Genomic DNA, 72,089 nt, shown 5'->3' with positions numbered 1-72,089 from the left:
GATTTAATTTTTTTTCTCAAAGATGTCCTTATTGTCTGCTCCTTTGCTCTCCCATCTCTTTTCTAGTTATCATCCTGTTTCCTATACTAATGTGTGCTACATATTTAACAAATATTAGTTTATTATCTTGATTCTTCTGTTTCCCAGATGCATATAGTGATCAATAGTGTAATAATAACTTCATATTTGCGGGAAAGGGGAATTCGTAGGAACTTGTAGGGGGAAAAAAAGTGTAAATACTTACTAGTTTCCAAGCAATTTGCATAATTTAGGGAGAATATTTAATCTGCAACACAACACTGTAAGTCTATATTATTATCACCATTCTATATCTGGATAAACAGAGACTCAAAATCAAGGCCATATAGCTCACATAACTCCTGTAATTTTGGCATGACGTGATTGCATTGTAACACCTAAATCTGTTACGATGCAGGGAGGGTAGCATTTAATGATGTTGCTCAGCAGTGCCATGAAATGACACAATTAGGGAATCAATTTTAGGTTGGAAGTTAATCTGCCCACTCCTGTCACCAGAACACGCAGAACACTGATCCTGCAGGAAGATGTAGCTGCCAGAGCCACCACAAACAGCAGAAGGAGGGGTGGGGGCGGGCTGCAGCTTTACAAGCCATTCCTCAGCTAGCAAGCAATAGCTAAGGGCTGTAGGAAGGAAAGGAGTGGATGTTCCTCCATAATGAGGTACAGACAGAAATGGATCAGACTCCTCCAGAAACAGACCATTAGGCACATGGTTAGAAGTTATTACCAGCCACACAGTAGGCAGGGTCCGGACATTTATATCAAAATCCCTTGCGTATTCTTCAGAGCTAATTGAAAATAACCATAGTTGTTCCAGCAAATTGTACATGGTTCTCAGCACAGGGTAAGAGCTGAAGTCTTTTCCTACAACGCTGATAATCATGTTCATAAGGGCCTAAATTAAAGTACCCCATGCAGGTGTTGTTTTATACCCCTCAAGGGGTGCTCAAATAACAAAAGATGCCACTAGATAGACACTGGGGACAGGTCCTTGATTTGCTCACCACCATGATTGGGTACAAACTGTAGCTACTTACTGGGGCAAGGTTGAGTTGCTCTAATAGGGGAGGAAATTATGTTAAGGGGAAGAGAAGAGAAGGGAGGAGAGAGCAGCCAATGGCTGCTGTCTGGGAAGAGGAAAAAGAGGCCGGTGTCCAGGTACTATACTGTCGGGAGGTGACTTTACAGGACAGAAATGCTCAACGGGAGGTTTTTAAGTTATTTTCTGGGGAATGTCTGACGTAAACACCCTCTTCTGTCCCCTAAGGACTCTTCAGTAAAGCCTGCATTGTTCCCTAATGCTTTTCCATTAATGGATTCTTGAGAATCAGTCAAACTGAGCATCTGGGTTGGTGCTGGGCAAAGACAGATGCAGGAGCCTGGGGGAGATGGCACAGCTGACACAGGTGAGACACTGCAATCGGCATTTCCTTCATCACTGAGGGTTGAGTTTCTAATGTCCTAGAGGAAGGGAAGGGGGTTAGAAGAATAAGAGAAAGAAAGAGAGAGACAGAGAAAGAGAGAGAGAGACAAACAAGTGAATAAGGGGCAGCAGGGAGGGAGGGCCAGGGAAGGAGGGAGAGAGGAACAGCCCAGTCCTCAGGGTTGTTTCATTTCTCTTTGGATGTGCAGAGTTTCAGGTTTGAACCTGAGTCTCTGTGACCTTAAAGGCCTGTAGTTTCTACTAAAGTGTAAGCATACAACAAAATCCTCATTTCTAAAAGTCAGCCTGCCACATAAACTCAGTCCATGCTGATTTCAAAAAGCAGAAGAACTTTTAATGGCTCCCCACGACACAGTGAAAACACCCAAACTCCCAGAAAGGCTTCCACAGCCTCCCACCAAACAGCTCCAGGCTACTGGTCTAATTTTCTTTCCACTCCCAAGAACTGCTCGAGTGTGCAGGATTTCATGTTGTCGACTGTCTCCCTCTGCATTTCCCTTTGCCTCCCTTTTCCACCAACCAAAGTCTTTTATGTACTTCACGTCTCTGCTTGCATCATCCAGTCCACTTCAGGAGGGCTTCCCAATTCCCTTGCCAATTCTCGTCACTCTCTCCATACTTCTGTCGCCTGTCTCATGTCTGGGGTCGTCTTTAGCCACCTGTGCATCCCCGCCATGGACTCAGCACAGTGCAGAGCACATAATTGGTTCTCCCAGAATACTGGCTGCTTTGAACCTTAAGATGAAGGGTCTGTAACTTTATTTGCAGCTTAGAGGTTTCTCTTGGAAGATGGGAAAATCACATTTCAATGGTCTAATACAGAATTCAAAAGCAGCAAACCCATCATGACTGTCTTGTAGGGGGCTCCTGTTACTCCTGGTGCCTGATTAAGAAGCTATCTGCCCAACCAGATATGTGTTTATGTTAGACTCAATTAGGAGGATAAAATGATGCTGAACAGAAAAAGTCCCACTGATTTTGTTTCATGCACCTCAGCTCATCAGGCACGGCTCATCAGCCATATCCAGTGAAACAATAACCAGAGGCCCGAGTTTTTTTAAATGAGCTATGGGCTTGAGTGGGCACATTACAGGGGGCTCAGTGGTTGCTCTGGGAGACGCATCTGCTTAGATGCCATGGGAATTTCCAATTTCTTGGCAAATGTCTTCACACCGGCTGGAACCACATCTCCAGCAGACCCCAGGGGCTGTCTGCACTGCCCTCAGGTTCACAGCTAACAGACCTGGTCTGTAGGACTCTAGAAATGCAGCGCCTGTGTTTTCCTTAACTCCTTAATTGGCACAGAGAAGATTCCATTTTCCCGAGAAGGCCACAGGGAGACGGAGAGCAGTGTGGTAAAGCAAGCATCATGACCAATGAAATGGCACCCATTTATCCCAAGAGCACTTACACCCAAATAGAAACAGACAATTACGAAGCAGTTTATGTCCTTTTCCTTATTCATTATTGCCAACATTATTCTTCACAGCCACAGACTGCCTTCCTTTAAAAGTCCCAAAGCACTTCTTAGATCTTGTCTGGACACAGATATCGCTAATGAAAGAGCGGATGCTGCTGAGTGGCAAATCCTGTCCCTGCTTCAACAGGCTTCTCCACATGCAGAATGACTTGACCATGAGGAAGGAAGAAATGGTAAAGAGAGGAAATTGGTGGGACAGACAGACAGAGATAAAGGTCAGACAGAGAGAGTCAGAAAGAAAGACAGAGAAAGAGATAGATACAGGGAGGGAAAAAAAAAAAGAGCCAGAGGCATAAACAGATAGACTGATTGATGTACAGATGGATGCACAGAATCTGGCAGAGTAAGCTGACAGACAGACCACCAAGGCTGGTCCAAGACAGCCTTCACCCAGGCCAGTGCCAGGGGCTGCTCAGCTCAGGTTTTTCCCTCCCAGGCACCACTCCTTCTGCTCCCCTGCCTTGCATCCCTCACTTTTCCCTCCCCTAAAACACATCAGCCCTCTAAGACTCCAGAGTCCCCAAGTGGGACGCAGCTTGGCATGGGGGTGACAAGGAGATGCTTCACAGAGTAACAAAGGAAGAAACAGACTCAAGAAAAGAGAACACGGGGAAAAAGCCCACGGGGAGAAGAAAAGGAAGGAGGAGAGAAGACAGGGTGATGCTGTGACAAGGGTGGATGTCTCTGGGAAGCATTTTCACCCTGCAAAGTAAACTTGCTGGGCGTGGGCATGGAAGGGGCAGGCACATTGTTGCTTCATCTGCACTGGGGGCCAGACTTCCTAGGAAGTGGGATAGAAGCCTTTTCTCTGCTCCCCACTTTATAACTCCAATGCCAGCCACTCGGTGATCTCCCAAGTTCCCCAGCTTTTAGTGGTGACCCTACCTTTTAGTATTTAAGTGACAGTGGCCTATATTTAGGAAACATATGCTTAAGTCTGTAGGCCTCAAGTGTCATGATGTCCTGCAACTTATAGGCCAATGGTTCCACAAAATTAAATAAAATAAACAACAAAAATTAAAAGCATACATAGAGAAAGGGAAATAAAGCAAATGTGGCCAAATGTTAATAATTCTTGACTCTACGTGGTGGGCATATGGAAGTCGGAATGCTATTCTTTCAACATTTCAGGATGTTTAAACTTTTCATTTATGAAAGGTTGGAATACTTTTTTAAATAATAAAAAACCAGAAAAGAGGGCACTGAGGTCTTTGCCCAGTGGGTGGGAAATTGACGCCCTCCCCGCCTTTCTCCCAGGTGTTGTTTGCTCTGATTTCCTGCACCTGCCAGATCCTCTCATCACTTTGTCCTCACCTTTGCTGGTGCTCCCTTCTCTCCATCCAACATGGGCCAAACATGGAATACAGCCCCCTCTTCCTTGATTCCCACAAAACCCCACACACGGGACAGGTGTGTGCAATCCCTTTGACCAAAGATCCCAGGGCCATGGTTGGGGGTGAGGCTTACCTTACAGAGCATCAAAGGGCATAAATGAAAATTGAATATTTTTAAATCAAAACTTACAAACGTTTACCTTTATGGTTTTAAGATGAATAATACACCTTAACATCTTATTCCTGTAGTAATATTTTCAATAAAGTGAGCCAACTGAAGGGTGGCCATTGCTGTTTCTAGAAGTCCCCTGGCCAACCCTTCCACCAGCAAAAATTAAAGCTGGCCACCTCTTCTTTTCAACACTCAGCCTCCTGTCACACTGCTCAGCTGATTCGCTTTCCTCCTCCACCCGCTCTGTCTCTCTATCCATAAAAACTCTGAGTTCAACTCAATTTCTCATACAGAACCGCTCAGCTCTTTCTCTATTCTGTCTCCTGCTTCCAAACTTTGTGTGTATCTGTGGTGGGAGGGGAAGCTGCACTCTATAGAGTGACAGATCTATTAATTCATTTGGTTAAGCGAAAATTCATTTGCCCCCTGAGAGCAATTATGTTAGCAGAGGGCAGAAGCATTGATGCAGTGTTTATTTTTTACATAGCAGTTTAAAAAATTCTTGCTACCCTGAACTGTGGCTTCACCAAAGAACCCTATTTAAAATGTGGCAAACATTCAGTAGCAATTTGTATGGGAACTTTGTCTGCCAAGCCTGCCGCGGAAAAACAGTCCTATTTAAAATGTGCTATAAGAATGCTACTGTCATTGTATTTTCCTGGGTCGCTAGCCTGGGAGAGGACAATTGAGACAATGCAAAGAAGTCTAGCCCCACCCCATTTTCCCAGCCCGGTGACCTGCCCACTATCGTTGGTATTCTTGCCTCAGCCCTCCTGCTGGCAGCTCTGTCCAGTCTCTTCAGTTCTGTTCAGTCCCTTTTGACACAGATCTCAACTCCTCTTTGGGGTCTTACTTTGTTCTTCCAATGGCAGGGTCCCAGACCTGTTCTGGATCCATCCTCTCCCTAGAAAATCTGCTTTCCCTGCATTGTCTCCACACCATTCATCTGTTTGGCCTCATAAGCCGGATTCAATGACTCTGTCCTCATGCTGTTTCTGCCAGCCCCAGCTTTCACAGGCAGCATGAAAACCTCCAGAAGCATCCTCCCTGCCCTGTCATTTCTTCCTCTGCTATGCCAACGCCCACAAGATGTTTCCTTCCACAGGCTTAGTCCAGTTCTCCACCCTAAGAGAAGCCAGTGCTCTCTCTGCCTTGCTTCTGGAGCTCTGGACCATCAGAAAGAAGCTTAGAAATATTACTGGTTTAAGACTAGCCAAAGGCCTCCTTGTTCTGGGCAAGACTATCTTGGAGTCTTTTGCTTGCAATGAAATGGAAGCTTCAGAACAATAAGAAATAGAAACTTCTTCAAGGGTCTCACTCTCTCAGCCTCTATTAAATGAAGTACCAGGTAATATTTAAATAACGCTTGCACTCCTGGATAAAGGAGGGCTCTTCAGCTGCAGAGCCATCAGGCCCCAGAGCCCCAGGGAGCCCCCAGCAGTTGGCCAAGGCCCTCAAGGCAGCCAAAACTCTGTGAGTAACCAGCACAACCCTTTTCAGGACTGGGTAGCCATTTCCATCCTCTTGGTATTTCATTCAGGCCAAAAGTTATGATCATAATCTTATCTTACCAGATTTGGGACACTATGGGATACATGTCATCCTAATTTTGGCAGAAGCATTAAAGCGAGTAAGCCTGATTTCTAAATCAATGGACTTTTAGCCTGGGTTTTGCAAAAGTTACATGTTCTCCTTCATTGTAATTGTAATTGCCCTGCAGAGGGGCAGTTAGACCTTTTTATACCTTCCCCAAAAATCTGCAACTAATAGCCACAGCCTGTTAGTCCTGGCTGCTTTCCATACCTGGGAAATGTTGCCTGATGGCGCCGGGGTCGCCTGTAACAACCACATGCCAGCAAGTGGCGTTGTTCTGAGAAAAACATCTCTCTTCCTTGAAGAACACCCCCACCCCCTCGGTTTGTCCTCCTACAGGGGCACTCCCGTGCTCTGCCTCAGTGACTGGTCTGGGGTTGGCAGCCTCCACATCCTGGGCAATCAGAGTACTTCCTTCCCATAGAATTGTGAACCTTAAGCATGGGAGAGACGGCCGTTTCCTCTCTGGAGGTAAGATTGGGCAAATGTGAGTTCAGAGCCATCAGCTGCCCCTAGGCCCACTGCATGTCCCCAGCCCACCTGCAGGAGGAGAGAAGGAACACAACACAAACAAGAGAAGCTGAGGTGAGTGACACCGAGGGACCTGGGGTTCCAGGGTCAGAATTCCTGAGAAGATCCCTAGGTACAGCCTTCCCAAGGTTCTGCTTTTAGTCATCTTTTCTTTTCTGATGTTGGTTTTGACTTTCTGAACTACTCTGGTCCTTTCAATAAATCGTTTTATGCTTAGATGAATCTAAGCGGGTTTTCCAATACCTGGAACTCAAAGAATCCCAACTAACAAGTGGCTCATAATTTACTTATCTTGATAATTGATATAATTGCTACATGCCAGGAATTGTGTCAGGCCATGAGGAAATGCAAATAAGTAGATTGACCTTTGTCCTTACGGTGCTAACAGTCTGGGGGGAACACGTAGCTGGATAGCACTCCTTTCTCTGAGTTCTGAGTTCCAGAATTTACCACCCTGCATGCCAACAACGCTTTCTCAGCACACTCTTCCCACAGAAGTAGCAACTGCCCCTTTTTCCCTTTCTATTCCTACTATCTAGTGTAATCGTAAAGACCCTCTGAATATTTGTTGTGGGAATAAGTGAAATGTAGCAATAATAACAATAATAAAGTTGATGTTTATCAGACATCAGAGAAAAATAAAAACATCCTGTAAGACTTTCTCTTTTCTAATCTAATCTTAATTTGGCTTTCTGAGTAGGTGTCCTTACTGGGAAAAGAATGCGCCAATGGCTCGGAACCGGAGAGGAAGTATCTAGTTAACTTGGTTGCATTTCTTGAAAATAAAATTAATTAGTTTCTGTTGAAGATAAATCTCAGGGCCTCAGGTACCTACAAGCCTGATCCTCCAACGTGACCTGGGAACCAAATTTCAGGATCTGCAAAGTTGAGGCCCCAACTCCTCATTTACTCAGTCATTCAACAAGCTCTATTGTGTGCCAATCACATACCAAGCATTATAGTAATTCTTATGACTGTCCCTACTCTCAGCAGTTTACAGCCTAGCACAGTGGTTCTCAAATTGACTTGTACCTTGGAATCACCAGGAGAGACTTAAAAAATACTGATACCTGAATCCCACTCCCAGGGATTGTGATTTCATTAGTGTGGGGTGTGATCTGGATATCTGGAGTTTTAAAATGCTCCCAGGGAATTTTAAATGTGCAACCAAGTCTGAGAACCCCAGTCTAGGGGGAGAAAAAGATGAAAAAGTGTTACTGTATAAAATTGGGTTTCCCTTGCCTGATGCACATAAACAAGCCAATTAATTACAGTATCAGCCTTTGGGAAAAGAGGTCAGCTTTATTCTTTGAGATGGATCTGCAGGGAGACAGGGAGTATGTGCCGTCAGATCTGTCTCCCCAATTCAGGATTTAGGGCAAAATTTAAGAGGTTAGGGAAAATATTCTGGCATGTGGAAATGCTGGCAGGACGAGTTTTGATTTGTGGGCTTCAAGCATTTATAAGGTTCTAAACATTTATGATAAGGTTCTAAATATTTATGATGAGGTTCTAAACATTTATGATGAGTTTTAAACATTTATGGTAAAGTGGAGAAGGAATTTTAACACTGGATCTTCCTGAATGATGAACCCCTTGCTTCTGATGAAGAGTCCAACTTTTAAGTTCTAGTCATATACTGGTCCTTCAGTTCCAGGGGGAATAGAATCTTTGGTTCCTCGTTCATTTCAGGTCATGATTTCTTCTTCTGCACATACTCTGGCTACATGACTTTGCAAATTTTCTGAAAGGCAATTCTTAATCACTCTGTTGATAAGATGGGGTCAGTTGACCTGGTCCTGGAGGGCCCACAGTTGGGTAAGCAGGGAATTACTAGAAAGACTTTAAATACATGATACAATAGGACCATGTGAGGCTCTCTGCCCAGGCTTAGAAGACCCTGAGAAGCTTCCCTGTGGAGATGGCTGAGACCTGAGGGATCAGGGGGGTCGGCCAGGTGATGATGGTGGGAAAACAGGAGAAGAAAAGTATTCTGAGCAAAAAGAACAGTAAATGTCCTAAGAAAGTGCCTTTTCTTATGAGACAGAAAGAGCCTGGTGTGTTGGAGAACAGAAAATGGCCTTATAGCAAAGGAGAGACAAAAAGTCATAAAAATTCAGCTTGAAGAGGTGAGCAAAGATCAAAATACAAAAATTGAAGTTTTAATATGTAATTCTAAAGGCAATGGGGACATGTTACAAGGTGTGCAGCAGCAGAACGAAAAGATCAGCTGTGTTAGAGTCAGCGCCCTCTTCAGGGCTTCAGTGGCTCATCAGAATGACTCAGACGGCCACACCTATGAATAGGGCCATCCCGGTGGCAGCATGCTTAATGTGGGTTGGTGACTGTGTTAATGAGTTGTCCTTTCTCTTTAAAATCTCATCCATACCTAGTCATTGTGTTTGATATATTTATAGACTTCTTCTCCCCAGGAGATCAAAGCAGCTGTATCATCCCATTAACCTTCACTCACACCACTGGAGATAGCGAGGTAAACTATATTGTATCAGGGAAAATTCTAAACACTTAAAGTTTGAAAGACTTGCCAAAAAACTCAGTGCAATAAGCTGAGAAAATGCCAAGTTCTGGGGCTGCTTTTCCCTCTGATTCGTAGGCTCCAACTTATCTGCGAGGTGACATTGTCGGGAGGAACAAGTCAGCTTGGAGCGTTTCTGCAGAGCAGGGCAGCGCTGATCTTCAAGCTAACCTGCACTTAGAAAAAGAAATCAGAGGGGAATGAAATTGCTTTTTGCTCAGGGAAGCTCTTCCAATTTCAATTCCAGGGGTAATAGTTAATTCATGAACTAGGCTGAGAGAAACGAACGCACCTGTTCCCAGGGGACAAGGGATCTGGCCAACTCTCCAACTGCTAATACAAATTTTAGGTTATTTTGCATTTGCCCTCATGGGGGAGAAACTAGATATTGCATCCCTAAAGCTGAAACATTTTGAATTAGATTTGACCTGATAGGCTTTACTAACTCAGTCACCACATGTTGAGAACGGCCTATTTATTCAGTGTTGAATCAGTCTATTATGTTTCCCAAACTGCTAGATCCTGTAGGCCGAGATCTGGTTTTCTTGCCTGAAGTTCCCTATCCCCTGAATCTCTGAAAAAGATGATTCAAGCTCATCTTTCAGTTCCAGCTCTGAGCTCAGCCCGTTGCCTGAGTTCAGACAAAGAAGTCAGAGTACAGATTAGACCAGTGCTTCTCAGCCTGCAGTGTACTCCCACATTACCTGGGGATCTTGTGGGGGTGAAGACCACACTTTCTGCACTTCTGACAAACTCCTGGGTGGTGCCGATGATGCAGGTCCATGGACCATGCTTTTCCTCTACCTGTTCTGAAGCTCTGAGAAGATCCTTCTTCTCAAAAGCATCTTCCCTGTCAGCCTGCTTTAATTTCCCTTATTAGAGAATCATCTGAGTCTTGAAGTCCTTTTGCCCTTCCAGAGTCTCCTTTTTAAAACACTTTCCCCGGAGGATTAATATTTGATGCTCTCTCTCAGCTAACAGCATCAGGGATTAGGTTTCAATTGGTTGAAATCCAAACGAAAATGGAATGAGTCAGGACTGTGAATACTAGAGATGAAAGCAGAAGGGAGCAAAGGAAGGGACCATTGATTGACGCCATCTTCCCCAGTGGAAGGGAAACAAACAAACAAAAGTGAAGCCACTCCTCCTGCCCTCAGAGGCGTTTCATACCAGAGGGTGTTACCTAGAACATGCTGGAGAGACACAGCCTGGAAGCCAAATCCCACTCTGCTTTAGGATTGGGATTAGGGGCAAATTATGGAGCCTGCAGTAATTTCCTAATCTGTTGAATGGAAATGACAGTACCTATCCCATCCATCTGGAGTTATTGTGAGAGTTAAATGAGATATTTAATCTTAAATATTGCCAAGCACCTAGTGTGGTGTCCCTGATAATCACGCAAAATATCATCAAAATGTAACTAACAATGCTGGTAAAATTTGCAAAATTCATATTAGCAGAAGGAGTCAAGGACTTTAAGAATTCAATGAGTGAAGTAAGTCAGAGGGAGAAAGTCGAATACCATATGATCTCATTCATAAGTAGAAGATAAAAACAACGACAAACAAACACATAGCAATGGAGATTGGATTGGTGGTTACCAGAGGGGAAGGGGAAGGGGGGAGGGGGGAGGGCAAAAGGGGTGATTACGCTCACATGTGAGGGGATGGACTATAATTAGTTTTCGGGTGGTGAACATGACGTAATCTACACAGAATTCGAAATATATTATGATGTACATCCAAAAATAAACAAATAAATGAAGAAAAAAATAAAAAAATAAAGAAGCAAAAAAAAAAAAAGAATTCAATGAGCTCCAGTTTTGGGGTGAGAGGAACACAATTTATCACACAATTTGTCTTCTCCTGTCTTGTGTCCTTCTGAGCTCTCAGCCTTGAATAGTGTCTTCCTCTACTCCTTTCTTCAATGATTGCTTCTGTCTAGTTTCCTTGTAGAGTTTTCCCTGAGGGAAATGTCATATTCAAGAAAAACAGCCCCAGCAATTATTACGGATCCCTCTGGGTACACCTTACTTAGTTAGACGACAGGACTGGAAGTCGATTACTTCGCTTGCCATTTACTAGCTGATCTTGGGCAAATAAACTTTCTCACCTTTGGTTTCCTGCTCTGTAAAGTGGGAGCAGCAACAGCCATCTCAGAGAGTCTTACGCAACTTAATCGGGAATCTTGTATATGGCCCTTGGTAATTGGAAACTGCAGTCCCCATCTGTTTCAAAACCCCGCATCAGTGTCCCTTCACCCCATTGTGTCAAAAGAACTAGTCCCTTCGGAGCAAATAGACCAAGCTAAAGATTGATTCTAGCCTTATTTCTTCATTTTTCCCCTCAAATTTTGAATATTCACTCCTGTTCTGTTAACCCTTGCCCAAGCTGATGCTGCCAATTTTTCCCCAAATTGTAGCAGCCCAAAGAAATATTGGAGAAGCTGAGTTGCATGTGATGTTTTAGGACTGATCTTTTCTAACAATAGGTCTAAACAGGGCAAATTCGAATTTCTATGGAGGCCAGCATCTCAGCCACTCAGCCTCAGGGTGGGAACTGCTCACACATGGGAAATGGGGGTTTCAGAGACAACACTGGCAGGGGCACACTGAGGCCTGCAGGGGGCTTCCCCTTCTCCTCCTAGAACTCAAATGGCCCCAAGCCAAGAATAAGAAGCAAAATTGCCAACATATGCTTTGTTTCCCAACAAATGATGTTCAATTTAGGCCATGATGATTTTTCTAAAATCTCATTTAACATAAATCTTGTTTTATGTGGGCTAGCAGATGGGGCCTGAAGCTGCAGAGCAGAATGGCTGTACAGTATGTTATAAGTCACGTTCATAGAGTGACAGGCTCCACGTGTCTGTGTTGGGTAGGGAGCTGTTAAAAAAGTAAAAAGAAAATCAGGTCAACATGTAGATGTTTTGAAGCTGAAAAAAATCGTCATTTGGAAATCTAGGGATTGTTAATCAGATTGGGTTTTTTGAGATGGGAAATGAAGTATTGAGATACCACTTGGATAGAGCATCACCTTTATTAATCCTCTCATCCTCTCTGGACCTGTTTCCTCGTGCAGAAAAGGAGGCTTGTTTTGGGTCAGAGATGGCAAAGAGATTTCACTTCATGTGCTAACTCTAACCCATGACAGTGGCTGCTATGAAGACTGGCCTAAGAAGCCTGAGGCTCTAGGTGGACTGGTGTCACAATAGATAATATCTGTCATGAGTCTAGGGTACAGTCAGTAATAGTTGGGCTAAACACTTGCAACTTATGTGAATTAGATGATCTCTGAAGTCCCTTGCATTTTAATAGTTATTGAGTCTACTTTACCCACCACAGGATGAAGGGCACAGGCAGAAGGAGCTGTAGGGGAGAAAGACCCTTCCTCTCCGTTACCTGGGTTCGTCTGGCCAGAGAATGAATTAAATTCACATGAGGCGGAATAACAGGAGAAAATTAAACAAAGCTTTATGAGGACCATGGCCCAGGGCCTTTCTTCCTGAAGGAAGAAAGGGCACCAAAGAAGTGGGATGCACAGAGTGGTTATATACCCCCAAACAGGATGTTTCACATATGATTGAAATGTCTCTCCCACAATAGTCACAAGATTGCCCTGTTGGCACAGCGCTTGATGGACACAGCAGGTAGTGGGTCTTCTATCTTGGAGGGTGTAGCAGGAGGCAAGTCTATTGTCTTGAGCTGGGTGGTGTAGGGGAGGAAGACATCTCCTCTTCCCAAATGTGGGTTCGTCTGGCCGGAGAACGAATTAAATTCACATGAGACAGAATAGCAAGAGAAAATTAAACAAAGCTTTATGAGGAACCATGGCCCGGGGCCTTTCTTCCCGAAGGAAGAAAGGGCACCAAAGAAGTGGGGTGCACATAGTGGTTATATACCCCCAAACGGGGTGTTTCACATGTGATTGAAATGTCCCTCCCACAATAGTCACAAGATTGCCCTGTCAGCACAGTGCTTGATGGACACAGCAGGTAATGGTCTGCTATTTCGATGGGCGTAGCAGGAGGCAAGTCTATCGTCTTGAGCTGGGTGGTCACAGGTGAGCACAGCAATCAGTTCCTTCCCTAAGGAAAGATACTTAATCCTTAAAGAAATGCCAAAGTTGGGAGGGGGAGGGAAGTCAGTTACAGGAGGTTACCAGAGAAGCACAGTAAAATGCAGATTTAAGTCCTTGCCTTCCCCGTTGATTAAGAGTTTCTAGAGACAAGGTCATCTCCCCTTCTTCCTGGTAGAAAGGGAGATATCTTTACAGATGGAGAGATATCTTTACAATGTAAATGTCTCCTAACAAAGGGCAAGCAGGTTCCACCCTCAGAGCCTCCTTTCCTGTCCCAGTTTATCAAAAACAATCAGCCTCAGATAATCCTCATGCCAAAGAGACATATCTTGGGGTGGCCAAATCCAGGTCCCCACAGAGCTGTAGAAGATTAGATTGGGAGGCCCAAAAGAAAGAAGAGTCATCTAAGGATCACCCAAGAGTGTGGCTTTGATTAAGAGACATCTTGAAGTTTGGCTCACCTTGCCACTAAACACCACCCACAAATTCAAACCCAGGCAATATGTGTGACACAGAGAGCAAAAAACAATTTTTTAAACAACAAAGATACAAGTCCTCATAGTTCCCCGACTCTCTTGGCACCTGTAATGGGTTGAAGGGTGGTCCCCAAAAAGATTTGTCAATTTCCTAATGCCCAGAACCTGTGAATCTTCCCTTATTTCAAAAAAGGGTCTTTGCAGAAGTAATTAAAGATCTTGATATGAGTTCATCTTGGATTACTCAGGCAGGCTCTAAATCCAATGACAAATGTCCTTATAAGAGACAGGAGAGAGGACACAGGAAGAGGAGGATGGACTGTGAGCACAAAGGGAGAGATTGGAGTGAAGCAGTCAAGGAGGCCAGGGAACACTGATGGCCACGACAGCTGGAAGAGGCAAGGAAAGAGTCTTGCCTGGCCTCCAGAACTGCGAGAGAATAAATTTCTGTTGTTGTAAGCCACCAAGTTTGAGGTCATTTTTACAGTGGCCACAGGAAACCGATACAGCAGCCCACAAGAGTAACAGTGGCCACAGAATGGCTTAGGCTGACCAGAGAAAGAGTCAGGGGCAGTGGCTTTATGCAGAGGACGTTGGCCCAGATCTCCGCCATTTTTTCCAGCCTCCCCTGCCCTTCAGATGGCCTCCTTTACACAGGATCACTTCTGCAGCCCCCAAGCTAGGAGCCTCTGCCTGGAGTCCTCCGGGTCTCTCCACTCTTCTGCACCACCTTGGCCCTCAGATGGCCTCACCCAGGCCTCCCCTCAGGCCTGCCTTGACCTTGGCCAAGTTCTATAGTCTAACTCAGCTCCTGGCCTAATCATCCATTGTAATTCCATTTGCACAGAACCCTCTTGGCTATGTTGGAGAACATATTCTCAATCCAGTCTCCCTCCCTTTTATTACCCAAATGGCAGCTTACAACTGCGTGCACAAAACTGCAGAAGCTCTGGCCAGCATTTGGCAGCTGAAGAACGGAGCAAAAGAGGAACTCAAAAGTAAGTGAGCTTCCTATAATAGTGTCTGATAAGGAAACTTTCCTCTCCAATGTGCCATAAATAATAGGCAAATGGGTCATTTCCAAAATTTCATCATTACGGCCCCAGAATTTCAATCTACAGGAACAGCAATTCATAGTAAGAACAAATAGACCAAACCATGAATTTCTTCTGATGTCATTGCCCATGTCCTACCTTTTTCCAATGATGTGTGTTGCCGGCGCATACTGAGGACTCTGAATTTCATCATATTGCAACCCCCTCCCCAACCCTGAGAATTGCACACTCTACCTCCATTTCTCATTTCATTCCACAGCCATGTATCGACACTGAGACCTCACCAGGAAACAGAGAGCAAGCTGTTCTGTGACCACTGCCTCCCTACCCCCATCACAGCTTGTGGCAAGGGACTAATCTGGCCCAAATCTCATTTATGATGATAGCTGTGGCGGGGAAAACCCAGGCTGCAGATTCCATTTACTCTATATTACTAGGTAATACCATATATTACTATAGTCTACTACTTACCATCTGTGTGATGTAGAGCATTTATTTAAAATCTTAGAGACACTGGCTTCTCATCTATGGGAAAGGAATAATAATGGCTTCCTGGCATGATTACTGTGAGATTCCCCAGGGCTAGTCTGGGTCCTGGCACAACTAAAGTCCTCAGGAAGTATTAGCTCCTGTGATTTCTGTTGCTAGTATTGGGACTATTGTCTTTACTACCCTCCCCCAAAGATACATAATCCCCGACATCCCCCTCCACCGTTTCTGCTTGCTTCCCCATTTGCTCCTGTGATGACTGAGAGAGGGATGAAGACCGGAGAAGAAATGTAAGCAAAAGCTTGGCACCTGATGGATCAGAAGGGCTCTGAGCCATTCAAGGACTAAGAGATGCATTTGTATCTCGGTCTTTTTGATTAATTCTGTTTTCTATTTTGTACACAAAGTCCTCATTAGACACTTTTGCTTCAGAAATCACAGCAGCCTAACTGGCACTTGATTTTGTCTCCAAACCTGCTAAACTGTATATGAACAATGCATCGCCCAAGAAACCATTTCACTTTGTGAATGATCAGACACGTGACTCCAGAATTGCCCGGTGCATTTAGCCCATGCTGTCCTGATCCCTCCCTTCTAAATGGGATGGTACAACCAGTTTCCTTTGGCCAAGAACAGAGGGAAGGCCTTCTGTTCTGTCTCTGTCAGCCTGATGTTTGTCCACCCAGAGCCCCAGCCTCATCCTCATTGGGGTGCCGGCTCTATGCAGTACTTTAAATGGTGGTCCCTCCCACAGCACTCCCTTCACCGCCTCAGCTCTGACTCGTCCCCTGAACCCATCTACTTCAGCCCTCACCTCTCCACTTAGCCATGCTCTTCTATACCTGTAAACACCTGGCTCTTGACAAAAATGCAAGTTATTAATATTGCCTCTGATCTCCTTAGGCAAACTTCAGCCTTCCTGATTGTTCCCACCAATGTAGACCAGCTCTATTATAAGTAGGAAGTGTGCCTGGTCATCCAGGCAATGCTCCAAATTCCCCCTGCACTGTCATCACCCTAATCAAAGGCCTCACTTTGCACCTTAAAGTCTCTTAGAGAAGGATCTGATGAACTATTCACACTGCCATGTAAATGACTGATGAGAGAGCAAAGGCTCCCCACTTGGGAGTATCAACCTAACAGGGGTGGGCATTCCTTCCCCTGAGGAGCATTCCTCAGTGTCCTCTGTTGACCAAAACATTGGGAACTTTTGTACCCTCTTCAAAAATGAGTTATTTCAACAAAGGTCAGTCAGTGTATTAGTTTGGTAGGGCTGCCATAACAAAGCATCCCAGACTGGATGGCTTAAACCACAGAAATGTATTGTCTCACTGGAGGCTGGAAATCTGAGATCAAGGTGTCCACAGGGTTGCTGCCTTCTGAGGGCTGTGAGGGGCAATCTATTCCATGCCTCTTTCCTAGCGTTTGGTGGCCTGAGGCATTCCTCGCCTTGAAGAGAGTTCTCTCCCTGTTTCTTAACATCGTCTTCCTTCTGTACATATCTGTCTGTGTGTTCAAATTTCCCATTTTATAAGGACAATAGTCATACTGGGTTAGAGATTGCCCTAATAACTTCATCTTATTTTGACCATGTGTAAAGACCCTATTTCCAAATAAGGTCGCATTCACAGGTCCTGGTGGCTAGGACTCCAACATCTTTGGGGGAACATAATTAGACCCATAACGCTTAGGTACAGTGTATTCTTATTTATGTCAAGGGTGCATTCCTGAAGACCTCATGTAATTTAAAGCTTTCATAATTAACTTTTCTACAGGAAAACCAATAGTTGAGGGCAAAGTGGAGGGATCATTATCCCAAAGTGTGTTCATCCATGACCATTAATGTATTTGTCCTTTAATATTTCTTTCTCTCTTTTCTCAGTATTTTCTCTAATATTTTCCTGTGGGGACTCCCTGAATTGACTGCTCAGCCTGTCTCAGTGGTTGTTTGGCCTGTGTAATGGCATTTTATGTAACTTCCTCTGCAGTTACTGAGTTTCAGACCTGATTTTCACACTCGCACAAGCAATATGACTTAATGACATCTTGGGTGATATTATTATGTGATAGAAAAGTTCTAAATGTTTGAGTCACAATGAATGTTAAAATAAAAGCACAAAAGTGACCAAAATCTCTTGCAGAAATTCTGATGCATGTAAACATGAGGGTGAGCCACAGCCCACTGACAAACGTGTTTCCATTAAGGAGCTAAAATACCACTGTCACCTGGCAATGGTATGAACATGGTGTACATTTCATACAGGCCGCTTGCTTTGAAATTGTGTGAGTTTTTTTTTTAATTTGAGGAATTTATGTCTTTTTCAAATTTGGGTAACCAATTGAGACTTTCTTCATATTTTCAGGTCACACTATTTCAAATCCACATAGTTCAAGTTTGCATTGAGTGCCACTGGACCGTGTAATAAGTACCTTTCTTTCAGTAGGAAGGATCATAAAGCAAGCTACCCAAAGGAAACAAGGCGTATGGTAGCTACGTGTCTAGTTACAGAGACCAGCTTCCTGTAGATTAGAAATAAGTGAGATTTAGACACTGGTTTCTGGTCCTGGTCTTTAAATTATTTATTCCCTGGCTCTCTCTGCCCAGCACTGAAGTCTATTAACAAAAGAAATACTACCCTTATTGTGTGTTCTTTTGTCCTCCACTGCCTCCAGTCACCAAAATAGGCCTGTCATCCCTTCGTATAAATGCTAAGCTCCTGAAGTAAAATGACCCAAGGAGACCCGAGGCAGTAAGTACTCAGCAGGGTCGTGCTGTGGGTGGCCACATATCTTAGACTTGGTTTTTAGTCTTGGCTCTGCCACCAACAATTTATACTTCCTGGGACAATTTGTTTAACTTCTCTGGGCTTCCATTTCCCCACAGTAAATGGTTTTGTATGTTTTTGTTAAAGGGATGAAATACCAAAGGCAATACATGAGATGCGCAACTGTCCTCTTAGAGAGAGAAGCATGGGTCATGTGGAGGGATCTCGGATCATGAGCGTGCTCTTCTCCCTACTAAATCCATGGTTCTCCTGAGGCCCCAGGTGGGGCTGAGGTCTCATGTGCCATGGGAGCCCCTTAGGCTGCTGCCACCAGTTTTGCCAATTGTCACATTACAAATGGCCTCACCAGCCCCACCATACCCCAGCTTTAGTCCATATCTTCTCTTGGCAATGTTGTGCTGACCCTGACTTTGACTGCTTGACAGGTCCTAGGCAGGTGCACCCTTTGGCTCTTGGATAGAAGGGATCTGGGTAGACACAGTGTCCATGTTATCTGAACCAACATACATGATTTGTTTCACAAGAGATTTGTGAATTTTCAAAGTAAAATAATCTGAAAAATATGAAAATCAAATTATATTTAGTTAAGCCTCTAAGTCATTGCCTTAATCAAAAGGGAATAAAATTACATTAGATTCATCTACCCAAGGATATCCAGAGTGAGATATGTGGACACATACTTCCACTTTATGAATGAGGAACAGGAATCCTCTCTCCCACCCCAACCATTTTCTATTGATAAGTCCACAGCCATGCCCCATTTCTTCTTTCCAAAATCCTTTCTTCTCTACATAAAGAAAGAAATTAATTTTCAGTCTCATGAAAAAATAAACAAAAGGAAGAGTGCATCTTTTCCCAGTCTTTAGGAATTTCCATGTAAAAACACATTCCATTTGTGGAGCAAGATTTGTGATTTTTCACCCCATCTTCAGGAATGGTCATTTGCAGAAAGGTTGGGGAATTTAACTTTTGGTTTCATGCTTGACATCTTGGATGGGTTTGTTTGTGTTTCATTGTTTCTCATCTTGTGAGGGTGGGAGTGGAGAGAGAAAGGCATTAAATATTCAGCTCTTGCCTGCCCCACCAGCACTGGCAGCAACAGGCGTCAGTAAAAGATAGTGGAAAAGGAGCCTGGATTCTAGCATCTGTGACCCAGGTTCCCTTGGAGCTGATGCAAAAGTCAAAGACAGGAAGTTGAAGTCAGGAGGACAGTGCCTTTCCTTTGCAAGGTGCATTGCGGGAGAATAACTTCTTGGGAAAATACAAGGGCCTCACAGGCATGAGTTTCATTCTCCTAGTTTTCTTCTGGAAACAGTGCTCAGAAGTAGATTGATGAAGACGTCAGAATACACAGTTATTTTAGAGCCATTGGCAATTTTTTCTGTACTCAACCAAAAGGTCATTAGAATTGCCAACAGCTGACATGGCATGTCAACCCATTTGCAGAAGAACCCAATTATCACAAACAAAGCCCTCTTGTCTCAGATCTGTTTACTTGCCTGCTGGCTTTCAGAGAAGAGAAAGAAGCAGATGTTCCTCACGCTCTGACTTCAATGGGCCTCCAACCAAGTGCTGGCTCCCCTCTGGTATCTGGTCCCCATCCCCGCCCAGCTTCTGGGGCCCAGTCAGTGCTTAAGAGGAACCAGGTCTCTTCTAAGTTGTTTTCTTTTTTAAAACAGAGAAATGATAGTTTTCTGGTTTTGACAATAGCCAAGAGCTGTAAGGCTAACTCTCAAGGTGAACCTGGCTGACTGAGGCTTAGTTGTAGAGTCTGTGACCCACTGGCTTGAGTGACGGGCTGTTTACAGTCATTTGGAGACTCTCAGAATTGAAGGCCTCTGTGGATTTCTAGATTTTTTTTGAATGCTTACAAATAGAGTATTTTTTAAAGGACATCATTTAGGAATCATCTAACTATCTTATGTTTCCTAATCTGTGTATTTAAACTTCTATGTAGCTTATCAATACAGTAGAGGCGTTAATGATTAAAAATCAACAATGAGGAACCGTAAAGGTTCAGAACACATAGTCATTTAGAGAGGCAACACAGCACAGCGGTTAAGGCACACACTCTGGAACCAGCTCACATTTGAACCCTGTCTATGTGACCTTGGACAAGTGACTTAACCTCTCTAAGCCTGTTTCCCAATTGGAAAGAATGCATGAGAAAGTCCTTCTTCACATGATTGTTATGAGGACCAGAACAGTGGTATATAGTGAGAGCTGATAGTATTTGTAATTCTTCTGAAGCCAAATTTGAATCACGTGTGTTCTGAGATTGACATGAGACCATCTATCACCTGACTTGAGAGAATGGCTATTGTGGATCAGGGAGGGAAGAAGGAATAAATGAATAATGATGCTTGGACAGTTGGTGACCCCCGTGAGAAGAAAATGAAAATAGAGCCCTACCTCCTTCCCTTCACACTCAAAACTCAATTATAGACAGAAACAAATTAAGGACTTAAATATGAAAGTCAAAACTTTAAATTTTTTGGAAGAAAACATAAGAGAATTTCATTATGACCTCAGAGTAGGAGAGGATTTTTTTTAAAAGACAAAAATAAGCCAAACTATTTTTAAAAAGCTATTAACAACTTCAACTACATTAAAATTAAAGAACTTCTACTCATCAAGACACCATAAAATATTGGAAAAAATAGGCACAACCTGGGACAAGATATTTGTACCGCATTTAACTGACAGGAGATTCATCTCCAGAATAAAAGAATGCCCACAAATCAATATGAAAAAAGCAAACAACCTAATCAAAAATGAATGAATGACCTAAACAGGTATTTCACAGAAGCAAAGACAGGAAAGACCAATGAACATATGAAAATACAGTCAATATCATTAGTGGGTGAGACAATGCAAGTTAAAATCACAATGAGACACAATTTCATGCCCACCATGTTGATGAAATAGTGCACATGGCTGGACAGCCGTGAGCAGGAACTCAGATGCACTGCCAGTGGGAGGTACAGAAGTACTACCACTTGGTAACACAATTAGGTGTTGCCAAGTAGATTTGCAAACACACAACCCGATAGCCCGGAAAGTCCGCTCCTGAGAGTGGATCCCAAATTTTGCCACATGTCACAATGGCCCGGCATACTTTTAGAAGTCCTGATGTCCAGGCTGCACCCAGACTAAATAAAAATCTCTGGGGGTGAGACGGAGGCATGAGTATTTTTTAAAATATCTGGATGATTCCCATGTGCAGCCTAGCTCTCCAGCCAAGGGCACCCACTGCCTGTGGCCTTTGGCTGCTCCTCAGAGGATGAGGAAGTGGAGGAGCCTCAGATCTGATGGGACACTTGGCAAGCTGCAAGCATGGTGAGCGAAATCCCACACAAGTTTCCCTTCCACGGGCACCGTGTGCAGGAAAGGGGTCCTCTCCACTCTGGATGTCTACCCCTGTGCCACCTAAACAACAAAGTAGTCATCCAGCAGCCCCATCAGCCCAAAGGTCAGCCATGACCTCCTTCCCACACACTTGCTGGATAGCTCTGCTCACAGTGGACAAACTGAGGAAGGCGTTTTTGCCATGTAGGCCCCGGGGCTGGGAGGTCTGGTGGGACTCCCAGGAAGCGTGACGTTAGAGGTCTCTAATTTGGGTGCTTCCTCCAGTTTGTAGCTGATGTCCCCTTTCATGCGGTCCATACAGCTGCAGGGTCGATGTTCTAACCGTGCAGACCTCCTCAGCAAATAAGAGCTTCTTCATTACCTCATTAGTTCGTAGTAGTTGATATAAAAACAATGGCTTTTGAATTTGAAATCCAGTTGCATTATCAAGGTATTTTCAGCCTAACATTTGTCAAGGAAAGAAAGGGAAGAACCATTTGATTCTTTAAATATCATTTTTGAATTGTTATTACAAGGTTTTAAAATTTTTATTCCCAACCTTGAGAGTAATGATTTTGTCAGTGGTGACTATCAAGAATTTAAAGAGATCATCATTTAAAATCTTGACCAGAAACTGCATGTAACCATTTCATACATAAAACCTGATTTTTTTTTTTTGAGGAAGATTAGCCCTGAGCTAACTACTCCCAATCCTCCTCTTTTTGCTGAGGAAGACTGGCCCTGAGCTAACATCCATGCCCATCTTCCTCTACTTTATATGTGGGACGCCTACCACAGCGTGACTTTTGCCAAGTGGTGCCATGTCGGCGCCCGGGATCCAAACCGGCAAACCCTGGGCCACCAAGAAGCGGAATGTGTGAAATTAACCGCTGCCCCACTGGGCCGGCCCCATAAAACCTGATTTTACAGAAAAGTATGTTCCTGGAGGAAATCTCAAGTTTCTATTTTTAAAAACCGTGAAAAGATTCTATGTGGAGATTTTATACAAATTCATTTTCTTAACATACTTATTTCATATAAAAAATCATTCTTTTTTCACCAATACTCATGGAGATGCCCCTAAATCCCCTTCAGCTTTGCTCAAGGTGCTGAACAAATACCATAGTTTCCCACGTGTGCCATGATGAGTCAGGAAGCACGACCTTCCAGAGAAACTGTTGCATGAAACATATGCAAGAATGTTTATGGCAGCATTCTCCATAATAGTGAAAAAAACAGGAAAACCCCCAAAAGTCCATGGACAATGGAATGATAAATGGTGATGTGCTCCTTCAATGGAATGGGACGCAGCAGGGGAAATCAGGGAACTAGAGCAAGATGGCAACAGCAACAAATCTCAAAAGCTTCATCTTAAGCAAAAAAAGCAAGTCACAGAAGAAAACACAAATTCAAAAAATGGCAAAACCAAACAACATATTTGGAGGAGAGGGGATTAGTGATATTTTCAGGGAAAATAGAGCCATTTGTTTATTCACGTCTGCCCAGACCTCAGGGACCTGATGCTGTTTTTTCTGCCTGGAATATTCTTTCCCCACAGAGTGATTTGGTTTGTCCTTCACTGCAATTAGGTCTCTATTCAAGCACTATCTTATCTGTGAAATCTTCCCAGACCACCTGATAGAAAATTGTATAAGAGAACATGCAGCATAGATGTGCACACACATTCACACACACACAGACTTCCAGACAAACATACACATGCACACACTACAACAGATACACAACATGCACATAACCCTTACCTGCCTTATTTGAGTCTTCTTCATAGAATTCAACACTGGACATATGGATTTATTTGTTTACTGCCTGTCTCTTCCATTCCAGAAGATGAGAACTTATTTTGTTCACAGATGCTCACCAGCACCTCGAACAGTGGCTGGCACATGCTATAAGTTCAGTAAAAATCTATTGGATCCAAATGGGCATTTATCTAGCACTTTCTTTATCCCAGTCCACCTATTCTAGTACAGGTAAAAAAATTAGTCATCAACTTGGGAATGTAAAAATGAAAATTTATTTTGCTACAATTACATTTTATTTCATTCTGAAATCCCAATTTTAACTGGTTCAGAAAATCTAAAACTTTTTTCTTTTCAAGGCAAACCTTTCCCTTCTGGATTTTTCCTCAGGCTCTCCTTTGGGTAAATGGTCAAGATAACATTTCAATCCACTCACCACCTGGCCCCTGTTTCTCCTCCCTCCTTGGCAGTGAACTTAGTTCCTGGGATGTGGGGGCTTACCATGTAGTGTGAAGGGCCCCCATCTCCTCCTCCATATAGCCCCATCATGTGCTGACGTCTGCTACAGTGTGACTTGTGCCCACAGGCATCTGTGCCACGGCAGCCATTGCTGAAATACTCAAATTCCCCCTCCCCTCTCTGCTCACCGGAGCCCCCGCATCATTGATTATTTTTGTTCTTACTGCAAGGCAGGCCCACCACCCGTGAGCCCCTCTTAGGGGCTCAGGCAACTTTCAGATAACTTCCTGTACCACGCTAGAATGGCAAGAGATTCAGCAAAGGGGATGCGAAAGTTTTCTCTTCACACAATGCCCCTTGCACTATTTCAATGCTACTGCATCTCCCCCATGTTCGTCTATGAATCTGCTGCCTCCTCAGGCTTCACCCAGAAGGCAGATGCTCTGAGGTGCCCCTAACTCATCTGGAGTTTTCCTCATGTCCATCTTGAGCATCCTCCTCCACCAAGTGAATCGAGCTTGATGGCAGATCCAAGTGGGAAAACTAGCTCTTCCATCATCGTGAATCCTTCTCCACTCTCGGAAAACTCAAAGAAGTTTTTCTCTCTCAGAAATCTTGGCACTGGCTCGATTACCAGAGGTTTTCACAATAGCTGACTGTATTCAGAAACTCAATGGATTCTGAACCCACCATCTCCCAGAGCAATGGATGAGTCAATGGGTGGAGAGCTGGGGGCAACAAGCAAATTGAAGAAAAGAGAAACATCTGTTGTTTTCCTGGAATTTTATCTCACCACAGCAGAACCCATGGCACCACAAGAGCTTAGGAAATGGCTTTACAGTTTAGATAATGCTTTATTTACCTAATCCTTTGGGAAATCTGCAGAAGTGTTTTTTTTTCTCTCTAACAGATGTTCGCTACCTGCAACTCCCACTTCTTGTTTTTAATTTAATGATTCTTGATGGAAATATTTTTACCACATATTTCACACCTTCTGAATTTATTCAACATATAATCCATAAGATAATGGCCTGATTTTTTAAAATGCTTATCTTATCGAGAATATCAATTATTATCCCATGCTATTCCATAGTTGTGGAAATGGTCGCGGGTCAGGGAGATGGGCAGGATGCTTGACTTTTCCTACATCCTGGCTCATCTGCTCTTCCTTCGTCCACGTCCTTTCTTACATCAGCTTCTGGCAAAGCTGCTAGCTTGTCAGTCAGAAGTACACAGCACCCTTTCTGTCTGTAACACATCGTCCCTGCTTCTCTAGGTGGGGTTCTTGGAAAACAGTATCAACATCATCCAGGAGCTTTTAGAAATGCAGAATCTTGGGTCCCTCCCCAGATCCAGAGATCTACATTTTATCCAGATCCCAGAGAGATTCATGGGCACGTTAAAGTTGGAGAAGTACTGCTCTAGGTTCAGTGCTTCCAAAACCAGGCTGAGCCCTGGCCTCACTCCCAAAACATGTTTATTCAGTCCAGGCCGGGCCTGAGCTCCCCTCCACACACACACACACACACGGAATCATGATTTAGATGACCTGTGGGTCAGCATTGGGTTGACGTTCTTAGGTACAGAACAATTCCCTGTATAAGATGAGGTAGGACAATTGTCTCTTGCCCAGAGTCTGGACTGACACTGGGGTAGTAACCCAGGGAGGCAGCTAATAGGAAAAAGAATGTGGTAAAAAAAAACCAGCCGAAGACACTTTTCTGTGCATAAATCCTATCAGCTCCATTGCAATGGCAAATCATTGCCTTCATGCTTATAAACACACACACACTTTGCCCAGCACATCCGCCAGATTGTACTTTTGCGACTTACTTTTATCCTCAAAACATCCCTTGGTGTCTATGGGAGATTGATTTCACCCGAATTACAATTTTCCCCGGGTTAGTAAGATGTGCATGTGCTGGAGGGGGAGGGGCAGAGAGAGTGAGATCCGATGGACTCTTCTGACCCCTGTCTGGATCCTATAACTACAGGAGAATGTGTTCCGGAGCTAGACTGCCTGGGCTCCAGTCCTTGCTCTGCCTGCGTCACTGGACGGCACAGCACAAATTATTTCAACTCTCTGCCTCAGTTTCCTCATTTATAATATGGAGATGATCATAACTTCACCTACCTTTCAGTGAGATGTAAGAATTATATGAATCAATACATATAAAGTGCTCAAAACCGTAGCTGATACATAGTAAGTACTCAATAAATCATGGTTGTTATTATCCCCAAACCCCTAACAGAAAGCCTTGAGCCTTTATTTTCTCCTTAAGCCATTTTTTAGCTGTGAGACTTTGAGTCAATTTATTTTCCATCTCTGAGCCTAAGTTTCCTCATCAGTAAAAAAAGCATAAGAATAGTACTTACCTCACAGAGGAGTAAGAGTAAAATGAAAAGAATTTTAAGAAGCGCCTAGTAGAGAAGCTGGCACATGTAGGCTCTGAGCAAATTGGAGCTGCTTTCTCTCCTTCGCCATGGAAACAAATGGTCAATACCACTAAATAAGATGTGCTATTTTACATCCAAGTCACATTCAAGATGGCAGCCCCACCAAGCTTCTCTTCACCCTTCAGGACCCAGCTCAAATTCCTCCTTCAATGAAGCCTCTGTCCGCTCCCTCAGGGACCCCATGACTCTGTTTTGACTTCTCCTAAAGCACTCATCCCACTGGGTTGTGGCCCATCTACTTGTGTGTACGTCTCTCAAACTAGACTGTGCACTGCTTGGGGGCAGGCATCATATTTTATTCATATGTCCATCCCCAATACACCCAGGCAGGGCTTACACAGAGCAGATGGTATTTGTGGCATGGATGGGTGAGTGGGAAGATGAGTGGAAGGATGAAAGCCTATGGCAGCCCCTCAGCCTTTTTTCCACGGAAAGACGTAGAGACCCGGGATCAGCTATTTCCTGTTTGGCTCCTGTTGTTTCACAGTTGTCTTGGATGACTTGAGCTACACATTACCAGGAAAAGAGTACATCATTACATTGTGAGCAACAAACTCTTTCCCTCTAGGTGCATATACAGACAGAAAGTAGAAACAAGAATTAGAGTTTAGGGAGCTAAAACTCTGAAGCTGAAAACTATGTCTATATTAGGGTTGTTCAGTTTATGCAAACCCTTTAGGATGGTGTCCTAAGTCCTCTCTGATCAGGTCCCAACCTCCCTTACCAGGCTTCTTTCTCCTCCATCTCTTCACTACCTCCTGAGAACTGATCAGGCCAACAACAGTTTCCAGATGCCCCATCACAGTCAATTGCCCTGTCTCTGCACACCCTCAGAACACTACTGTATTTTTGTCTTTGTATTGTGATTTATCCATTATATAAATAAGGAAACTGACGATTAGAGAGATTAAGTAATTTGTCCCAGCTCACACAGCTAGTAAGTAGAAGCATCAGGATTTGAACCTGGGCTACCTAACTCCAGAGCAAATGCTCTTGAACACCATGTACAAAGCAGGGATGTTGACTTATTCAACACATATGTCAATAGTACTCTGAAAAAAGGTGCTGACATGTTGGACTGGCACGAACCATTTAAAAAAAAGAATGAGTAATTGTCATAAAGCACAAATCTTGGTTGCTTCAGTGATTAATCTCTTTATTCAGATTATTATCATGGGGGTATGACATATACAAATATATACACACACACACACACATACACATACACAGTGTCAATTTATATCAACATATAAAGTGTCAATTTCAAATGCATAATCTATGTTTCCCTGGGCCAGAGTAAAGGCTGAAATTCAAAGTAGGGTCAAAATAACAGTAACAATTATTTTTTCATTAGCTCTTTTCCCCACTTGCTACTATAGGACTTACTGCCAAGGTTCTCCAGAACCTGTTTATTTCAGGCAATCCCTTGGAATGTCATGGACATTAAGGCCCTGTTGGTTACTAACACGTGGTATGGACCTTCTTGTCACCTATGTTCTAGACACTCTGGAGGAGGCTTGTTAATGCCACCTCTGCTGTCACAAGTATGACAGCACCGTATTTTTCCCAATCCACCCAAACCATCTTACAGTCCAAATAGAATGCAAGAGAATGCTATCGCCTTTTGTATTTCCCTGAGGACTCTAAACTCCAAAGTAGTTTTAGATTGCCCCAGTGTCCCCAAGAGTTTAGCAAAACAAGCTCTCTCAGTTTTGACTAGACATCCACCCATTGGGCTACTGACCAGTCCCCAGTGTGAACCTTCCACCCTGTCCTCCAGGGCCCCAACTTCTCCAGCATTCACTGTCCTCCTGTGCTTCAGGAACCAGACTCAAGGTCTGCATTTCACTTTGAAGTCTGTCTGGACTTTGTTGTTCCCTATAAGTTTCTTAAGGTAATAACACCATCTTGTACTTTTATAGTTCTTTTCCAAATAAACATTGCCTCCTTGAACTTTATCTTACTAATCTTTGTCACCAATCTTGGAGATAGGCAAGGCTGTTATTACTAAGTGCCCCAATTTGTAGAGGAGGAAACACACACAAGCATTAGGGAAATACAGAAAATAACATATGATCCCTGAAGAAAGGCCAGGATCTGGCCTTGTTTAGCAAAGGTGAAGAAACTGGAGTAACCATGGAATCATGGTTCTCAACTTCAACCACACGAAAGTCTCTTACCCAGTAGCTTGACCAAGACAAGACGTTCCCTTCTTAAGTTTAGGACGAAATGAAAAGAAGCACTTTTCCTGCAGACTTAGAGTCAGTGGGCGGAAGAAGGTTATGATGAAGACAATGGAATGGCATTGCAAAGGTAAGTTGTGGACAATGATTAAAATGAGGGTATTTTCCCATCCCTTTGGGATTGCTTAAGGGCTCTCTTGCAGGAAAATAAATTATGTGACCTCAGAATCTTGTGATTTTGATTTCTTTATGTCATCCAATTCCCAACATGACCAGAAGGACCCTAGAGCAATATTTTCCAAAGATGTTTCTGCTTTTAAAAGAAGAGTGGGTAATTTGGTCACTTAACTTTAGGAAATTCTGAGTTAAGAAAAATTAAACAGGTTTTTTTGTTTTTTCTTGCAATATTTCTCATGTTTTTTTCTCTTGCATATAGGAATCTCTATGAAAAATAAGTAATATTCTATATTTGGTCATATAACTTCTTCCTCTCAGAGTGTTTTGTAGGCCCCAATTTCACAAAATGCACTTTGGGAAATGTTGCCTTTGAGCCAATGTGTGCATATTTCTGCAGAAATGTGTTTGTTTCCCCCCCCCCCAAAAGGCAGACAAAGGCACTTTAAACAAGGGATGCAAATTATCTCTTGTTTTGGGGATGTGTCAACATTTTCCTTGGAAATTTCACTGTTATAAAATACAACGTCTCTCCACCCCACAATGCAAGGGAAGATGAGAACAAGAATGAGCAAGCCCTGAGGTTGCCAGAGGCCACTGAGAATTTGCTAAGAAGATTAGAGACCCGGGAAAGGAAAGAATGGGCCATCAAGAGTGGGCTGCACTGAGTGGTAATGATGAGGATTATTTTTTTAAAACTGCAGATGAGAAGGAGGCTCTGAGGAGTGGAATTTGCTTGCCCTTTGATGAGAGAAATTTGCATTTGTGAAGGAAGTCTCCATCTGTGGTGGTGTCTCCCTCTCTGCACCAGGAGGAAGGGGGGATGGCCTTATCTCTGGAAACTCTTAATGGGGAAGGCAAGGACTTAAGTTGTTTACTCTCTGGTAACCTCATGTAACTGACCTCCACCCAACATCCTCCTTTGTCTTTAGCTGAAGATAATATTTAAGGTGGTGGCTTCTGCCATTTACTTAATCCAGTTTGATTCTTATCTAAAAGTTATAAGACCACCCAATAACCAGACCCCACAGGCACTGATACCATTTTAACAACTCTTTTTACACATTCTTTCCTTTGTCTTGTAAAGAGATAACTCACATACCTATGCCTTAAATTTAGCCGTACTCTCAACCCATGTTTACAGCAGCAGCTCTGACTCCCCATGAGTCCTGCCCCCATGCAGCAGCAGCTCTGACTTCCCATGGGTCCTGTCCCCATGCCAGCAGCAGCAGTAGCAGGAGCAGCTCCTCTTGCCCGTGGGTCCTGTCCCCATGCAGCAGCTCTTTGCTGCCCATGGGTCCTGTCCCCATGCTATTCCACACTATTCTCTAAATAAAAGAGCACTACTGCCAAACCTTGAGAGTCCAAGAAACTTTTCTTTCGACTCCTCGGCTCACTGACCCCGCATCAGTAAGAATGATGGATTTTATCCAGGGTGGCCTTTGTTTTCAAAACCCCTAATTTCTCTAGTCTAGCCTTTTTACCTGGGTCTTCTAAGACCTACTATATTCTAAGAAAGCCTTCCTTTCGGCCCTGCCAAGGACCAACAGGGCATCCTCTCTTAGGCAAATCCTTTGGAAGAGCTGGTAGAGTCTGCCCTCGGCTTTGCCACAGCAGAATGCCCAGGAATCCAGTTAGTTCTAAGGTCAAATTCCTAGTCCCTGGCCTTCAGGGTCTCCAGGCTCTGTGTTTATTTTCTGGTCTGGCCATGTTATGGACTCAGTTGTGTGTCCTTCCCCCTACCCTCCAAAAATTCACATGTCGAAGCCCTAGCCCCCAGTGTGACTATTTGGAGATGGGGCCCTTTCCGGAGGTAATTAGGGTTAAATGAGGTCATAAGAGTGGGGCTCTAATCTGATAGGACTGGTGTTCTTAGATGAAGAGGAAGAAGCAGACACTGGAGAACTCCCTTTCTCTCTGCACGTGCACAGAGGAAAGGCAGTGCGAGGACACACTGAGGAGGTAGCCGTCTGTCAGCTGGGAGGTGAGGCATCACCACCAACCAACCCCTTGATCTTGAACATCCAACCTCCAGAACTGTGAGAAAATAGATTTCTGTTGTTTAAGCCCCCCAGTCTGTGGTATTTTATGGCAGCCCTAGCAGGCAAACACAGGCCACAAAGGTCCAAACAGGCCCACTTGACAATTAAGAGAAATCTCAATGCAATAAAATTCCCCACAGGCTTCTTCAGAGAAATACATTTCTGTGGTACTTTTTGCCCCATTGACTCATCCACTGGTTTCTGTATTTCAAAGAGAAGTTTCCTTTCCTGCTGCCTTTGAGCATCCTGTAGAATAAGGATCATCGACAGGAAAGGCATTGCCTAATCTCAACCACAGAAAGATTCCTCAAGAGACCAAGGGACACAGGAGAGTATTCCATACACTTAGCATCGCTGCTCCTTTGCAAAGAGGAGTTGATGGAGAAAGGGTTTACCCCGCCTAACAAAATTGCCATAATGTAATTGCTAATGACTCTCCAAAGGCTACTGCTCAATGCAGAGCACCTGCAGCCACCAGACCCAGCACAAAGCCTGACATTTTGACAGCACTTCTTTGTCTCACACCAATCATCTTATTTTCACAAGCAACTGGAGCTGCCAAAAGCCCCAGTGAGCAATCACAGCCTGGCAGATGCCACGATGAGACGAGAATATGGGTCCTGGAAAGGGGACTGCAGGCTTCCAAGCCTCCCCGGGTCCCAGCAGGCACAGAGAAAGCGGCAGACACACTGACCTGCATGTTAATATCTCCAAAGTGCAGAGAACAGGACACAGGAGATGCAGGAGGAGAAATTGGTTTGAAAGTGTTTTAAAGTGAAATAAAACAACTCAACACGTTAACCATTGAGGAGATTTTCAGATTATGCATAGACAAAGGCAGCCTATAAACAAGGTACAAGCACATAAAACATGTTTTTCACTGGAATGAACAATCCAGGGCTATTTTAAATGCTTCATATCATGGAAATATTTATGTTTAAATAGAAGGAAGAAAAATGGTTAATTGGATTATTTTGAATAAGGACCATTAAAGCATATTTTCACAATAATTGGTAGCATCTTGCCCAGGGACACTTGAGGCTCGAGGAGTCCCTCAGGGAACATGGGAAATCACCCCATCTTCAGTGGCAGCCTCTTGGATACACCCTTTATACTGCCACCACGCCACAGTGAACTTTTCAAAATGCAGAACTCTTCACATCCTCTCCTTACTTAAAACTGACAGCTGCTCCTTTTTTGCCCTTGAAGTACAATCTAAAATTATTAGCATGGCCCGTGAGTCCCTCCATGATGGCCTTCTGTGTGCACCTGTGCTGTCATCTCCTACCTCAGACATCACCCCACACTATCACTCCCAAATTACTTGCTCTCAGCGTCTCTCATCTCCACAGCTTTGCACGTACTGTTTCCTCCTCTACTCTGATGAGTGAATTATGACCGTACTTCAAGATATGGGTCAAAGTTACCCTTCTTTTCAAAGCTCCCCTGATGCCTCTAGGCAGTGTTACGTGCTGCCTCCTCTACACCCCCAGAATACCCCATGGGCCCTCTCATATGAGGTTAGTATTCAGCATTTGACTGTGAGGATGTCTTGATCCACGCTGAGATTGTGGGTCCAGGAAGCAGGTACCTGTCTAATTTCTCTTAGAATCCCTTTGATATCCTCTAGACCAAGCATATCATCTGTTGGCCTAGAAAGATCTTTTTCCTATTAAAATATGTGGAAACAAGCAAGCAAAAAACACAAGATGATTCATAAAATATGCTCAGGTGTATGGAAAAAGTAATGTTTCCTGAAAACTTAGAAGAGAATATATCTAAAAATGGCTTTCAACAACAAAAGAAAAAGGAATGAAAGAAGGAAGGAAAGAAAGAATGAAGGAAAGTGGAGGGAGGGAAATCTTAGAGGACATTGGCTTGATGTCTTGAAAAAGTCATGGAAGGCGTGGCTGCCAGGAGACAGGATCAGGGAACCACAGAGAGAGAAGAGGTTGAGATTAGAGAAGAGATGTGATAAGAATTTGTAGAACTGGAAAAGAACAAACAAACTAAAAATACAAAAAGGCAAGGAACTACAAAATGCAAAAGCAAAACCAAGACTGAATTAGGGCCATAAAAATCTATTTCTCATAGTTCAGCTACATTTCCCCACCTGGCACATCAGGTCCTGGCTGCTTCCTCTTGCTGGTCCATGCTACTGGAGATCTGATTCAGCCCTCCCTTGTAAGGAAGCCCTCCCTTCTATCTGGAAGAATCTCAGCTGAGGTAGAGGGTGACAAGAAGTGCATGCAATTAGTTTTCTTAGGGAGGTAATCTGTGGCAACTTGATCACTGGGTGCCAAAAAGTTGAGGAAAATGTCACCAAAGTGAGAGGGAAAAAAACCCAAAATTAAAATAGTAGTAAAAATAAGAATAGAGGCAAGGATTCATTATCTTTATAAAATATATAGTTTGCTTTTTTAAAGATAATAAGTTACGGGGTCTGACTCCAAAAGCAAAAGCAATAAAAGCAAAAATAAACAAGTGATACTATGTCAAACTAAAACGTTTCTGCACAGCAAAGGAAATCATCAACAAAATGAGAAGGCAACCTACTGAATGGGAGAAAATATTTGCAAATCATTATTTGATAAGAGGTTAATATCCAAAATATATAAAGAACTCACACACTTCAATAGCAAAAAATAAACAATCCAATTAAAAAATGGGCAGATCCGAACAGACATTTTTCCAAAGACCAACAGATAGCCAACAGATACATGAAAAGACACACAATATCACTAATCATCAGGGAAATGTAAATCAAAACCACAATGAGATATCACCTCATACCTGTTAGAGTGGCTATTATTAAAAAGTCAAGAGATAACAAGGTTGGTGAGGATGTGGAAAAAAAGGAATCCTTGTGCACTATTGGTGGGAATGTAATTTGGTGCAGCCACTGTGAAAAACATCATAGAGTTTTCTCAAAAAATTAGAAATAGAACTACCATATGATCCAGCAATTCTAATTCTGGGCATTTCTCTGAAGAAAGCAAAAATACTAATTTGAAAAGATATCTATACTCCCATGTTCATTGTGTCGTTATTCATACTAGATAAGACAAGGAAACCAACTAAGTGCCTATTGATGAATGAATGGATAAAGAAGATGTGATACACATACACACACACACACACACACACACACACACACACACACAGTGGAATATTACTCAGCCATGAAAAGGAATGAAATCTTGCCGTTTGCAATAGCACAAGTGGAACTTGAGGGCCTCATGCTAAGTGAAATAAGTCAGACACATATACAGCACGGTGACTATAGTTAATAACACTGTATTGCATATTTGAAAGTTGCTAAGAGAGTAGATTTTAAAAGTCTCCATAACAAGAAAAAAATTCCCTAACTATATATGAGGGTGGATATTAACTACACTATTGCTGTGATCATTTCGCAATGTATACAAATATTGAATCATTATGTTGTACACCTGAAACTAATATAATGTTATGTCAATTATACCTCAATAAAACTTTTAAAAATAAAAATAAGTTACATTTTTATGACAAACAACAAAAATTTGAGGAATTCCCCCAAAACGAGTACTAAAAACAAACAAAAACTATGTCCAAATTACTACTAACATTGTAATCTATATTTTTCCAAAAGTTATCCATGCTAATATGTAAAAAATTACATAGTTATCATACCCTCATATACACTCCCTACATCATTTCTTTAAGTCCTTGTTGAAGATATTCTATTAGAGTACATAAATCTGGTTACTATAAGTGATAAACCCAGAAATCTACATCTCAAAATGATGAAAGTGCATTGCTTTCTCAGATCACAAACTATTGCTGACAACAGAACATTCTGCTTGTCACGCCAAGGCTCCTTTTAGCTTGTGATGCTAGGAACTCGGGGGCAACGTCTTCAACATGTCTCCAAGGTCACTGTGGAAAGGGAAAAAGGCAACTCTGTTCTGCAGGGAAGAGGTGTGCATCACCTATGCTCACGTTCCTTTCAGTCAAGTTCAGTCACTGAGTCCTCCTTAGCTGTATAAAGCTAAGGAGGTAAAGTGTAGATTTATGCCCGACACAACAGGAGACACACAGGCTTAGTGAACTTAGCAGTCTTTGTGTTGTATGATGGTTTTATTGTATGTGCACAAATTCTCTGATGCTCTTCTCTTCAAAAGGTAGAGCCTAATTCCTGTCCCCTTGAGTGTGAGCTCAAGTTCTGACAAACAGATGTGATGGTGTGTGACTTCTAAGATAGGTCATAAAAGGCATTGCCACTTCCTCCTTGCTCCCTGTCTCTTCTCTCTTGAATCACTTACTCTGAAGCAATGCCAGCTGCCATGTCAGAAAGACACTCAAATAACCCTATAGACAGGTTAAAGTGATGTGGAACTTGAGATTCCTACCAATAGCCAGCATCAATCTGAGACAGACTTCCTCCTAACAGCCACATGAGAGGGCCATTGTGGCATTTATCTTCTAGCCCCAATCCAACCATCAAATGATTGCAGCCACAGCCAACAACAGGACTGCAACCTTATGAGACATCCAAATCAGAAAGACTCAGCTAAGCTGCTTAGATTCTGACCCACAAAAACTATATGAGACAATAAACATTTACTGTTTTCTGCCACTAAGTATTGGGGTAATTTGTTATGCAGCAGTAGATAATTAATGCAGCTTAGAAGAAGACACACAGCATAAGTCTAGGCAATGTATCCCCTTATTGCCAAGTGGGACTTTGGGCCCAGACCCAATATGGAATTCTTAAAGGAAGCTCAGTGACTCTCTGTTTAAACTTGACAGCTATGAGACTTGGGGACAAAGCTGCCAGAGACACTTCCTCTGCATTTCCTTTTGGCCCAGACTCATATTCTAGCTCTTCAGTTATTGCCATTGAAGTGAACAGGTAAGACCATTCCACAGGAAGACATGCCAAGGAAGTGCAATGAAGAGGAAGATGGAATCCGAATCAGACCAACAGGCCCCTGGAGGTGGGCGGAGGGGGAAGAGAAAACAGCTCACGAGAGGAGGCCCCTCGCCCCTTTTACAGAAGTAGTCCTAGGAGAAAAGAGAGCAAATTTGCAGAGAGAGAAAAGAAAATTCCCCATTCTGACCTAGAATCAAAACCTCTTTTGTTTCTTGAAATTTTCTGCCTCCAAGTGCTCCGAGTCATTAAATATTCTTGTACTCAGATCCATTCACATTAGCATTCCTTTGACGTGGGATGGGGTGAGTTAATGTAGAGGAGCTTTATGCCTTCCCTGGAGGCCAAATGGTGTGATTTGCCAGCCTCCTAGGGCTAGCTCTGCTTTCTGATAATAAAGGCTCAAGTCTGGTTTTAATTCTATGATAGAATAACAATTTCTAACAATAGCCTATCTTCTCAAGTTCATTTTCACTTAATAACATCATACTCTAGTACATAGAGTTACTCCAACAAGTAATCAATCAACAGTGTTTCCAAATTAAGGACCTGCTAAACCAGCTTTAATGGACAGAGTATTTGGTACATTACTTGTTTTTATACAGCAACAAACGCTAATTGTGCAAGTTTGTTAATGTTTAATGTTCTTAAACAATTTTTTTAATAAATTAAAACTGTCCTGTTTTTATTGAATTCTTACTAATTGTTTCTATCTTGACAGATAGCTCATATTATGCTTTTGGTGAATTATCAACAAATTCTGAATTTATGTAGCTCAAACGAAAGAAATGTTTCACCAGCAATAGCTATTGGGCTGTTGTCCAGCGGTCAGTTTCATTCCTTGTTTAAAAGACTAACTTGTGTGGTAGGCCCTTTCCTATCTAGATGGATGGAATGGATGGATGGATGGATGGATGGATGGATAGGTAGACAAATAGACAGACAGACTGACTGAAGGATGGAAAGAGAGAGAAAAAGAGAGAGGGAGAGAGAGAGATCTGGATGTCCAGAGATGGAAGGCAAGACTGAAACACACAGGAGACAAAAAGTCATTACTGCTTGGCAGAAAGCACAACACACTGGGATCTGAGACCTGGTTCCATGCCCTGCTCTGGCACTTATAACTTTTTCACCCAAAGCAATAACTCGAACCAGTCTTAGGTCCATCTCCTTGTCTGTAGTAGGAAAAGGAAACACCACCTCCTCCTGTCTTGCCTGTGGTGTTGAAACACTCTAACGTAGGTGACAGTGTTCTGAAAGAACAATCAAGAGTGTAAAAGACAATGAGGATGGAGAGAAAATGCCTCATGCGGCTGCCACTTCCAATTCCTACCCCTCCATTTCCAAAGTTACTTATGCTGCTCTGACGGGAGGACAGGTGGCCTCTCATAAGGATTCCAACGTGTTTAGTCTTGAAGCCTCCCTCTCAGGAACTATGGGCCAAGGACCTAAGGTTGAGTGAGGGAATATTAACATCAACATCCTTTTATATCACACTCCAAACACTTTCTCCTTGCCTACTCCAAATGTTCACTTCCAGAATGGACCCAAGCTCCTGCCTGCCAAAACAAAAATTAACATAAAAGTGACTTTCATATCTCTGAACACATGACAGCCAAGACCCAAACTGTGATTAGAGACCCTGCTATGCGTGGCCCTAAACTAAAACCACCAAAAGAACAAAATTGTGCACTCTCTCTCTCTCTCCTTGCTTCTAGGGTGTTGGAATGACCTTTGCCCTCCCTCTAGGACTAAGAATTTTAATCATGGTACTCGGTGGGCCTTACCCAAAACCACCAAATTCTCGTCGTTACACAAAGTCACCCAGAGATGCTGAGACTAGCATCCAGTTATACTCCCCCTGGGACAACTCCACTCCCACTTTCCCAAACACTGGATTGTGCAAAAGAGCATGTTTGCTGCCCATCTTTTCCCATTGTATCCTCCACTAAACTGTGAGATGGCCTTTTGGTCAAAGCGTCATTGAACGAATCACAAATGGTGAAAGAGGGTTTCTACTTCACAGATAGTTTTTGGCGTGGGTGGCACCTTATCTTAGTGGATTTGTCAAATGTTTTTTCAGGCTCAGGAATCATGGCAAACTTTTCATCATAGCATAGAGCCCAAGAAAAATCAGCCAAGAAACCGTTAATGTGACATAAAACTGCAAATGTGCCCTGGGCCAAGGGAAAAGAAAGCAGATGTGTAATGCAAACAAAATGATTCACAGGCACTTCCGGGTCCTCTAAGGATGCCCAGGACCCAGAAATACATACTCACATTGTCATTGCAACCTTTTGTATCAACAAAACTAGTTTTTCATTGGCCAACAAAAAAATGCTCAGAGATGACCTCCGGTTTCTATTAATCCAGTCTGAATTTTAGGGGAGCTGGGGAAGAATTCCAGGAAAATGTAGGTTTTTATCACCTCGAAGCAACGGAATGAACACACTAGTCACTTCCAGATCCTTTTCTACAAGCCCACAAAGTACCATCCTGTTTGTCTTGGGGTCTTCAGTCCCACCAGGAAAATCCTCTAAGCACCCATGCCCACTCTAGATCTTTACTCCTGTGCCTCCTTCAATGGCCACTACATCTATTGGATGCCACCTCAAAACTAGACAGCTTATGATGGGTTTGGGGAGCCTGGCTTCAGCTCATGGTTGCCAAGACTTTCATGAGTTTTATTGTCATTGCTACTACTGTCACCACAATGAATTAGGAGAAACCAGATTGGTTACTGTCACATCAAATGGTGGAACCAAATAATTTTGAGAGTCCTAGAAAAGTATGAGTCCTAGAAACGTATTTTAGAGTCAGAATGGGAGTGGGACTTTGGTCCTTTTATTATTCTAACTCAGAGTAAGCTCTCAACTGTGGGACTGCAGCCCAGAGTCATGGTCAAAGACCTGGGCTTTGTGGCCTTGGAGTTCCTCCACCTGCACTCCTCTCTTCCAAATTGTGTGATGTGGGCACTGTTGATGTCTGTGGTAGATGCCATGATGTGCTGCCTAGATCTCCCTGCAGGAAGGAAGGGCTCATTTCCCTGGTAGCTCAGTGGGATACTGGCCAGGGGCCCTCAGCTCTCAGCCCTCTTGGGGAATTGCCTTGGCTGAAGGAAGCCGTCATGCCCAGGGCAGCCCTCATCCAAAGACTGGTCCACACGGGGATATAAAGAGCCTTCCCCTTTGCCCCAACTCAGGGCAATGCTAAAGAGCCATCCTTTCTTTAAAGCTCCCTGAGGGGTCAGCTTGGACCTTCCTTGAAACTGCATTGCAGCAAAACTAACTTCCCCCTCTGCCCACTCCTGCTTTCTTCCCATCCCCCCATAGGTGTTGATTCCAAGAGCACTTCCTAAAATACCTCTTACATACTAATCTCCATCCCAGAGTCTGCTGCCTGGAACCCAACCTGTGACAAAGCCCACTCTGTAGCCCCTCGGCCCACCTCCAGTTGACGTACAGCTGTGGTAGGCGATCTGGCACACTGACAGCTTCCAATCTCAAACACCCACGTCTCTCAGGGTCTCTGCCTGGGGCTTTCTCAGCAATACAGGTTGCACACAGCTACAACCAGGGAGTTGATGCCCCTGAAACGACCCAGGATCAATGCCCAGCCTTCCCACACTCAGGCGGGACAGTTCTGAGGCCTGTTCCACAGTTTCTGGGAGAGCCCCTGGAGGGACTGAATCTCCTCTGTACCCTGCGCTCCCCTCATCCATGTGCCTCTTGTTGGCTTTCTCCTCCTCTGTCTCATTTCTCCATTCCTTGCTTCCGCTTCCAGGGATCACCTCCCAAGAAGCCACCAGCATCCAAGTTTTTGCCTCTGAGTCTGCATCTGGGTGATCTGAAAAAAACAAAGACAGTCTTGTTTCTTTTCCTTTTTTTTTTTTTTTTTTAGGAAGATTAGCCCTGAGCTAACATCTGCCACCAATCCTCCTTTTTTCCTGAGGAAGATTAGCCCTGAGCTAACATCTGCCGCCAATCCTCCTTTTTTGCTGAGGGATACTGGCCCTGAGCTAACACTTGTGCCCATCTTCCGCTACTTTATGTATGGGACGCCTGCCACAGCATGGCTTGACAAGTGGTGCTTAGATTTGCACTGGGGATCCGAACTGATGAACCCTGAGCCACTGAAGCGGAATGTGTGAACTTAACTGCTGCAGCACCGGCCTGGCCCCAAAGATGTTCTTGTTTCTGTTCCTCTGTCTAAACTGTGCTGGAAACTCACCTTCCTGGGGGCAGAACCAAAGCTGCACTTGCTGGAAAGGGGCCATGTGTCATGGTGAGCGTGTCAGGAGGACAACACAGTAAGAGTGCTGTGGACACCAGCCCCCGTGATGCCTGGCTAATGTCAAGGTATTTTATGATGAAATTTATTAAGAGAGGAGATAGAGCTAAATGAGCCCCTTGCTACATGTTCTTGTGTAGGAACTCTCCAGGGTACTCTGGGGGCTGAATGACAATGGCTGTCACTTACAAGCCCTTACCCTGTGCCCGGTACTGGGAGGAACACTGCGCAGGATCCCACTCATCCTTCAGTGTCGATAAAATCATCCCCATTCTCACAGATTTGGAAATTGACATTCAGAATGGCATGTAACTTCCATGGTCTCGCTGCTAATCAGCTAACAGCCAGGATTCAAATCCAAACCCCAGGAGGCAAGAGGCCCTTGAAATGTGTAGGTGCCCAGGCAAGCAAATTCTGGGCAGCTCGGATCTATGATGTGAAGAGGAGAAGTGAAATGGTCTTTGTGTGTTGCTGGGACAGGTGTGAGGAGAGGCAGGAAAAGGGTTAACAGGGTCTCAAAAGTCTAATGGCAACATTATGTTGAGGGGGTTAGAGAATGAGAAAAGAGCTAAAATAACCACAACATCTTCCAGGTCAGCACGCTGCCCTTGAGAAATGAGTTTGGTGCCAATCTAAGCAGGCTGAATATGAGCTGTCCTGAGGAGGGACTCTGATGTCATTACTGTGCCCCCAGATGTCACCTCTCAACCAATATTTATTGAGTGCTCTTAAGCTGGAGAAATGGAAGTAAACAGAAAAGGCAAGTGGCCTGCCCCCAGGGAGCAAGTCTATAGTTGGAGGAAACTGAAAATAAACAAATAAATCGATATATTAAAGATGTCTGAGAGTAATAACAGCTATGAAAACCTAAAATGGGCATGTGTTAATAGTTGGTACATGGGCACAAACTTCGATTGGGCAGCAGAGAAGGCTTCTCCTGGCAGGTCACATTCAGGGAGACAGACAAACGAGAGGCCAAGCATTTTGGGGAGGGAGCAGCAGTACAAAGGCTGTGCAATTCTGGGGAGCAGCAAGTAGGCCCGTGTTGGGGCATGGGGTAAGCAAGGGAGAGACCAGTAAGACCTGAGGTCAGTCCCTGCCCTCTGAATGAAGACATTTTCTTAAGACCAATAGCATCCAAGCCTGGGAAAGTTTAAAGTTCTCTCCCAAATTTTACAAATTCCTGTGGACTTAACATTCCCCATGTCCTGCTGCTCCAGCCCCTTTTTCCTCCTTTGCTGTGTTGGTTTCACCTGGTGACAACCAAAAATTCACCTATCAGTTTTCTGTAAGAAACTAACCACAACAAGCAGTTTATGGCTATTGCATATATTAAGATTTGGAGGTATGTGAGGGAAGGGTCACATTATCCAGCTCACATCATTCTGCCCTCTCCCTTGCCCCCTCATCCCTTTTCCCACTCTCTTCCTCATCTTCTCTTCCAAACTCCACCAAGACAGTCCTTCTCCCACTCCAGGCCCTTCCTTTCTCCAACCCTGGAAACCATTTCTACCACAAGAGGAAGTCTTAAAAGCATTTCTCCACAAAACTAGATCTCCCGAAGAGGAATTCTAGAACAAGTGCTAAGAGAATAAAATGTTCTCCGTGTCATACTCCTGTCCGGGGAAGATACGTGGGAAAAGCGCTGGAACCTGAGGACTTGGCCTCACGATGGGAGGAACATCAGCTTCCAGCTGTCGGGGTTGGCTTGCACACAGAAATGCATGGTGTGTGCATCTTGCATCTAAAGAAAAAATTAGGTCAGCTATAAATGGAGAGGACACGAGCACCATGAAGCTGGCAGGTCCCTGCTGGGTTTCCTGGGGAATGATCTATGTTACAGAGTTGTGGAGGTGTCCTTGGAACACGGGACTCCAGACGGGCATTTAACAGAGAGAGAGCTCAGCTTGCTTTCCAATAAATACACACATCACTTCAGTGCTGGGCCTGGGGAGGGTGTGCATTTAGTGGGGTGCTTCATTTTTCTTTTGTACCCTGGATCAGGTTGTAAGATAGGAGGTGGTTTTCAGAATATAGATGGGCCCTAAATAAACATAAGTAGTCCCCAGCCTATGATATCTTCTCAACAAAGTTCTTTTTCCCTCTGCCTCCACCCCTCCCACCCTTGCACCCTGGAGGTGAGGTTGTAATTATAATAGCTGCCATTTTTTGCACCCCTATTATATACCAAGACATTATCTCTAATCCTTGTAAGACGAGATAGTTAATACCATTTCCATTTTACAGATGAGGAAACTGAGGCTCAGGGAGGTTGCTCAGGGAAGTCCCCACATAACTGGAACATGGAAGGGCCTGAGTCCTTCTGAACTGATTTCCCATTGTCTTCAAAAGAGAAAGTCTTTGGCATTTTCTTGATTCCCAGAGGGAATAAATCTGTCTGTTTTTTAAGAGTGGCGTTTGTAAGAACAACCCTGGGACCACCCCTCAATTGAGCTTATTCCTGGGTAAAGTCAGGGTCATCCAGGTCACCAATGTGTCCTGAGCACCTGCCATGGGAAGCTCAGTCCCTAAAAAGAGCACAGAGTACAGAGCAAGTGTGGGACAGGGGTGTCCAAAAAACAAGAGAGTGGGCTCCATCTTCCTAAAGTTTAAAGTCTAATGAGCTTCTAAACACAACTCCTTGGTGACTTGACTAAGCTGTCAGAAGAACCCAGGGGCAGGAAAGACACAATCCTCACACTACATACCTCCTTACCTCTCCCCATCCTCTACAGCTCACACTGGAGCTGAGTGAACATTATTCTGTCCCACATCTTCCTTATTTTGCTGTTTTGAGGGCCCAATAAGGTAATTTATGTGAAGTACTTTGTAAACTCTAATAAATCACTAGAAAAGCACCATTAGCAGGTGTTGTATAAGACCCAGTCCAGGCCATCACATGCCTTTGTCAGTGTCCTCATCAGGTGTGCCTCAGTTATAACCATTATCCTCATCAGTATGAGCAGCATAAAATATTCATTGAACTCTTATGTTGGGCCAACCTCTATGCTTAGCACAAATGTAATTCTATCTAATCTTTTAAACAATCCTGTGGGCCAAGTATTATCATCTCCATTTCACAGAAGAGGATCTTAGGAATTGAGTCCCTAAATAAGATGTCTTACCGGAGTTAGGTATATCGTTTTCTAGAATTGGGTATTGGAATTCTGTATCAAGTACCTTTCCTGGTTAAACCATATCTTTCAGGGAGTCAGAAGAAAAAGAGTAAGCAGAAGTGGTCTTAGAGCACTAACAAGGGCCCCTTCACTAAGTCCCCAAACCCTAAATCAAAGAATTGTCATAAAACCATCTAATGTGCCCTCGCCACCATAGGCATGGGAGGTTCCTAGACAAGTTGCTCTGAAAAGGTCATTTACGGTCAATTCAGCCTTTGGGGGAAAGAGTACCAGGCTGTAATTTATGAATGTATCAGACCCAGGCTGGGGACCACCAAGGCAAAAAACATTACATGGCACCTCTGTTGTGTCAGACTCCACTTGGCCCCTCCTCGGGGCCTAATGTGCTTCTGCTCTATCCCTTTTTTGTCCCTTCCTCCCTCCCTTCTGCATTTTCCACATATCTCAACACAACTCAATCCAATATGGGAACTTTGTGTTAAGAAAAGGCATTAACAATAACAGTGGTGTTCAGTTACTGAGGCAGGTACTGTTCCAATTGATTGACATGTACTTGGTTGTTAATCCTCACAGGTACCTATGAAACACTCTTATTACCTCATTTTATGGATGAGAGAACTAACACACACAGAAGAGAAAGAACTTTCTGAAGCTCACCCAGATTTTGAAAGGCAGAGCTTGAGTGGGAACCCAAGGAGTCCAATGCTGCTGCTCTAGAGACTATTTCCTTATTTTTAAAGATCATTTTATTCTGGAAAATTCCAAGCATCCAGGAAGACGATAGCTGAAAATGTGGTAATAGGTGAATATGTCTCCAGAAAGTCAAGTCATTGATCAGCCTAGAATTGGGTTACAAAGGAAAACAGTGGCAGGTCCTCACCCACAACAAGCACAGCTTTAAAAAGAAAGGCAAAAACAAGAATTAGGGATGGAACCAAAAAGCCAGAACCCCAACCTGGAAGTCCAGACCCACTTGTAACAGTACAATGAGAGCCACCATGTCAAAGTGAGCATTTGGTCCCAGCAACTGAACTGGAGCTTCAGAGCATCATCTTCTCAGGCGCTCCCAATACTGCTGGAGGTAAGTCGTTTTCCTGAGGTCTCTTAGCCAGGGAGAGGGTGAGCCGAGACCTGAATGCCTTTCTGTGGGAGGCCAGAGCTGGGGCTCTGAGCCACTTGCTATGCACTTTGGAACTCTGAGACAGAAAGTCAGTTGCAGCTGTCTAGGGGCCGTGCAAATGGAGCTCAAGGTTTGGAGCTAAGGGTCATGCTGATGGAGCTAAGGATATAGGCTCTGTTCCCAAGGTGGCCTGCTCCTCTAGCAGAGCACAAAAAAGTCGGGGATCACTTGGCCAGTCCTATAAGGACCAATGCAAACTTATCTCCATCCCAGGAAGACCTCTCCAGGAGGAGATCTTACCAAGATCAAAAAAGACACCTCTCTGCTTATAGAAGGAGGTAGTTCACTATTATATATTAATTATAATAAACTCTCTGGTCTTATTAAGCCAGTGTGTGAAGATACATATTAAGCCTAGAATTCTAATTTTAAATAAAAATGTTCTCTATAATTTGTCTTTGATTCTTATGAGCCAGTTTATTGTCATACAAAAGAATGAAAGTTGACTATATTCTCGAAAATATCACCTTAAATATTTTGTCCTTCTCTCTAATGCTTTATTCAGCCACTAATCATTTATTAAGTAACTCCAACTCAGTGGCAAATGTCATAAGCGGGCATAAAACTGTTAAACAAACACCAAAATAAAGTCTGGTAGGAGCAGCAAAAGATACTCCTGAATCTAGTTGCTATGTTGGAGGGTGGCACTGACAGTCTCGCCTGGGAGGCCACCACGGAGTAAGGGCCCATCAGGGAGCGGGAGCTGAGAAGTCATTCTTGCAGCCCAGAACTTTTCTTTTCCCATCACAGTCTAATAGAACTATAAAATTCCCCCAACACTGTCAGCACCAACAATGAGAAGGATAGTCTATTTGCTTGCTGTTTTTAAACAGCTAGAAGATTTACAGGATGAGAACATCACCTCTCCAGCAACTGCACAGACTTGTCGAGGGCAAACAGGAACACCAACAGCTAGGGTGTCAGAAATGCAGCAGAGGATAAAGATTCTGTGATGTTAGGTGAGAACTCAAAGGCTTTACAGGGAGGCCACCCAATGCACAGGATCAAGATCCCTAGGGTCCCACGTTGAGGGCATCAGAGCTGGGAGAGGGGGTGGCGTCAGCAGATTCCTCCAGATGTTTCCAGCGCTCCAACAGGCTGGCGACAAGGTGTGCGGCCCATCAACTCTGGAAGTGTTAGCGCCACCTGAAAGCTAAGATAAAGCTTGTAAGAAATATGCATGCTCTGCTATTTTAGTAATGTTGGCTTATACCTAGACCTCCCGATTTCAATAAGGCAATAACTTTGTTCTCTAAGTTTTCCCAGGGATGTAACGACCTCCAGGAGAAAACCTTCTGCTGGTATTTGTCACCAGTGACAAGAGGAAGGGATGATCGGGAGTCTCCAGGACTATAACACCAGATGGTCAATATCCTGAGATGCCCCCCCCCTCCACCTTCAGCCCATTTGCCCTAGATAACTGCTTCAAAATCTTGTTGTTTTAAGATGGTTCTTTAGGACACGAGTCCACCATCTTCCCCCTTGCTAGCAAGCTGTAATAAAAAGACCCTTTCTTTCCTACCACCTTGCCTCTGGACTGTTGGCTTGTCTTGTGGTGAGTAGAAGGCCCCTTTTGGCAGTTACAGAAGCACACTGAAATTAATTTGTTTTCCTTTTTTTTTTTTTTTTTGCCTGGTTGTTAGCTATACCTGTGCTTAGTAAAAGGAGCCCAGTGTAGTTTCAGTTTGTCTCAATTGATCCTTTTGCCGATTCTACAAATCTCTGGGTTAAAAGCCCCTCAGTCACCTTTAAAGAATCTTTATGGGGTAGACCCAGGTGACAATGACTGTTAAGGTCCTGGGGCCTCAAGCTCTAGGTAAGCAGCCACTCTTAGGCGTTTCAGACAAAGGGTGAGATAATGGGAGATACTTGGGGTTCAAGGTCTCAGGGTTCAAACGTACTAAAATTAACTGATCAGTGACCACCTCATGAATGAGAGACCAGTAAGAAGGGCACGTGTTCTTTATCTGTGGAGAACTTCTTACTGTCATAAAAGATGATTAACTGCACTAGAGGAAATTGGCTAATAAAATAAAATATCAATGCAGTGAAACTTTGGAGTCAGAAAAACCTAGATTCAAACTGAGCTCTGCCACATGGTAGCTGTGTGTCTGGTATTCTGGGCTTATTTTGCACCACAGAGCTGTAACAGTGAAGCACTTGCCAGGACTGGCTACACTGCTCCTCTATCTACTTGCCACTTTGTTTATATTAACTCCCAGTCGCCTTCAAATGAGTGGCAAATACTATTATGTACTCTTTAAGTTTCATCTTCCCTCTTTGTTACCTATATACGCTTTTAACATTTCTTTCTAAGTTTTAAAAATAAACACTTTATCACAAAAGGAAAAATACTATATGAGCTACCTAGAGTAGTTGAATTCATAGAGCCAGAAAGTAGAAGGGTGATGGCCAGGAGCTGGGGGAGGGAGGCATGGGGAGTGTTTAATGGGTATAGAAATTCAGTTTTTCAAGATGAAAAAAGTCCTGGTGACCGACGGTTGCAAAACAATGTGAATGCGACTGAAGTGGACACTTAAATATGGGTAAAATGGTAAATTTTCTGCTATGTATACCTTATCATAATTTTAAAAATAGAAAAAGAAAAGAATTAAACACCTGACTCACTCTCATGATATTTACCTTCAAGATTCGCCAGAGTAGAAATAGTCGTCACATCCAGACCTACCTCAACACTGTCTTCCAGAAAGAATTGAAGTGGAGAAATACAGTTGTTGTTGTTGCTGTTTTTCTGGACAGAGAGGATATATACAATACCCAGCAGAGGGCGGAAGGGAGTGAAGATGGCAGTTCTCCCTGAATTTTGGTTTTGAGAGCATTCTTTCTTCTTCTCTAATTTACAGTCTTAATTAAATGTTGTTGTCCTTAAAAGTGAAAGTCTTCCTAAGACAGCCACATTAGAGGACAGAGGATAAACAACTCTCCCACTGAACATACTGGTTAAATGATCATATCATTTAAATTATCACATAAAAATAAGTGCTCAGTGCTGGTTTTTCTGATGGTAACAGAGTCCTGCTAGTCTTTTTTTTTTTTTTAAGATATTTTTATTTTTCCTTTTTCTCCCAAAGACCCCTGGCACATAGTTGTGTATTTTTAGTTGTGGGTCCTTCTAGTTGTGGCATGTGGGATGCCACCTCAGCATGGCCTGATGAGTGGTGCCATGTCCGCACCTAGGATTCCAGCTGGTGAAACCCTGGGCCTCCAAGGCAGAGCGCGCAAACTTAACCACTCGGCCACAGGCAGCCCCCCAACTGGTCTTTTTTTGTTTCATTTTGTCTGTATGTTGTTTACCCAGATAATTTTGCAAAGTACTCTATGAATAATTTTGTTGATGTTCTCACAAAAGGGATCCTAAGAACTAAGTCTCCTAGAAACCCTATTGAAACTCTATTGCAAAATTGGTGGGACTCTGGTTTCTGGGCATTTTCCTTTCTCCCAGCTGGGCTCTGTTGCCATAACCAAATGCCATAAAAGTGCTGCCATTCACATCACTGCTAACTGATAAAATATCTTTTCCTTACCTTGATTTCCCACAACACATTTTCCCGTTATCCTTGATCGGCTACTATAATTACTTTGAGGAAATTCCTTTTTTGCATAAAAACATATTGCTTTTTATTATTTTAAAATACCAAAGGACTAATTTTCAAGGAAGAGAGCAGCATTTTCACGACTAGGGTTCTCTCTCTTCCCTGTTGAAGGAAGCCAAACCCTTCCCTGGTGCATTTTAAGAGTGCAGAGTGTTTTTTTTGACTTCTGCTTTCAAACAGCCTGGGAGTCGCGCGGATGGCATATGGACGCGCGAGGAAGGTTCTGTTTAACGGCAATGAGCATCAGCTCTCTCCGCCTTCTCCCTCGGCTGCCGCTCCGCATCATGTTAAAACGGCGCCGATAGCAGCATCTGTCCAGGCAATTCTGGGTCCTCCATTTATTGAAGTAATGTGGATGCGCATAGCCTTCCTCTTTCAGGCATTGAATATGATTCAAGTCCCAAATATCCGTTATTATTTCACTTACCGTGAAATGGGAATTGTAAGAGCCCTGATAAACGATCTGAAAGACTAATTTCCATAAATACCTCTGTTGGCTGTTAACTCGCAATTTTATAGCATCTAAAAATTCTGAAACTCCTCTGTGCACATCCCCGAGTGAGTTGACAGCCACGTGTCCCTTGCATCAATTCTGCCAAAAAAAAAAAAGAAAAGAAAAAGAACTATTTTTCTTTTCTCTGGCAGAGGAAGAATACTGCTCTCAAAGCCCAGCATGTGTGAACAATGAGGCTATTTCTATAGAATAGAAATGATGGGGGAGCTCAACACAGTGCACACTAGGATGGGCTTAATTCATTTAATTTGTGTCTCCAGAATGCCTCATTTTCCTTTCTCAGAGTCAAGGTGAAGGGAGAGTGGGAGGGGACAGCTATGGGAAACTAGGAGATCAAAAAACTAAACAACTAAACAGCCCTGGGTTGTTTCAGAAGCTGAAAACCCTCTGAGCTGATGATCCGTGTGTTGTGTGTTAAGTGAATATTTGTTGCCACATAAGGATAGCTCAATGCCGTCTCTAAGCTTGGCCGCTCTCGTGTTGATGGCAATTGGCTGGCTCATAATAAGCTTCAGGAAAACTAGCTTTCATGTGGAGTTCACCAGATTTAGGAGCTCTGTAAGAGTTACTTTCATAATTTTAAATCCAGAATTTCCATGAGGAGAATCTAAACAAACTGTATAGACTAAATAAACATCATTGTGGGGAAGGGAGGTCTCCAATATGGAAATCATGGTGACACAAACATTGGCAGGAGTTGCAGTAAATTAAAATATAAACAGCTTTCCTTGATAGAAAATCCCATATGGAAACTGGAATCTGGCTATAGAATATAGATCACACAAAACAGCATGTCTCTGTGCTTAGTAGTAAAGCTAAAGAAGGCGGGTCGGGGATTCTTGTGTTTATCCAGCCTGTATGACGGAGGGTGAACTTGTTGTGTTGAACGCCATTATGGAAGGTGGGTGCGCAGCTCTCCAGAGGCACATTCCACTTCCACTCGGGCTTCCGGCCAGGATTTATTTCCTTGGGTCCCACCTAAATTCATCATAATAGAGACTTCAGCCTCTAAGAAGGGGTGTGGGAAGGGATCTGAATCCAAACTGTGTGTTCTCTATGTGCCAGATACTAAAAGAGTCCAATTAAAAAGTAAAAACAAAGTACAGAAAATAATTTAACAAGCACTGTTTCCAGATTTACAAATGTCAATATTTTGTTCTACTTGCTTCAGATCTTTGTGCGTTTGTATAAAAGACACAAAATATCCCAGTTCAAATGAAAGCTCCCTTTGCTCTGCTCCTGAGCCCCATTCTCCTCCGTTCCTCCCTGGGGCAGAAAAGCTGCCATTTTGGTAGGTTTCATCCTCGTGTGGATACATTACCACATTATCTTATTTAGTCCTTCCAACAACTCTTTGAAAAGGACATTATCCCTATGTTACAGATGAGGAACTGAGACCCAAGAAGATTAGTATTTGCTCACGGTCACACAGTGCTTAGGTAAAAGAGTTGAGATTCAAAGCTGGGTTACTGTTATTCAAAACCTGAGCCCTTTCTACAGCACCCTAGATCCAAAGGACCTGGTCCTCTTCCTCATGTCACCTGAGGACTGTAAGGATTTGTCCCAGCTGAATCATTTCACCTGTTTGGATGTTGATTCATGAGCTTTGCTTTCTGATTCCTTAATGGAACCATTTTCACACTTTTGTCTTTTGGGTTTGTGAAGCCCAAACATGAACCCAGTTAGGGAGGGAGAAAGTGGGAGAATTACACTATCTTGTTAGATGCATTAGGACTTCCTATCTGTCTCTAAATACAACCCTGGTGCACAGTTGCCTTCCTAAGGGCCAACCGCACATCCCATATTTCACTGGTCCCATGCCATTAGAGAGCTACCTGTGAAGCGGTTTTTAAAACCTTTCCATGGATACTCATAATTTGTGTTATAGCCATGACACTCAAAAAATGCTTTCAGAGAAAGGTGGGACAAAAGCAAAGTACAACTTAGATTCAACAGTGGCTGCTGTACACATTAAGAAAATACTTCTGCAAGGCAATCTGGTAATGTATAGTGAACCACAAAACTATCCATAACGTTTGACTTAAGAACTGATGGCCTAGTGGTTAAAGTTCAGTACACTCTGCTTTGGCAGCCCAGGTTTAGTTCCCATGCATGGAACCACACCATTCATCTGTCAGTAGCCATGCTGTGGTGGTGGTTCACATAGAAGAACTAGAATGACTTACAACTAAAATATACACCTAGGTACTGCTGCTTTGGGGTGAAAAACAAAGATGAAGATTGGCAGCAGATGTTAGCTCAGGGCAAATCTTTTCCTGCAAAAAAACAAAACAAAAGAACAAAAAAAAAAGAACTACATTCTGAGAATCTATCCTAAGGAAGTAACCCAAATAGTGGGAAAAGCCACATTCAAAACACTTCTTAGTTCTAAAGTCTGGAAGAGAACTAATGATCCCACAAGTGTGTTAGACGTACTATAGAAAGACTCCTCGATTGAATCATATATTATCATTAAATTGATAATTTTGAAGAAAAGCAAGCCTCTCATCCTCACTTTCCTGATTCACTATGTTAGATTTGGTGAACTGGTTAGCCCTGCTGATTTTCAGATTTTTCATTTGAAATATGCAAAATACTGACATCTACCTTATGGATATGAGGAAATTGAATGGCCTGAAATATTAAACAACTTATCCCACTTACTGGTACCAAATAGTGCTCAATAAGTTGTGTCTAATGGAAGTATTATCTATGAAAAAGGTATAAATTTATCAAAATTACTACAAAATATATCAATAGAAGAGACTGGATTCAAACATATAAAAAGATAAGAACCTAATTTTCATTATATGTTTTTCTTTTACTACAATAAAAAAATTGAAGAATCTGATTTGGGGTAATGATGTAGGGGAGGAAATATTTTTCTTCCACCCTCTTAGGTTGTGTTTTGGGGCCTGCAAATTAAACATAAGTTAACAGCTTAACACGGAAAAAAACAAAGTTTATTTATATCCATATGGGAATGCACAAAAGAAGTGGCTCTTTCAAGGTAAAGATGGGAGTTTAAAAACCTAACTTAAGGGAGGTTAGAGGGAGAAAGGCTTCTATGGAAGGAACAAATGGATTTCTTGGGGAACCAATGGGAGATGAGAAAATTTGTCATAATGTTTGCTTATGCAAGTGGGATTGGCCTTCTCAGTTTTTTTTCTTCGTGGCTGTAAAACTCCCTTGGAGAGGGGATTCTTGGCTCATTCCCAGAAGTTTCTGCTTTTAGTGATAAAGGAAGGCTTCTTTCTGCATCTGTTAAATCTCAAATATCTTTCCTTTAAAATAATCTGTATATCAATTCTGAGGGCTTAAGTGGGTTTCTACACTGGCATTAAAACATTTTCCTGGGGCTGGCCAGGTGGCTCAGCAGTTAAGTTCACACATTCTGCTTTGGCACCGCGGGGTTTGCAGGTTCGGATCCCAAGTGCAGACATGGCACGGCTTGGCAAGCATGCTGTGGTAGGCGTCCCAGATATAAAGTAGAGGAAGATGGGCACAGATGTTAGCTCAGGGCCAGTCTTCCTCATCAAAAAAGAGGAAGATTGGTAGTAGATGTTAGCTCAGGGCTAAACTTCCTCAAAACAAAACATTTTCCTTCCTTATATGTTAAACAAACTTGCTGTAACATTCTTAGGCAGATTGTATGAAGTTTTAAAAGAGAGTGATATTTTCTAAGCTGTTACTGTATAAAGTGTTAAAGGAAGACTCTTCAATCCAGGAGAAAAAGATTCTAGCACAGTCTAGAGATTCTAGCACAGTCTAGATTCAGAGATCATGGCAACGGTAGAAAGAACCCTGGACTGGTAGCCCAAAGACCTCCAGCCACATCACAGGAACAGTGTTTATTTCCCATGCTCTACCACCCAAGGGAGTGGGCCCTGCTTGTTCTGGGTTTCCTTACCAGTAAAATAAGAAAAGTTCTAATTTGCAGGTTTCCTAAAAAGAACTGGGTAAGATTGACGTAGGTTGAAAAAATCACTTGGTTTATGAAGGCTCATTTATGTTAGATTAAGATATTTTAATACAGTATGATCTTATAAATAAGGTGACATTTTAGTCATTTAAATCAAGAGAAAAAGGACAATGATTAGACCTGAAAACTTAAAAAATTATATATATATGTATGGATTCACCTCCAGGGAATGCCACGCTGACATTCACCCTCAGGCACTCTCCTTAAGTCAACGCTGTCATTTAGAGACAAACTTGTTTTTAAAAAGTGAAGTTAAGTAAGAGCCAGAAACCTTGCTGAAATAAAACAATAAGCACTTAAGGATGTCCTTGAGCACAGTGACCGTGCAAAATGTGATTGTTATTAGGGAACATTGTGTGCTCAATACTTTGGCCTTGTTATTTTCAGAGCTCAAACCAGAAATGCCAACCTCTCCACCTCCTGGAGTTTCTGGCATGTTTATGGATGGAAAGTGGCTGACAAAAGGCTCATTTTTGGTCAGGCAATCTTCAGTTAGAAATGAAATTTGTCTACTAATTTAACCAAGATTTCCTAAGACAGCCCCCCACTCACAACCAGACTACCTTTTATAAAGAGTTTTCCCAAACCTTACAGCCTTCCCTGGAAAAATAATAAAGCAATCCATCAGTGTAGCTGTTAACACTAACTTCAAAATTGTTGTAACAAGGTCCAAGTGAGTATAAACATCAGAATAAAGTATTCTACAGAAGGATTCTTTTATAATGCTTCTAAAGATTAAGCTTTTCATGTACAAATTATCAAACAAATAGCTATGCTCATTCCTAAGGAGATAAATAGCTCTAGGATGTCATTATTTGTTGCAACTTTTCAAAAGAATTGGTTGAAACTCACGTCTGGCTAGCAGCCCCTGACATGGCCTCTCCTATCTTCCACTAAAGTACATACAAAGGTTTTTTAAGACAGTCATAATGTTACAATCGCCGCAAGACATGCCAGTAGTCAGGAGGGAACGTGGTAGGAGAGAAGGGACTTTATCACAGCTTGCTAAGAGGGAAGCCGGCCAACTCATGTCCAAAAAAACCGTCTCACAGAACAAAGACCACAGGGCCAGTAATATACGGGCCAGGTCTCCACGTGGGGGAGATGGCTGGTCTCTGGGTGGGGCACACATCTGGTCCCAGTTCCTGATAGTCCTTTGTTTTACTGGATATGCATCAGAGAATGGAGCAGCTGCCCTATACCCTGACCTTTCAGTTGTCATTGATGATGGCTATCAGCATAGACTCTCTGCCGGGGGATTACCACGTTCCTAAGGAACTCAGAAGAACAAAGTTATCTTCTTAAAGCAGCTGGGAGGGGCCACAAAATCTACAGAGCATATCTGGGCTAGTTAATCAGAGGTCATTTAAAGTTACAATATAGTTTCTTTTCTACAATATGGCTTCCCTTATGTCAACCTTGTGTTGAGCCAGTATCAATAATACAATTAAAAAAAGAAAAGGACTATTGCCAGAATCTGGGAGAAATTGCTTCTAACTCCAAAGTCAACCGACAAAAAAAAGCAAGTGACTTGTGGATGCTTTACCTCTGAAAATAATGGAAACTTCAGTTCTAAAATACGGACTATGTCTTCATCCTTTCCCAATTTCAACCTCCTGATTCAGACTCTTTGCCATGCGGCTACTTTTCTAATGCCTGGGTAGAGGATTTAAGACAACCAGGATATTGTTAGTCATTTCCCAGAATATTGTTAGCCATTTCTCCTTTCTCCATCTAGTCAAAAATTGGAACCCCCAGAGTGACTTAAGGGCATTGCATTCCGGGATTCTCCATTCACTGAAGTGCTGGAGGTAAGGACAGAGGACCCACACTGGTAACAGGCATCCTAGGGAGCACAGGTTTTTAATTTTCTCCATTTGCTCAGAGTATCAGGGACTCTCAAGCCAGCAGAAGTGCCTAAAATGAAAGCCCACTAAAGCCTAAGAAATCTGTGATAAAACTGTATGAAATGTGATGAGGAATCAAATAGAGACAGAACAGGGTGAGAGGCATTCCACCTCCACTGTGTTAGCAATCATCAAGCCACTGTTTACTTGAGGATGAACAAGTATAAAAAGGGTGGAGATATGAAAAAATAATGCAGATAAGATAAAGGAAATATCTTGAACACTCACAGAAATCACAAATTTCTGAAATAATTTTATGCAGGAACCAATAAGAAATCATTTTGAATATCCTGTCATCTTCACTAGGATGCTAGAAGACCTGGGTTCAAATCTTGCTTGCTGTATCACCTTGGGCAAATTATGTAATCACTCTGATCTTCATTTATCTGTAAGTGAAATATGGAGGTGAAAATATCTTCTGTTACAGGGTTGTGTTAAGAATTGCCTGTTCATTGCAGCATTATTCACAATAGCCAAGACTTGGAAGAAACCTAGGTGCCCATCAAGGGACGAATGAATAAAGAAGATGTGGTATTTATACACAATGGAATACTACTCAGCCATAAGAAATGGTGAAATCCAGCCATTTGTGACAACATGGACAGACCTTGAGGGCATTATGCTAAGTGAAATAAGTCAGAGGGAGAAAGTCAAATACCTTATGTTCTTACTCATAAGTAGAAGATAAAAACAACAACAAACAAAGACATAGCAACGGAGATTGGAATGGTGGTTACCGTAGGGGAAGGGGGAGAGCGGAGAGCAAAAGGAGTGATTAGGCTCACATGTGAGGGGATGGTCTATAATTAATTTTTGGGTGGTGAAGATGATGTAATCTACACAGAATTCAAAACATATTACGATGTACATCTGAAAGCTATATAATGTTATAATTCAATGTTACTGCAATAAAAATAAATAAATAAAAATTTAAAAAAAGAGAATTGCCTGGTATCATGTGAATGAAATGCTTGGTACAATGCTTAGAGAAGGCAAGGGGATAGCAGTTGTACTAACAGGAGGGGAAGTGGCAGTGGTGATAGTGACAAGGTTTTCAGTGGAATGGATGGATGATCAAACACACAGCTTTATACAAAATTACTTGTGCTAAAAAATATTCCCTAGGAAATAGGTTGAGTTACTAAAATGCTTTCCAGAATGGTGGTTCAATTTCTATTCCCACTAGAGATGAGTGAGAGGAGTTTTCCCAATAACCCAACACCCTCACAAATGCAGGGGAACATTGTTTTCTCAATTTTCTAGTCACAAAAAGGAATCGTTGTTTCAATCTATATCATCTCTTTAACTGGTACATGTTTAATGACTGTACTTTCCCCTTCCTGAAATTCTTCTTCGTGCCCTTAGCCCATTTTTCTATTGGATTCTTGTTCCTTTTCATTAATAATCATTTTAACATATTAAATGTAGTATCTCTTTTTAATAGAAATTGAAAATATTTTCTTTAACTTACCATTTGCCTTTTACTTGTATTTATAGTTCTTTAAAAGTACAAAACTTTTAAAGTTTTAGATGATATCTACTGTGCTTCTTTACCTTTACATTTCATCTGGAATTTATTTTTTTAAAAGTTGTAAGGCAGAACACTTTTGACAAATATCCATCTAATTTTCAACTCTGTTTACTAACAAATTCTTTCTCTTCATACCCATTCTAATTAGAAACGCTTCTTCTGTCATATAGGAAATTATATATATACACATCTCCCTCAACTTACAATGGGATTACAGATCGATAAACCCATTGTAAGTTGAAAACACAGTAAGCTGAAAATGCATTTACTATGTCTAACCTACCGAACACCATAGCTTAGCCTAGCCTACGTTAAACATGCTCAGAACACTTTCATTAGTCTACACTTGGGGCAAAATCATCTAACACAAAGCCTATTTTATAGTACAGTGTTGAATATCTCATGAAGTTTATTGAATACTGTACTGAAAGTGAAAAACAGAGTAGCTGTATGGGTACAGACGGTTGTAAGTTGAACAACTAGCTACATTTTCATCTAACAAAGATTTTAAATATCCAACATTGACAAGAGTGTAAAAGTATAAATTGAACAATTTCTGGAGGTCAATTAGACAAAATGTATCAAAATAGTCAATGTGAACTTTTTGACACTGCTACTCCACTTTTAAACAATCCTAAGGTATTAATAGTCCAGGTGCATTGTTGACAAAAATAATCCATAACCAATCTATAAATGAAAATTTGGGTGAGTTTATTCCGAGCTGAAATCTGAAGACCATGGCCCAGGGCCTTTCTTCCCCAAGGAAGAAAGGGCACCAAATAAGTGAGGTATACAGAGTGGTTATATACCCCCAAACAGGACGTTTCACACGTGATTGACATGTCCCTCCCACAATAGTCACAAGATTGCCCTGTCAGCACAGCGCTTGATGGACACAGCAGGTAGTGGGTCGGCTCTCTCAGAGGGTGTAGCAGGAGGCAAGTCTATTGTCTTGAGCTGGGTGATCACAGGTGAGTGCAGCAATCAGTTTCTAGTGTAAGGAAAGATGCTTAATCCTTAAAGAAATGCCAAGGTTGGGAGGGGGAGGGAAGTTGCACCTTTATCTCAAGGGTCTTTGCTCTTGCCATAGGGAATATCTAAAGCAGATATATAATGCACGCTCAACAGCCTCTGTCAGGCCCTTTTGGAAAGACAAGGTCAGGCCAAATTAGGTTTACACCAAATGGCTTCCTCATATTCTCCAATATATCCTATTACTTGCCATTTTTATTTGTCAGCATGAAGAATATGTGTTCAAGGATGTGTGTTCAGTAGACAACAACAGGCAATAACTTCTTTATCCATCAAGATGAGATCTGATACATATGATGTTTCAACAACTCAATGGAGTTCTACATGACCATTAAGAATTACAAGGATCTGTGGGCCAGTCCAGTGGTGCAGCGGTTAAGTTCACACATTCCACTTCTGTGGCCGAAGGTTCTCTGGTTCAGATACCAGATGCAGACCTACACACCGCTTATCAAGCCATGCTATGGCAGGCATCCCACATACAAAGTTAAGGAAGGTGGGCACGAATGTTAGCTCAGAGCCAGTCTTCCTCAGCAAAAAGAGGAGGATTGGCAGCAGATGTTAGCTCAGAGCTAATCTTCCTCAAAAAAAAAAAGAATTAAAAAGATCTACTTTTGACATTAATAAATGCCTAATTTATTAAAAAGCGATTTATTAGACACCAACTATTTTGTGTTCCCTGAGATGGCTTTATATGTGTATTTAAGAATACAAAGACAAGAAATTGGAATGATATACACCTAATATTAATAGTAGTGGAATCATGAGCTATCAGTGGAAGAAAAACTCTCTCCGCAATACTCCACCAGGGAACTTGAAACCCTGTGCAGATTCAGAAATCTGAAAGCCCCGCCTTCACAAAGGGAGAGATGCATCCCCGGGGAGGTGAATGGATGGGGTGAGAATGGACCCAGTGGGCAGGGGTGGAATTTCCTTAAAGAACAGAAGAAAGTCACAAAGCAAAAGCTCAGAGAAGATGACATTTTCAGGAAGAGGAGAGAATTATGGATGTGGACGGAAGTCAGGAACTCGGGGTCCCCATAGGGGTCTAGAAGCGTGTTTATGTCATGGACTCAGGGAAAAGCCACACTGAAGGTGAAGTTTTCACTTCTTTTCTTCAAATGTTGCAATTCCCTTTAATTTCTCTGACCATTTACACAATTTGTGTGAGGTGATAATGGAGGGAAGTGAGACCGGCTCCAGGGTCACACCTCCAATCCCTGACATCACCCATCTGTCTGCCATTGGAGACCTGTGAAGATAGGGCCACAGCACCTGTGCATTCCAGGCTGGGACGGGAAGTCCAATGAAAGGTCGCACAAGTGATGTGGACCAAGCACCACAGAGGAGCAGGGCTCAAGTGGAGGACTCAAGGGTGGATGGGAGGCAATCTCCACCGTCTCCACAAATATGAGAGGGAAAGGACTTTTGATATCATGGCGGAAGGCGACACTTGGTGATATAAGCAAAGCAGAGACAAGCTGCATGGTTTGGATTCCTGGCTCTGCCACTAACCAGCTATGTGATGTTGATCAAGTTACTTGATCTTTCTGGGCCTCTGTTGTCTTATCTGTTAATTGGGGATAAGAGTAGTCCTACCTATTGCATAGAGCTGTGATGAGTGTAAAATGTGCTCATATCCTCAGTATAGTGTCTGGAACCCATTAAATCATGAGTGTGTTAGCTATTGCCCTTATACAATTATTATAACAAACTTTTCTGTATTATTTGAATCTTTTTAATGAGCATATACTTCTTTTAAAATCATAAAACCATAAAAAAATATGTATTTATCTTTATTATCCACCTACTGTGTTCTGGGTCTTGATTGCACAAAGGTGTGAATATACTAAATTCCACCCTTTAAAATAGTAATAATGTTAGAATACACAAAACATAAAATTCATCACTTTAACAATTTTAAAGTGTGTAATTCAATGACATTTAGCACAGTCATTCTATTACATAATCATCACTACTACCTAGCTCCAGAACATGTTCATCACCCCAAAAGGAAACCCCATACCCATTCATCAATCATCCTTCATTCCACTTTCCTCCAGGCCTTGGCAGCCACTAATCTGCTTTCTGTCCCTATTTGCCTATCCTGGATATTTCATATAAATGGTCTCATACAATGTGTGACCTTTTGTGTCTGGCTTTTTTCATCTAGTATCAGTTTTTTTTCAAGGTTTTCTATATTGTAGCATTTATCAGTACTTTATTCCTTTTCATGGCTGAATAATGTTCCATCATACGGAAAAACCACATTGTGTTTGTTTTCATCAGTTGATGGGCATTTAGATTGTTTCCACCTTTGACTATTGTGAATAGAGCTGCTATGAACATGTGTGTACACATATTTGTTTGAGTACCTGTTCTCAATTTTTGAGGAGTATATACAGAGGAGGGGAATACTGGGCCATATGGTAATTCTATGTTTAATTTATTGAAGATCCAAATTTTGTTGTTTTGGGGGTTTTTTTGCTGAGGGAGATTTGCCCTGAGCTAACACTCTTGCCAGTCTTCCTCTATTTTTGTATGTGGGTCACTGCCACAGCATGGCTACCAACGAGTAATGTAGGTCCATGCCTGGGAACAGAACCCAGGCTGCCGAAGTGGAGCACACTGAGCTTAACCACTAGGCCACAAGGCCAGCTCAATCCAAAGTCTTTGTATTTTTTAAAAATGTTTTTATTAAAGCTTTTTTTAATTAACTTGTTTATTTTTATTTTTCCTTTTTCTCCCCAAACCCCCCGGTACATAGTTGTGTATTTTTAGTTGTGGGTCCTTCTAGTTGTGGCATGTGGGACACCACCTCAGCATGGCCTGATGAGAGGTGCCATGTCTGCACCCAGGATCTGAACTGGCAAAACCCTGGGTCACTGTAGTGGAGCACGTGAACTCAACCACTCGGCCACAGGGCTGGCCCCTAAAGTCTATTTTTAAGTAAAGAAATTAATTGCAAAATAATAGGAAGGCAGTGGAGAGTGATGGAGCCAGACAGCAGGGGTTTGAACCCTGGATCCACCATTTGCTAGTTTTGTCACCTTGGGAAACTTCTCTCTCTGTGCCCCTATTTCCTCATATGCTTTCAACTGGCAGCAATAATGTCACCAATATGTAGCCCTGGGCACAACAACTTATATTTCCACCTGGAAAATTGAACCTCGGTCCACACCTGACATGTTTATTTGAGATGTTTTTCACCTAGGCCATGCTTCAGAGAACCTGCCCACAGCCACAGACCACCCTGAACCAGCTTTAGCTTGATCACAAGAGCAGTGTTTGTGCAGAAGAACCTGGACATGCCCTGAAGCTCACCTTTGCTTCATTTCCATGCTAAAATCTCTGTTCTAAGGGGAGACACATACCCTGCTAGGCACAATTGATGCCCTGTGCAAAGGAGTTCAGAGGACTGCGCATACACCAACCATTCCTGGAAGTCTCCACTCCTTTCCTGGAACCCTGATGATGCCACGACCCCTTGCCCTTTAAAAGTTCCCCATTTCCCTGTCTTCAGTGAGAAGGTGTCTGTAGAGCATGAGCTCTCCTTTCTCCATTCCTTGATCAAGTAATAAATTTTCTGCTCTGCTATCCCAAACCTGGTCTCGTTCTATTGGCGCAAGCAACTCTAGGCAAAAGGACCCACTTATGGGTCACCAGTCCCTCGGGGTTTGGTAACAATAATAATTCCTATCCTATTGAGTTGTGAAAATTCAAGGAATTAATATATGTAATATAATTAGAACAGTGTTACCTATTATTATTTTGGTTTGATCCCATTTGTGTGTGTGTATGTAGACTATATACATAATTGTTTGCATCAAGCAATTAAGACTGGTTACCCTTCAGAAGTGGATTTGAGGGATAAATGATGGGATCAAGTCTTCTTTTTGTTTTGTTTGTGTATTTTCTTTCTGTAATGAGCATGTATTAGTTTTCACAATATTTTTAAACTAATGAGGTTTTCTTTTTAAGATTCATTGTGACCCACTCATTCATTCACTTAAAACCCCTCAATGATCCTTCAGCACTGGTTCCCCAAGGCCTTCAAGCTGACTGGCCACACTGAGTCACCTGAAGAGCTTATCAGGAATACAGATTCCCCAGACTCAAACTGGCCCTACTGAATCTCAATTTCTGGTTGGTTCTGATGTGCTAACATGTTTGAGAACCAGTGTGTTCAAATTCCTTTCACGACCTGGCCTCTCCTTACCTGCAGTTTCGTCTTCCCTTTTTCCACCTAATAAAACAAAATTCCCCACCTCTTATAGGACATAATCTTCTATGCCTCAGGCTGTCCCTTTGCCTGGAATACATGCTCCACCTAATTTCAGTTCTTTGAATTACTAATTGCTATTTATTCTTCAATACTCAGCTCAAGCATTGTCTCCTCCAAGACCCATTGTCCATCAAAGGAAGTGTGTCTAACAAGTAAACAAATGAAGTAAATTTCAGTTCTTATGGTATCCCACAACATTCTGTAGCAGTAGCTCAAAAACGTGTTCTCCACATTACATGAAACCATCTCTTTCCATGTCTGCTTCTGCTGCTACCCAGCTCTGGTCTTGAGGACAGAGCCTATGTGCTGTGTAGCAATTCCTAACTCAAGATTTCACCGTGAAAAATTATTTTCATTTTGTAATGGATAGTTTAAAATATTTTTAAAAACATTATTCACAAATTAACAGTAAACTATGTAGTATATTACAGAGCATGGAGAACACTGGTTCAGTTTTTTCGAATTCGTGTATAATGTATGAATGCACAACATATATGTGCATGTGCATAAAATACTTCTGAGCTAAAACAACCTATGAAGCCAACATTTCCTAAAGCAAGTTCCTAGAAACACTTGTTTCATGAACTACCCAACGAAAAAAAGGATAAATGAAATTAAATATTCTGAGATCCTACACTGAGAACGTTGCTGACATTGTTGAATACAATGATTCCAAGAGCTATTTGACCATGACACCATTTTGTCAAGTACATTTACGAACATTCAGAGTAAATAGAGTTCTGTGGACACACATTTTAAGAAATGCTGCACGACTTATTCTAACCAGTCCTTTAGCTAAGGTGGAGGGTGGGTCAGACCTAGATGTCATGGCAGAGGGATGATTTTTGTTGGAGGGGCTATAGACTCTTTCTATGGCACAACCAGAAGCAACAGATACGTTCCAGTGACACTATCTGGGGACTATCCATCTTATCTTTTCCACTACTAAGAATTCCGCTCTGCTTTCACAGGCAGTCCTTTTAATTCAAAGAAGAATGTTCTCTCCTTTGGGGGCATGTGTAAATGGATTGCTAACTGTTTTGAAAAGAGCCCATCTGTGACAACTGTCAGGCTTATGGGCGAGAGCTAATTGAGACAACTGGGGAGATGATGATGCCTCACAAATAGGAGGGAAGAAAGGAGGGGCTCCCCTTTCATTATAATATAGTTATTCCTAATATCATCTTTTTGATATATATTTGTTTATATTATCATATTTATCGTATTTTTTCCATTTAGATTTTTTTTTTAATTAAGGCAAAATTTGAGAAGTATGTACCAAAATGTACTCCTAATTTACAATTTTGTGTGGAAGAAGGACAGAATTTAGCTTCTTTTATTTTATTCATGAAATCTTAGCACAGGAAATGCTCCACTATCCATTTATGTTTGTGGCTTCATATTCAGCACAAAATTTAAGTTTTCTGCCTGATGTCATTTGTCAAGTATGCTTTTAAAGTAGTAATTTCCCGGGATCCCTTGAAAGGCAGCCTATCTTTAAAACCACAGCATGTCACATCACCCAACAAATTGTTGCTAAGGAGAAGAAACAACACGTGAGCTGGGAGTTATAATGCTGACCAAGTGCAGAGCAAACAATCTCTCCGACCAACATCTTATCACAAATGCAAAGACTCAGCTGTCAACTTTGGTGATAATTCAGAAAGTTGATGCTCTGCCCTAAGTCCCACGAAACAGGAGTAACTGCATTGTATGCAAAACTGTACATGCATTGAGCACACTAACTGGGCAAAGATGACCAATGGACCATAAAATATGCATGCATCGCAAACAAAGTGACGAAATGCCAGTCTAAGTAGTTAAGAAATTTTATCCTAAACAAAATATTTATCCAGCAGTAATAAATAATATTAAATATTTGATTAAATATACATTTGATAAATGCTTAGAATTTAAAGAGGTCTTAGGGAAATTACAGGGAGTCCATTTCTCTTTGAAATGTTGGACAGAAAAGTCTGGTTACCAAATCTCTACCTAGAGTGACAGCATTCAAATTATTTCCCATTTTCAAAAGAACCTGCAATTACCTCTCTTCACGCTAGGTGGTGTACTCAAGACCGAAAAACTATCAAATGGATGAATACAGTTGATTTAGCAAGGTCCAAAGAAAAGGAGATGATAATTTTAAACTTGAAAGAGGTAACTATCTTATATTAGAATTCCAATGTGTTTGATAAAGAAAACAGACTGAGAGATAGTAAGAAAGAAAAGGAAAAGCCTTTTCAAATAAGTCTGCTCGAGGAGTAAGTCACCTACCACTTACCACAGTGCCAGTTAAAAGACACATTCCTTGGCCAGGCTGCCACACTCCACAATTATGGCATCAGAATGGCAAGGATGAAGTAGAGACCAGAATCGGTTTTCCTAAGATACGCTCGATTGATTTTTATGCAAAACTCTGAGAATTAGCTTTTAGATTGCTCTAAATCTGTCTAATAGTTAGAAACCCCAGGTGGTTGACAGGTTCTTCATGTTCAGAAACTTTTTTTTCAGCTTCCTATAGCTTGTATCTTGAATATCAGGGGTTCTAGGTTCTACTGTAAAATCTCCAGATGAATTTTTGCTAAGTTACTATCACTCCAAGAAAACTGAATGGCAGATTCAACCCTACATGCAATAGAATATTTGGAAAGCAGTTTGAGCTTTGTAGAAGGGGAAAAAATGTATTTTATAGAATGCAATGAAAAATGAATTTCTTCTGGGAGGAATGGGTAGTGTTTACATTAGGTATTCAGAAGTCGAATCACATTGATCTGCCTTTTGAAGTAATTACATTGATCTCCAGAGTTTAAAGAAATGTATTGCTTATTCCCTGTGGGTATTTTCAAAACCCATTTTTTTTTTAACCAAAGCAGTTTTCTTTTCCCTCTAATTTGAGTCACAAAGAAAAGCATCTTCCTGAAGTGCAGAATAAATTATTGTATAGGAATATGTGCATGTGTGTATGTGGGTATGTGTACTCTCTAGAACCTCCTGAAATGAGTTTTCTGTTTTTTATTTTAAACGAGAGTTTTTAAGTGAGAGTCAAAAGTTTGCTCCGTTAAACTCACCTGTTTAAAAAAACTCACTTCTTTTGCTGAGGAAGATTCACCCTGAACTAACATCTGTGCCAGTCATCCTCTATTTTGTTTGTGGGATGCCACCGTAGCATAGCTAATGAGTAGTGAGGCTCCACACCTAGGATCTGAACACGCGAACCTGGGCCGCCAAAGCGGAGCGCACTGAACTTAACCACTAGACAACAGGGTTGGTCCCTAAAATATTTTTAAATAGACAATAAACTAAAATGTATTTCCCACCACTCTGACTGGGTATACAGAATAAAATTTACGCATTTCCTTGTCTTAGCACAGTCTGAGTGAAAAGGTATTCTGTACAACGTTTGAAAGAAGGGCCCACTGAAGACTATTTGCTCCTACAGGACGTGAACCCAGGTTATTTTGCTCTTTGAATTTTTGCATGTATATTTTATGGTTTTCTCATTTTTCCCCGTACTTTCAATCGTTACTTCATGTTGCCATCAATATGCCAAAGCAGTAGGGAGGACTCCTTCTATTTCTAGACTACAGAGGCCTTGGAAGGCTGGTAGCCACACTGAGTTTGTTAGAAACATGTATAGAGTAAGAAGGAGGGTAGGGGCCCAACGGAGGAAGAGGATGGCCCTTCGTGAAGTGGCAGATACTTCACAACGTCTACTCAAGACATACTTTTTAATTGTTTTCTCGTTCTTGTTTTCCCAAAAGGTGAGCCTGCAGGTGGTTGAATCGTGAGTAGTTGAACTATTATTTCAAACAAATCTTTCTAATCTATTTTTACTTGTGGTTATAAACATAACATTTATAGAAAAACTGTGTGGCCCCCTCAAGTTATGTAAATCTTCTTAATTATTTTACTTTTCATACTTATAGCATAGTATATTTTCTTTCTTAACAAAAATACCTAAATGTGTTTCAGAGTTTTCCTTTATAAAAAAGCACATCTGCGTTATCATATATGCATGTATGTATACGTGTGTACACGTAAATATAAATGCATATATGTGTGTATATTTAATATGCGGCAGAGTGAAAGAGGAGCTCATTCTTCCACGTTAGGAAACAATTTCACATGAATCTTCTTTCTTTGAGTTATTTTCATTGCTGAATTATCTTTATCAAGGTCGCTAAATGGTAGAATGCTAACAAAAGAAGGAAGAAGGAGATCTTACAAAGGAACAGTATTCCAGCACTGTAGCTGTCTGCTCTCGCTCCGGCAGGATGGGGGAGTAGATGAACAAAGCAACAGTTTCCAAGAAGAAACAATGGCATTCTCTGTGACCTGGAGCACAGCTGGCCACCCTGGGTCCTCAACACCGACTCCCTCCCTTAGACTGTGCTAACTTGTCCTCCAGCCGCATCTACAATATCAGCATCTCAGATGCTTTGGAGGTCTTGCTCTTGTTTTTCGGTTTTAAAAAATATTCCTTTTAATAGACAAAAAAAATAGCATTTCTAATTTGTTTGATTAAAGAACAACCCCAGTAACTTTACAAATCTCCAAATACACGAAGGCCTGAGTTCATTTGTTGAGGCTTTTGTCTGGAAGTACTAAATACTAACCTGACTATGAGCTCCATGAGGGTAAAGATGGGTTTGCCTTGCTCAACACCATCCTCCTAGTGTGCCCAGTGCCTGGCACACAGTAGGCCCACAGCAAACGTTCTTGATTGACTGACTGTAGTTACAAACAGAAATTCACCTTTGGGTAGAGATTAAGTTTAGTCCATACAAGGATCAGTCAGATCAAAACATAAATATGTTTTTGTTCGTGTCTCTTACAGACCTATTTCCTCTTGTTTCCTCTCATATAGCTTTGAAACATATTTTAAATTTTATGAGAAGCAAATGATATGCTCCATTATGCAATCTCTAGTCTTTTCTGAATTCAGGTTTCATCTTAGTTATGCAAAATTGATACAGTCTCACTGTAGAAAAAGTAAACAGAGAAACATATATTTTTAAATATACCCATAATCTCACTGCCCAGAAATAACAGCCACTAAAATGTTTGTTTCATTCATATTTTTTGTATTTATGCCTTTAATTTATATCTATGTTCACATAATTGAGATGTTACAAGTATAATTTCATATTCTGCTTTTTAAACATAATGTTATTTCTTAAGGATATGCCATGTTATTAAAACCTCTTTAAAACACATGATTTTAATAGCCCAATAGTGTCCCACCATAGAGAGATGCTATGTGATCAAGTTAAATTCATTTCTCTATTGTTAAACATTTAGATCACTTGGAATATTTTATCTTAATGACCATCTTTACACGTCTATTCACATCAGATTACTTTCTTGGAATCGTTTCCTTCTGGTTTTACTACAACTTGCAGATTACGAGTGAATGATCGTTTAGTGACTGAGACTGGAATGAGACCAACAGTAGCTGATAGAAGCTACCATTCTTTTGTCTTATTGTGCACCAGACACCACACTAAATGTTTTATGTGTGTTACCTAATTTAACTTTATCCATAACAATATGAAGTGGGTATTATTTTATACCCATTTACAGATGAGAAATTGAGGCACAAAGAGGTTACATAAGTTTCGCAATGTCATACAACCAGATTTTGGACCCACTCTCACTCCAGAACCCTGGCCCTCACTATTCTGAAGGAGTCTTTGCCAGCAGTGAAAGGCACATCATATATCCGGTATTTTAATTCTTTGCTAATTTCACAGAAAAAAACTCTATCTCACTGTTGTTTCTAAGTTTCATTATTTCAATGTTAGCAACGTTATGTGCTTCCCTGTTACCGTTACCACCCAGTTGTATTTCTTCCAATGTAAATGGTCTGTTTGCATCATTTGCCACTTAATGACTCTTTTTTTAAATATAAACTTGTTAAATATTAAAAATATTCTTATTTTTCTGTGCCTATTGGTGGCTAAATATCATTCCTGTTTGGCATTTAATTGTGTTTATGATATTCTGAACATATGAAAGTTCTTCATTTTAAAGTAGTCAAATGCATTGATATTTCTCTTTGTGATTCCTTCCATCGCTATTATGCTCAGGAAGTCATTCCACATCCAGACATCAGATTGATATTAACTTAAATTTTCTTTAAAAACTTTGCCCTTTCCCTGTGTTGATCAACTCACCTGCTTACTCAGACGGTCTTGCCTATAGCCTTAGGTTTCTTCAATTTTTCTGAATCTGCATTATTAGGATAAAAATGGAAACAAATATTTTCTGATATTTCTGATACTCTGAAAACACAGTTCATAGGAATTTCAAGGCAGCGACTTTGCCCCTTGCCCAAAAAAGGAAAACAAAGACGGCACAGATACACATTGTTAAAGACAATTTGATACAAAGGACTGAGCTTTGGTCCTGGGCATTTTGTGTGGGTGTCACCAGCAGAAGTTCCCTCTCTCTGGTGCTGTCATCCACTTGGGCTGATTCTCAGTATAAGAAGCCAAAAGATGAGCTGCTCGTGAGGTGTCACTTTTGAAATTTAAGCCCTAACAGGATGTGTTTCCAACCAGATCTCTGCCTTCTGTGCTAGATCACCGGAGGATAGTCTTTGTTTACAAAGAATCACATTATCTGGTAACAAAACCTCCTCACGCCACAATTAGGGCTCATTTCATTTTTCCAACACTATTTGCTGATAATTCTTCACATAAAAGCTTCAAGATAAACCACTTATTTTTTTCGTTCTACTAATTTGTGCCAACTAATTGGGAGTATAATATTCTGTTTAAAAAGAAGCATAAACATATTTTGGGGAGTCTGTGCAAAGCTTGTCCATCCACTTTAAAATCTAAACCTAGTTATTTACATGAAATTTTCAGTGATTTATTAATTAATTATCAACTAAAGTAGGGCTGATGATGAAAAGGGTAGATTTGCTATTGGTTACCAAACCAGTCTTTAATTGCCAGGAAAAGAAAATCTACAATTATAAACAAGATACAGGCAACCACAGCAACATATCTACTTTTCACAACAAATAAAATTTTTCCAAAAACAGTTATGTTCCTTAATGTTGACTAATTGTTACAAACAATTCCAATGGCTTCTGGTACATTTTTGAAGAAATTAATGTCCAAGTAACTACCGATCTAGATACATTAACTTTAGACTAGTTATATGGACCTAGGTTATATTAACTTTAGACTTTAAAATCCTGCAACTGTTCTTTGATCTAATTTCAGACTACTTTATGATGCAAGTAACTTATCAGCAAACAGTTAATAATGTGGAAGTTACACAATGATTTATAATGTGTTATGGGATATTAAGCAATTACTATTGTAAAATTGTAACCACAATGGAAGTCAAAATGGTTTTCTGAATATAATGAACTCTCATCCAGCTACTTTTCAAACCACAGGATTAGAAGATATTTCACAAATTATCTGGACCAGCTTTAAAAATAAGTCCAAGAAACTGAATGGCATAAAAATTATTTCCCAGAATACCCTAATCATAGATGATTATTTATAACAACAGCTAAAATGTATTAAGCACCTAGTATATGGCTGAGAGTTTCATCAGTTGGCACTGATTTTTCAGGTGCTATTTTGACCTCATTTTATGCATAAGAAAAACAAGGCTTAGAGCAGTTAAGTAACTTGTTCAAAGTTAACCTCCCGGTAAGGGGCGAGGCTAGGACTTCAACCTGAACTGTCAGAGCTCAAGACCCAGCTCTTGACTCCTATGTAACAAGTGAATGTCAACCACATTTTGCCAACCCATCCTAGGTACGTGACTGCTAATAAGGCTGGCTCTTCCATTCTTCCCAAGCTTTATTCAGCCAGCATAGTGTTCAAGATATCTGGGGAACTGGATCACACAAACAGATGCCAGGAGTAACCCAATTAGCCAAGAACGCCTATTTTTAAAGGCGACTAAGATTATTTGAAGGTCTCTTATTTTTGAAAGCCCCTTTTCCTTAATAATGCACCAACTTTTGCGTACAATCTTTTCTGTGTGGGAATAGAGTTCAAGGTGGCCTTGAATAGCTTTTAATGGGATCCTTTTTTTTCATGATGCATGGAGTGTCCCTGTGTGACTAATTTGCAGCCATTCTTTAAGCAAACAGTGGACCAGAACTCCAAATACTAAGTGTACATTTGAGGCTTTTAGATGCCCATTTTCTCTTGCTGTAAAAACATCGCCAATTTCCTGATTGTGTTAGTATATAATATTGTATAAGATGATATCATTGCAGAAAGTGGAGTGATGGGAACATGGGACCTTTCTGTGCTATTTTTGCAAACTTCTCATGAGTCTTTAATTATTTCTAAATAAAATCGTTTTAAACTATTGCCAAATTTCCATCTTGCCAGGGAAATGAACTTCTGATTTTTGCAGCAGGTAAACTTTCATCTAATCAAATTTCCTCTTGGGGAATTGGCCATCAATTTGAAGAAGGGCACAATTTGTTATCATACTAAGAAGAACAGAGCACGCCCATGAACCTGCATGAGAGGGTCAACCATGTGCCATTCTCCAGGAACATAGCTGAGGGCCAGGCTGCCTCTGAAAAGCCTCATTAGAAATGAAAGGAAGAATGTGGAGAAGAATCCCAAGTGCCTGTGGTGGCACTAATCTTCCCGAACAAGATGAACTCACCCGGTAACAGGACAAGCCCAAGATATAGTCTTTCAGTGGGTGGGCAGAGCTTAGCCATGCCCTTGCCTGGCTGCTGCCTCTGGATAGATCACAGGAATCCTGGGTTCTGCTCAAGGAACGTACAATAGAGAGAAAAGCAAAGCAATCTTGTGTGGATGAGCCAGGCCAGTCCTGAGCAGAGCCCCAAGAGGGTGCAGGTCTCTTATCACCATGGGGATTGAGCGTGTGGTCACCCAGGAAATTTACTTTTTGTAAACTGCCTTGAGCAACGAGCAACAGTTCTTGAAATAAAACACTGATCTGAAGAACCAGTGGAGGGTAAAGGCACAATTTTAAAGATTTGTTCTGAAGGGACCTTTCTGAAATGTAATCTTTGCTTTTTAATTTTTTTGTAGGGGGAGAGAAGAGATACAAAGTACTCGAGAGTTTCACATAGTTAATGAGGTTCATCCTGGAAGTTTCTGGAACTCATTTGGGCCCATACTGGCCAGAAATGCTGGGCCAAATAAAGGATATTCAGTCTGTATTCAGAGGAACCTGTTCAAGGTGGTATTAGGAAAAAGGCTGCAGCTTTGGAAAGACAGAGCCTTGCACCCAGCGTGATTTGGAGGTGGAAGAAGGGCTGCAAACAGAAAATAAACGACAGGGCAGAGAATACAAGGAACTCTCGCACGAGCCGTTTCACAGACTGCCCTGAAACTGCCCATTTGTCTTCTGCCGTCAACCAACCAAAAGCCCTGTTGGCGTCTCTGGGAATAGATTGCTAAATAACCCTAAGCTTTTTTGGTTTGCAGACTTGGCAAATCAAAGGGGCAGAAGATTTATCTCATGCCCCTAAAGATCATTTATAACATAGCTAAGTGGCCCAGGATAAAACCCCAATAAATGTGATTCATGCAGGAAACCTGTTCTGGTGAGGTAGAAATGAAAATTCACATTAAATCACAGTCTATTCCGTGCACGAGAGAATTGGAGTGAGCCAAGCTCAGTGGATTCCCAGGCACACTGAATGCAGAACGCAATTGTTCTTGTAAGATGGGGAAATGAGACTCCTTTAACGTGAGAATGCAGCCTCCAGTTCTGAGAGCAGGGAGGCACTCTTGACCAGGGGGAGCTGCCTTGGCCCAGTGGCCTTGCCAAGCTGGCGTCTGGGACTATATTCCCAGATGGCAGCCAGCCTGGAGATCTATTCAGTTACTTTCAGTTCCTTGCCAGGAGGTTTTCATCAGCTCCACTACTTATCAAACAATTGGACCTAGTACAAAAACCCACCTTTGCAAGTTGGCATCAAAGGAGCTGATGCCTTGTGACTGAGTTAGGGACGTCTGCTGCCTCTTGGCATTTGAACTCAACTCTAAAGTTCCTGTATTTTCTCCCGGCTGGGATCACCTGAAAAAGTTGTTGTCCCCTCTCCTTCACCTTCCCTTCTTGCCCGAAACGTCTGATGTGTTAAGGAATGATGTAAGTGCAAGAACAGGCTCAAAGAGCAATCACGTGTGGGCCCGTTATTTTGCATGTGACATTCTTGTGACATAGTCTTCTTCTTATCTTCTTTCTCTTCCTTCAACTGGCACCACATTTCTTCCCTTTTTCCTTCTGAGATCTATCAGTTCTCATTCTTGGGCATTGGTAATGACCAAATGAAATGTTTCTAAGCCCAAATCCTCACTTTTCAGTGAGAAGTTGACTGATGCGCCATCAAAAGGCCTCCATTTTCATTGTAAATTAACAAAAAATGTAGAATCTTTTTAGTATACTTAATTTGGGGTTTTCCTTGTCATTGGTTATTTCCTTTGCATAAGCCTTTATTCATACAGTAATGTTGCAACTTAAAATACAGTTATTCAATCATAACGAACAATCTCTAATGCAAGCTGGTTGACGGCAAGGAAGTCTGAAACTGAGACAGTCCATAACCACATACAGATCAGTGTGACACTCGCCCTAAATCATTGGTCCTTATCTGTTGTCTTTACTGAAGTTGACAGTGGTCAATGTGACACCTTCTAACGGTGGTCTAAGCAGTATGCCCAGAGCTGTGATAAAGGTAGGAATTCCATCCGTGATGGATTTAGCCAAGATAAAGCCTCATCAAAGTAAAGCCCCTTCCCTGAAAATAAGTAAAATCTGTTGACTTGTTGCACTTTTATCAAAAGTGCTGATGTCCTTGGAGGTGATGGTAAGCTATCTTATCTATTGACAAAATATCTGAAAACTGGATTTATATGTGAATCATTGGCTTTCTTCAAAAATAATTCATGTCTATTCTTATGCCTAGAAGGGATGCACTGCAAACATCAGCAATAAAGAAGGCTTATTTTATGGTAAAAAGCAATCTGGTATATTATAGGCAGAACACTAAATTTGTCTGGTCAAACAAACCTTGTAAGCATGAACTAAAACATACCAAATGCATCAATTAACCAGAGCGCCTACTGATTTTTTTCTACAAAAACCATCTCTCATCTCAATACAGTCAGTATTTTAATTTGTTCCTCTTTCAAAGACTAAGGCAAAGGATACGCTCCTGGTACCAGGCTGTTGCTCATCAAACGATACAGAGAGAATTACTTTAATGAAGAGTTTCTATTTAGGAAGAAGCAG

At 42.0% G+C, this 72,089-nt stretch overlaps 1 long non-coding RNA gene across 1 annotated transcript; it reads right to left on the bottom strand.

Annotated features, from left to right (window-relative positions):
* Positions 1 to 44,356: 44,356 nt before the first annotated feature.
* Positions 44,357 to 47,802, bottom strand: LOC139082879 (uncharacterized). The gene is made up of 2 exons (XR_011539217.1): positions 47,505 to 47,802; positions 44,357 to 45,112 (listed from the first exon to the last, which is right to left on the bottom strand). It is a non-coding gene; the product is annotated as an uncharacterized lncRNA (long non-coding RNA).
* Between the last annotated feature and the right edge of the window lie 24,287 nt (positions 47,803 to 72,089).

The sequence above is a fragment of the Equus przewalskii genome, chromosome 4 (assembly GCF_037783145.1).
Source record: "Equus przewalskii isolate Varuska chromosome 4, EquPr2, whole genome shotgun sequence".
NCBI lineage: Eukaryota > Metazoa > Chordata > Mammalia > Perissodactyla > Equidae > Equus > Equus przewalskii.
The sequence above is the reverse complement of the archived record's forward strand: the minus strand, read 5'-3'. Positions and strand labels throughout refer to the sequence as shown.